The sequence below is a fragment of the Megascapheus bottae genome, chromosome 1 (genome assembly GCF_031878675.1).
Source record: "Megascapheus bottae isolate mThoBot1 chromosome 1, mThoBot2.hap1, whole genome shotgun sequence".
NCBI lineage: Eukaryota > Metazoa > Chordata > Mammalia > Rodentia > Geomyidae > Megascapheus > Megascapheus bottae.
Genome location: NC_143509.1, coordinates 29,401,427 through 29,470,074, shown reverse-complemented (window position 1 = coordinate 29,470,074; position 68,648 = coordinate 29,401,427). Strand labels below are relative to the sequence as shown.

At 57.5% G+C, this 68,648-nt stretch overlaps 3 protein-coding genes and 1 long non-coding RNA gene across 15 annotated transcripts in view; 1 reads left to right on the top strand and 3 right to left on the bottom strand.

Moving 5' to 3' along the window:
- Positions 1-17,502: 17,502 nt before the first annotated feature.
- Positions 17,503-46,812, bottom strand: Celf5 (CUGBP Elav-like family member 5). 11 transcript variants are annotated; one of them, XM_090341322.1, is made up of 12 exons: positions 46,548-46,812; positions 38,780-38,862; positions 33,194-33,245; positions 31,974-32,102; positions 30,366-30,445; positions 28,815-28,961; positions 28,012-28,153; positions 27,739-27,882; positions 25,109-25,171; positions 24,148-24,231; positions 19,431-19,574; positions 17,503-18,659 (listed from the first exon to the last, which is right to left on the bottom strand). In XM_090341322.1, exons 1-12 carry the CDS (start codon positions 46,804-46,806, stop codon positions 18,532-18,534), a joined length of 1,455 nt encoding a protein of 484 aa, XP_090197448.1. In that variant the 5' UTR covers positions 46,807-46,812; the 3' UTR covers positions 17,503-18,531. The 11 variants fall into 11 exon arrangements, with proteins under 11 accessions (XP_090197448.1, XP_090197380.1, XP_090197372.1 ...); XM_090341254.1 differs by having other exon boundaries at positions 28,758-28,961; positions 33,197-33,245; positions 46,548-46,771; XM_090341246.1 differs by having other exon boundaries at positions 28,758-28,961; positions 46,548-46,770.
- Positions 34,746-36,591, top strand: LOC150068743 (uncharacterized). Its single transcript, XR_016536891.1, has 3 exons — positions 34,746-35,214; positions 35,424-35,515; positions 35,934-36,591. It is a non-coding gene; the product is annotated as an uncharacterized LOC150068743 (long non-coding RNA).
- Positions 46,813-51,925: 5,113 nt separating the features above from the next.
- Positions 51,926-63,803, bottom strand: Ncln (nicalin). Of its 2 annotated transcripts, none has more exons than XM_090341224.1 (15): positions 63,510-63,803; positions 60,467-60,657; positions 60,228-60,372; positions 58,846-58,940; positions 57,578-57,658; positions 56,789-56,892; positions 55,675-55,763; positions 55,443-55,582; positions 55,157-55,335; positions 54,423-54,510; positions 54,194-54,232; positions 53,938-54,101; positions 53,423-53,476; positions 53,249-53,327; positions 51,926-53,134 (listed from the first exon to the last, which is right to left on the bottom strand). In XM_090341224.1, the coding sequence occupies exons 1-15, from the start codon at positions 63,691-63,693 to the stop codon at positions 53,075-53,077; spliced, it is 1,692 nt and encodes a 563-aa protein (XP_090197350.1). In that variant the 5' UTR covers positions 63,694-63,803; the 3' UTR covers positions 51,926-53,074. The 2 variants fall into 2 exon arrangements, with proteins under 2 accessions (XP_090197350.1, XP_090197359.1); XM_090341233.1 differs by having other exon boundaries at positions 53,938-54,098.
- Positions 63,804-67,614: 3,811 nt separating this feature from the next.
- Positions 67,615-68,648, bottom strand: part of S1pr4 (sphingosine-1-phosphate receptor 4) — a 1,221-nt gene continuing 187 nt past the window's right edge. Inside the window, exon 1 of the mRNA XM_090329343.1 lies at positions 67,615-68,648. This exon is cut by the window's right edge and continues 187 nt beyond it. Within this exon, the coding sequence (XP_090185469.1) occupies positions 67,632-68,648 (1,017 nt within the window). The 3' untranslated portion in view covers positions 67,615-67,631.

Below are 68,648 nucleotides of genomic sequence, written 5' to 3'. Positions count from 1 at the left end.
AGTTCTTGGGCTGGCTTTGAACTGTGATGCTCAGATCTCAGTCCCCTGAGTAGCTAGCATGACGTGTGCCACTGTACCCGGCTTTGCTTTTCCTCTCTCTCATTCTCTCTCTCTCTCTCTCTCTCTCTCTCTCTCTCTCTCTCTCTCTCTCTCTCTCTCTCTCACACTCTCTCTCTCTCTCTCTCTCTCTCTCTCTCTCTCTCTCTCTCTCTCTCTCATCTCTCTCTCTCTCCCTCCCTCTCCCTCTCCCTCTCCCTCTCCCTCTTCCTCTCTCTCTCTCTCCTCTTTTCTTATTGCCAGTCGTGGGCTTAAGCTCAGGGCCTGAGCACTGTCCTTGGGTTTTCTCAAGGCTAGAGCTCTACCACTTGAGCCTCAGCACCACTTCTGGCTTTTTTCTATGTGTGTGGTACCAAGGAATCGAACCCGGGTCTTTGTGTGCATGCTAGGCAAGCACTCTACCACTAGGCCAAACTCCCAGCCCCCTGGCTTTTCCTTTTTAAATGAGTGCATGGTGCTGCATATGAGCTGTGCAGGCTCGTGACACAGCTGCCTTCAGAGAATACAATTTTCTGCTCTATGAAAATACAATCATTAAACATTTGCTTTTAGCTGGGCTCCGGTGGCCCACGCCTGTCACCCCAGCTACTCAGGAGACAGAGATATGAGGATTGCAGTTCAAGGCCAGAGTTCATGAGACTCTTATCTCCAGTTAACTAGCAAAAAACTAAGAATGGAGCTGTCCGTCCAGTGCCAGAGAGCCAGACTTGGGGGGAGAAGGCTGAATGAGATCGCAGGGCCCTGAGTTCAAGCCCCAGGACCAGCACAACCACACAAGAATCCATTGGCAGGGCTGGGGTTGGAGCAAGGCCAGAGGATGGGGGCGTGGCCACGACGAGAGGTGTGGCTTGTTGCAGGGGCGTGGCTTGCATGCTAAGGGCTGGGATCCACAGGCAACATAGCTGAATCTGAATTCAAATCCTAATCCCAATAAAATGCTTTTTCCTTTGTATTGCCACATAGACAGATCCATTCCAGGCTGAATGCACTTATTAGCTTCTATATTTACTTACTCTGATTTATTTATTTTATTGCCTGTCCTGGGGCTTGAACCCAGGGCCTGGGCTGTCCCTGAGCTTCTGCTTCAGGCTAGCGCTCGACCACTTAGGCCACAGCACCACTGCTGGCTTTTTTCCAGTGGTTCATTGGAGAGAAGAAGTCTGAAGTATTTTCCTGCCCCAGCAGGCTTTGCGATCCTCAGATCTCAGCCTGCTGAGTGGCTGTGATGGCAGGTGTGGGTCACCAGTGCCTGGTGCTGGCTTTATTTTATTCTTTTATTGTTTTGTTTTGTTTTGCCAGCCCTGGGCTTGAACTCAGGGCCTGAGCACTGTCCTTGGGCTTTCTACCATTTGAGCCACAGAACCACTTCCACTTTCTTTTTTTTCTATGTATGTGGTACCAAGGAATTGAACCCACGTCTTCATGCATGCTAGGCACGCACTCTACCACTAGGCTACACTCCCAGCCCCTATTTTGTTCATTTATTTCTGTTTCAAGGCACTGGAGAATGGAACCCGGGGACTTGGCCTTGCTCGGCTAGTACCCAAAGCGGAATGATAGCCTCCCCTCCCCCCCCACGCCCCCCCACCACATAGCTTTGCTAAATAGCCCAGGCTGCCCCAGACTGCTGGGATTACAGACGTGCACCACCATTCCCTCTTCCCCTTGTGGTCTCCAAAGAAAATCATACTGAAGTACTTGAACCTGGCTGGCTCTGTCCATGGAAGCCCTCAGGATCTGGAGTACTGAGGCTGAAATCTCTCACTCAGCTTGCTTCCTAGGCTGGTACGCTCCTACTTGAGCCATGCTGCCGGCTTGACATTTTGCTGGCGAATGGGAGATGGAGTCTATGGACCTCTCTGCCGAGGCTGGCCTCAGAGAGCCAGGTGAGTTAAACCCGATTCCTCCTCTTGGCTTTGTTTACCCCATCTCTCTCCCCTGCTGTGCAGGCTACAACTGGACTTGAACACATAACCTTCCTGTACCGCCTTCTACTTCTTTTTTGTCCAGTCCTGGGCCTTGAACTCAGGGCCTGAGCACTGTCCTTGTTTTTTTTTTGTTTTTGTTTTTGTTTTTGTTTTTTCCTCAAGGCTAGAGCTCTACCACTTGAACCTCAGCACCACTTTCAGCTTTTTTTCTATGTATGTGGTAACCAAGGAATTGAACCCAGGGCTTTGTGCATGTTAGGCAAGCACTCTACCACTAGGCCAAACTCCTGGCCCCTGCCTTCTACTTCTAAATATCCTTTGTCACCTGGCCCCTGCCCCAGTTGCCAGGCACTCCTGGCTCCTTCCTCCTCTCTGCCCCTCTTCCTCCCTCTGCTCCAGCCCTATTCTCCTGGCTCTGTCTTGCCCCAAGACCTTTGCACAGGCCATGCCCCCCCACTCTAGAGGCTGCTCCCTTCTCTTCTGAAGTGACTTCTGTCCTCAGCCAGGTCTCAGCTCAGGTACGGTCCCCTTGGGGAACCATCGCGGGACATCCAGGACCTCTCAGCCCTCCATGTTCACCCCGATTCACAATCACCAATATTTCGAATTATCCATCTCTGTCCCTTAAAAGCCACCCAAGACCACTGGGGACTCTTGGTTCCCTGGGACGCCTCTGTAGAGACTGTGGGAGCCCCGGCAGAGTAGTTGCTCAATAAACACAGACAGCGCGCTCGACCACCCCCAGAGAGGCAGGGATTGCTGGAGTCAAAGGCGGCTCTGAGGGGACCCTGTATGACATGAGGTGCCCCCACCCCCAAACCCAGAGGCACAAGTGTCGCCCTCTCCCCATCCCCCAGCTCAGGAGCGCTGCACCAGAGAGGGCGAAGCGCTGTGCACAGCCACACAGCGAGCCCAGGGCCCAGGCAGGGGGGCAAGGTGGCTGCGGGCCTCCATAGCTGGGGGGCCGCTGGACAATGCTGCCTGGCCCCGGCGCCTGGGGGTGCTGGGCTTGCAGCGGGGATCCCCGCCACCCCCTCTCCTAGCCTGGATGCCCCGGAATCGCTTCACACTCCATCCGGCCAGGTCTCTGCTCAGGGGACGTGGCCTTACTCCCCGGAAGCTTCTAGAAGGGTGCTTGGGGGGTCACCGTCCCCCCACAGTTGCAGCCCCCTCTGGCCCCGAGGGGGGGTGAGGAAGCTGTCCCCCGGACCTCCAGGGCGCAGAGAGGGGACGCGCCTGGCGGGGTCACCCAGCCACGTGGGGACCCCGGTGCCCCGTGGGGCCCCCGCCCCCCCCACTCACCATCCACCACAGCTTGGCCGTCACGTCGTAGCACAGCTGCCACTTCACCGACGCCTCCCCGGGCTGGCCGGCCCCGGGGGGCCCGGGCACCTCCATCTGGGCTCCGCAGGCCGGGGTGACCCCGAGTCTCAGCGCACCCCGGGAGGCTGCGACCCGATCTGTGAGCGGGGCCCCTCCGCCCCCCGGAAGGCTGCGGCTTCTCCCGCCCCGGCCCGGCCCCCCAGCACCACCCGGGACGCGGAGGGGGGCGCGGGGTGCGTCCTGCGCCCCTCCCGCCCGCCCCTCCCGCCCCGCCCCGCCAGGGCCGCCGCTCGCCCAGTGGGGTGCAAAGACCCGGAGCTTGGGGTGTGGCCCTGCGGCCCGGGGCGAGTGGCGGGGGCTCGCGGGGACTCCATCTCCCCGTGGCGGGCCTGTGATCCCCGCCAGGGAGAGGCAGGGGACCGGGACAGGGACAGGGAGCCACCAGCCCAGCGGCTCGAGTTCAGGGAGGGGCCCTTGGACTTCCTTAGCCAGGCCTGGCCTCGCGTTGATGAAGCCCCCACTGTGCAGCCAAGCGAAGGTTGAGAAAGGCCCCCCCACCTTCCCGCTCCCGGTTTTCTGGGACTGGATGTTCTGTCCTTGCACACGCAGCAGGCAGAACTCAAGGTAGACCTCAGGAGGAACTTCCCAGGGGACTGGCTGCCCACTGGCTGTGCAGTGGTCCTGATGGGGTCCCGCTGGCTGGAGCTCCTGGCCTCTGCTGTCCATTTGGGGTGGAACTGGATGTGATGTGAGTGCAGGCCCAGGATGGGGAGATTTCTACAAAGTATAGCCTCAGCTCTGTCCCGCCCCTCCTCTCCTCTGCCCCTGGCATGACCTCCAGAATGAGGCTTGTCCCAGACTCCTACACATCCCTCAAAACCCAACCATCACACCCCCACTCTGAGAGAGTCATTCAGAGACAAAGGGAACCTGAAATTCAGAGGCAAACAAATGTAGGGGCAGAAGAAGGGCCAGGCACTGAGCCTCACCCTGCCACATGAGCCTCCTTCCCCCAGATGCCAGCCAGAGCCCTTGATAACAGCCATTTACTGAGCACCTACTACGTGTATTGCCCCCCTCCCCTTCACATACTCCCAAAGAGCAGTAGGAGACCATAGAATCATACAGGGAAACTGAGGCTCCAAAAGGGGAATGCGCTGCCCTGGGTCAGACAGCTGGTCTACCCAGCTTCTTCCCTTCTGTTCCGGGTCTCCCCTCAGAGGGGACCTGCGGCCTTTGGTTTTTTGGAGGGGATTTAATCTCCAGGGCTCAGGTTGGCTCAGCTGATGTTCTGCCACTTAAGCTATGCCTCCAGTCTGGCTTTTGCTGGTTTGTTGGAGATAAGAGTCTCGTGAGCCTGTCTACCTGGGCTGGCTTCAACCCTCAGATCTCAGCCTCTTGAGGTGCCCGCTTTATTCACTATCTGCCTCCCCCACAGCATGATGCGTGGACCAGGCTGGGCCAAGCGTGGGCGCTCCCCCAGAAGCGCTTTCACCCCTGCTCGGGACCACGTGGGGGGCATTGACTGCCCACCAGGCCGCCGAGCGATGACTGCCCATCCTACTGTGTGGTCAGAGCACAATTAACCCCCCCCACACACACACACACGTGTGTGGCTGCAGCCAGGCATCCTGAGGGCGGGGGAGGGGCAGATGTGGGAAGGAGCCTCAAAACCAGGGCTGAGGGAGACAGACAAACTGCCACAGAGAGGAGACAGACAGAGAGAAGAGATAGAGAGACAGCGGGGAGACAGACAGACAGCCACAGAGAGGAGATAGAGAGGAGATGACGGACAGACAGACAGACAGAGAGGAGACAGACATAGAGAGGAGACAGACAGACAGAGAGGAGACAGACATAGAGAGGAGACAGACAGACAGCCACAGAGAGGAGCTAGAGAGGAGACGACGGACAGACAGACAGAGAGGAGACAGACATAGAGAGGAGACAGACAGACAGACAGACAGACAGACAGAGAGGAGACAGACATAGAGAGGAGACAGACAGACAGACAGACAGACAGAGAGGAGACAGACAGACAGACAGAGAGGAGACAGACATAGAGAGGAGACAGACAGACAGACAGACAGAGGGGAGACAAGCAGCCACAGAGAAGAGACAGAGAGGAAGAGAGACAGAGGCGAGACAGACAGACTGACTGTGGGGAGCCAGGGAGCCAGAGAGAGGAGACAGAGGGGAGACAGCCAAAGAGGGGAGACAGAGACAGAGGGGAGACAGACAGACAGCAGCAGAGAGGACAGACATAGAGAGGAGACAGACAGACAGACAGGCAGGCAGGCAGACAGGCAAACAGATATAAAGGAGACGGAGAGGCAGAGGGGAGACAGACAGACAGACATAGAGAGGAGATGGAGAGACAGAGGGGAGACAGACAGACAGACAGAGAGATGGAGAGACACAGGGGAGACAGACAGCCACAGAGAGGAGGCAGACAGGAGATTGAGAGACAGAGGTGAGACAGACAGACTGACTGAGGGGAGACAGACAGAGGGGAGGCAGCCACAGAGAGAAGACAGACAGAGGACAGAGAGGCTGAGAGAGGAGACAGACAGACAGACATAGAGAGGAGATGGAGAGACAGAGGTGAGACAGACAGACAGACAGACAGACAGAGAGATGGAGAGACAGAGGGGAGACAGACAGACAGACAGACAGAGAGATGGAGAGACAGAGGGGAGACAGACAGCCACAGAGAAGAGGCAGACAGGAGATTGAGAGACAGAGGTGAGACAGACAGACTGACTGAGGGGAGACAGACAGAGGACAGAGAGGCAGAGAGAGGAGACAGAGAAAGACAGACGGTTGAGGCGGGGCAGACAGACATAGAGAGGAGACAGACAGACAAACACGAAGGAGGGGGGAAGAGAAGGGAGGAGGGAGGGAAGGAGCAGCAGCGGGCGGTGAAGAGCTATCAGAGACCGCAGGGTCTGGGCCTGGGTCTGTGTGCGCCCCCAGCCCCCTCAACCCACTTCCTGTCCCCCGATACTGCGTGGGTCCAGGCGACCAGCGCCCCGACCCCCCCGGCCTCCACTTCCCCGGCTGCGGACGGTGGCCGGGCCTCGCCCCCTCCCCGTCGCGCGGTGTAAACAAGCCCTTCCTCTTGATCAAAGCCTTGGCGTCCAAAGACTTGCAGTGCACTTAGGGGGCGACTGTGGCCCAGTGCGGGGGCGCATGCCTGAGATCCTGGCACTCTGGCGACCCCTCCCCGCCTCCCTCCCTCCTGGAGACGGGGAGAAGGCCGCCGCCTGGCAGCTGTGGACGGACGCGCGGGGACGGACGCGCCGGGAGCCGCCGCCGGCCCCGCCCAGACCCGCGGGCCGCCGAGCCGGGACCGCCTTCTTTTCTTGTGTTTACTCTTGGTCCTGGACAAGGACTTGAACTCGGCACCTGCAGCCGCTCGGGCTCATTGGCCTAGCGCGCTCTGCCACCCGAGCCGCGCCTCCAGCCAGGTGAAGACATTTGTCAGCCCAGCACTGGGGAGGCTGAGGCCGGGGCCTCGGGAGCTCCAGGTCAGTCCGGGTAAAGGTAGCAAGATGTCTCCCAATCAAACACCGCTCATGGAAACAAAAGTGGCCTATAGACACGTGAAGAAATGCTCAACATCTCTGGTCATAAAAGAAATGCAAATCAAAACAACTCTAAGATTCCACCTCACTCCAGTTAGAATGGCCAGGATCAGGAAAACGAATAACAACAGATGCTGGAGGGGATGTGGCCAGGAGGGATCACTACTACACTGTTGGTGGGAGTGCAAACTCGTTCAACCACTATGGAAAGCAGTGTGGCAGTGCCTCAAAAGGCTAAACATAGAACTCCCCTATGACCCAGCAATTCCACTACTTGGCATTTACCCAGCCATCCAGAAACAAGGACATACTAAATCCACTAGCACAACAATGTTCATTGCAGCATTATTCACCATAGCAAAGATATGGAACCAACCTAGATGTCCCTCAGTTGATGAGTGGATCAACAAGATGTGGTATTTGTACACAATGGAATTCTATGCTGCTGTCAGAAAGAACGACATCGCCCCATTTGTTAGGAAATGGAAAGACTTAGAAAAAATCATATTAAGTGAAGTAAGCCAGACTCAAAGGAGCTTAGGCTCAATGGTTTCCCTCATTCGTCATAATCAGTAGAAACCTTGGGCTCTCCTAGCAGAGATTTACAATAGAGCAAAATCTTGATACATAAGGCCATATAATGTGAAGCTAATTGAAAGGACCTCCAGGATCTCGAAACAAAAGCCATATAACGAGTGATTGTTGTCCTTAATGTACTGTTATCCCTCATCTCCTTTGCTGTCCCTTGGTTATCTCATATTGTTACAGTATCTCACTTTGTTATCTGATATATTGAATTTATTTGTATTCGGTTATCTGAAACTTGATAGGGAAGGGGGGAAAACCAATACGGGGAGTGGGTGGTGGGTGGGGGGAGGGAAATGGGTACCAAGACATGTGAAAGGGTATCAATGTATGCGAATTAATGCACCTTCTATCTGGCAAATATCATGTAACCCTTTTATTAATTACAATAAAAATACGTTAAAAAAAAAAAACACCGCTCAAGGAGGTGCAGGTGTGGCTCTCAGGGCGGGGGCGTGGCTAGAACAGGGGCGTGGCTTCAGGTGTGGGTGTGGCTAAAGCGGAGGCGTGGCTTCGCGGTAGGAGCATGGCTCCCATTGTAGCTGCGGCTAAAGAAGGGGTGTGGCTCCAAGGTAGGGGTGTGGCTCCGCTGGTGGGTGTGGCTAGAGGGGGCGTGGCTTCACTGGGTGTGGTTCTGGACATGGGCTTGAATTAGCGGTATGGGCGTGGCTGAATCAGTGGGGAGGGACTTATTGATAGGGCGTGGCTCAAGCAATGGGCGTGGTTGAACCAGGGTGATGAAAGTGGGCTTGGTCTGGGTATGTCATAGATGTGGGGCGTGGCTCAGTGTTGGGTGAGGTTAATGATGGGGGTGTGGCTTATCTATAGGGGCGTGGCTGTACGATGGAGGCGTGGCCCATGCAATTAAGGCGATTTTGGCATCTCAATACAGGGCCTGGGGCTCCCTGGCACGGGAGGCCCTGAATTCCTCCTCTCCTGCTACAAAACAGCAAGAGCCAAGACACCCAACCCACAAACAAAATAAAGCAAATGAAGGTAACCCTCTCTCTCTCTCTCTTTCATTGTACTTGGGTTTGAACTCAAGGACTGGCAGAGAGAAACTTCTTGAAGGCAGAAGAGGGCGTGGTTCCCCAGTATGCGTGGAGGGGGATAGGGTGGTGAGATTGATGTCAGACGTCTGTGGATTTAGATGCAGCCACATCTTAAGATGTTGATAGAAAAGGCCGCCAGCTCAGAATTCTCTAACCGGTGAAACATCGCTGGATAAAGAAGGAGCAGAAACTGAACACAAATGGAGGAAATTCAGAATTGGCAAAGGGTGTAGTCTGCACAAGCCCAAGTTGTAGGAGGCTTAGCTTCAGGGGTGGGGCCCATGGGAGAGGGTGGAGCCCTTAAGCAGGGCCTAGGAAGAGGAAGTGAGGTCACAGGGGGTATGGCCTTTAAGAGGATCCTAAGATCTCTCTTTTCTGGCATGTGATGCTTCTCCTTTCAGGCTTTGGGATGAAGTCACCAAAACTGGGGACCAAACCATATTTTTTTTTTTTGAACTCAGGGCCTGAGCACTGTCCTTGGGCTTTCTCATGGCTAGGGTTCTACCACCTGAGCCACAGCACCATTTCCAGCTTTGTCTATACATGTGGTACTGGTGAGTTGCACCCAGGGTTTCATGGTTTCATACATGTCAAGCAGTACGAACCACTGGGCCACACTCCTGGCCTGACCTTTCTTCTTTTTTATTATCTCAAGCCTTTTGCCACAGTCATGAAAAGTTTGGACACAAAGTTCACAGATTAGAAGAGTCCTGTTGTTAACCTGTCTGGTGTCACTAACTTACTTAAACATATTCAGTCCATTTCCAATCAAAACCTCAGGCCCATATAGCAGGCCGTAGGTTCCATTCCATCACACACCCCCAGAAAAGAAAATCTGTGAAGGTAAGAGTGATCTTAGGGGGCTGAGAGTTTGGCCTAGTGGTAGAGTGCCTGCCTAGCATGCACGAAGACCGGGTTCCATTCCTTGGTACCACATACGTAGAAAAAAGCCAGAAGTGGTGCTGTGGCTCAAGCAGTAGAGCTCTAGCTTTGAGAAAGCCCAAGGACAGTGCCCAGGCCCTGAGTTCAAGGCCCAGGGCTGGTTAAAAAAATGAGTGATCTTAGTGCCTCACGCCTGTCACCCTAGCTACTCAGGGGGCTGAGATCTGAGGATCCCAGTTCAAAGCCAGTCCAGGCAGGACAGTCTGTGAGATTCTTACCTTCAATGGAGCACACACAAAAAAAGCCAGAAGTGGAGAGTGGCTCAAGGGGTAGGACACTGGCCTTGAGCACAAACACTCAGAGACAGTGCCCAGACGCTAAGTTAAAGCCCCAGGACTGGTGCACATGTGTGGGTGCACGTGCGCGCATGCGCATCCCCCCCCCCACGTCTTGGTCATACCTGTAATCTCAGCTAGCCAGGTGTCTGAGATGAGCATTTCAGTTTGAGGCTCTATCTCAACTAAATAAGTCATGCTAACGTACACCTGTCATGCCAGCTACACAAGAGACTATAGATAGGATTGTGGTCTAAAGCAGGTACTGGGCAAAAAAATAACATTTTTGGGTTAGTTCCCAAGCTGTTTTCCTCAGGACTAGCACTCTACTACTCTGAGTCACAGCGCCACTTCCAGTTTTCTGGTGGTTCATTGGAGACAGGATTCTCATGGACTTTCCTGCCCAGGCTGGCTTTGAACTGAGATTCTCAGATCTCAGCCTCACTTCTGGCTTGTTCTGTGTATGTGGTACTAAGGAACTGAACCCAGGGCTTCATGCATGCTAGGCAAGCCTCTACCACTACGCCATATTTCCAGCCCCTACTTCCTGATGTTTACTCTTTTATTTCCTTGTAAGACCCATATAAGCCTGACCCCAAATCCAGACTTTGGCACAACCTCCATACTTATGGGCAGGTCTGTGCACCTCACTGTTGGCAATCCAATCTGGTCTATTTCTCTTCTGTTCTCCTCCATTTTCCTAACAACTGTTACCGGAAAAAGTTCATAATTGATGGTAATTTTAAAAGTATGGGGGGAGGATATTATGTTGGATGAAAGCAATCAAAACAACCCCAAAAAACCTCAGCTGGATTTTTTGTGTGTGTATTAAGCGCACGTTGACCTTGGTATGGAAAGACAAAGGATGGTGGAAGGAAGGATGGGAGGAAGAAGGAAGGATGGTGGGCGACTCTGCCGGGATTCCAGCACTCGTTACACAAAGAGGCAGAGACCTAGAAAACTGCAAACTTCTGTGAACCCCCAGCAGGCCAACAGTGTACAGAATGGGACCTGCTGCTGCTTTCGTCTTATTTTGTTTTTTGAACTGGTCCTGAGGCTTGAACTTGGGGCCTGTGTGGTGTCTCTGAGTTTTTGTGCCAAGAGTAGCACTCTACCACTTGAGTCAGCACCACTTCTGGTTTTCTGGTAGTTCATCAGAGTGAAGTCTCATGGATTTTTCCTGCCCATTCTGGCTTTGAACTACAGTCCTCAGCTCTCAGCCTCCTGGGTAGCTAGGGTTACAGGTATAGGGCATCAGCACCCAGCTCCCTCTGCCTTTTTTTCTTTTTTTGGTTGATTGTGGGGCTTGAACTCTGGGGCTTTGTCCCTGAGCTCTTCAGTTCAAGGCTAGTGCCTCACCACTTGAGCCACAGGGCCACTTTCAGTTTTCTGGTGGTTCATTGGAGATAAGAGTTTCTAGGGGGAGGGCTGTAATCCTACTCAGGAAGCTGAGATCTGAGGATCAAGGTTCAAAGCCAGCCTGGGCACAAAAAGACTTGAGACTCTTATCTTCAGTTAACCCCTAGAAAACAGGAACTCAGGCTTGGCTCAAGGGTAGGGTGGTAGCCTGGAGCTGAAGAGCTTGGGGACAATGCCAGGCCCAGAAGTAGGGCAGTAGCCTTGAGCCCAGGCCAAGTTCAAGCCCCATGACCTACAAAAAAACAAATAAATAAACAAAAAATAAAGAAGTCTCACAGGGCAGGGGTTTGGTCTAGTGGCAGAGTGATTGCCTAGCATGCATGAAGACCTGGGTTTGATTTCTTAGTACCGCATACATAGAAAAAGCTGAAAAATCTGTTATGACTTAAGTGATAGAGCACTAGCCTTGAGAAAGTCCAAGGACATCGCTCAGGCCCTGAGTTCAAGCCGCAGGACTGGCAACAACAACAACAACAAAAAGAGTCTTACAGACTTTGGTGCCCAGGCTGGCTTTGAACCTCGATCCTCAGATCTCAGCCTTTTGAGTAAGTAGGATTACAGGTGTAAGTCAGCAGCGCCCAACTAGGTTTTTTTTTTTCTTTCTTAACAAACAGTGCTGGAATAACTGCATATCCTCACAAAAAATAACCCCAGGAGCCTGGAGCATACACTAATGGTAGAGTGCTTGCCTAGCATGCACAAAACCCTGGGTTCAATTTTTCAGTACCACATACACAGAAAACCAGAAGTTGTGCTGTGGCGCAAGTGGTAGAGCTCTAGCCTTGAGCTGAAGACCTTGGGGACAGCTTCCAGGCCCCAAGTTCAAGCCCCACGATCTACAAAAAAGAAAAAAGGAAATAACTTGATCTGGAAGACTGACCCCTGTACCCCTTTGAACTCCATTTACAGATTGCTTGCTGGGCCCATCAGAGATGGAGAGGTAGAGCGAGAAAGATCGGGGCGAGCGGACGGTGCGAGCCAGGGTCTCAGTTCCTCCACTGCTGCGCCGCCCGCACCCCATCCCCTCGGCCAAGCCCCATCCTCCAGCCCCGGAGCTGTCCACGACCCCTGGTGCTGAAGTCCTGGTTCCAAAGCTGCGCTGGTGTTCAGTGCCCGGCACGCCCTGCTGACGGAACAGGAAACCCTGGGTCTCAGCCAGGCTGGCCTAGCTCTCCGTTGGCTTCTACGTCTCGCACCCCCAAACCCGCCTCTTAGAAGGTGTGCGAACTGCGGCCAAGCTTCTTTCTCCAGTGTGGGTTCCTGCGCCTTTAAGGATCCCTTCACGCGTCACGCCTGACGTCACATTCGCTCTGTTCAGCTTATGATTGGTTGGCGGCCTCGTGAATATGCAGATTTCGCCCCTGTCACCTCACTGCCATAGGCTGGGGGCGAGAGAGGCGGGCTCAAGGCTGTGCCTGCGCGGGCGGGGAGGAGCAGGTGGCGGGGAGCTTGAGGCGCTAGGGGCGTGGTCGGGAGATTTGTGGGTTTGTTTCCCCGCCGTGACCCCAGGACACCGCACACGGGGTCCCGCGGGGGCCAGGCCAGCAGCGTTGCTAGCTTCCGCCTGGGCCTGTCACACACTCAAGGCAAGCACTGCCAGCCAGGCGGTCTCCGCGGTCTCCCGGGGGCGGGTGTTGGGGGGCCTCTCAGCGGTTCCATCCTACACGTGGGCACACTCGGACCTGAAAGGGAACCCACGCAAGGTCCAAGGCCATGAGGAGCCCGCGGCTCCGGCCCGGAACGCTAGCTGTCCGGAGGATCCCTGCGGGGGGGGTGGTTTGCCGGCAAGCCAGGACCTACCGAATCCCTCCCGGGTCCCCCGTTCCCAGGTGGGTCCCCGAGCTCCGCGGGCATGCGCGTCTCCATGACAACCCGGCACCGCCCCTCGCCAGGGCCGGAAGCGACCCGGGAAGGCCTGGTGGGCGGGCACAGGCCTCAGCGCTGCGGGCCTCAGGGGACAGAGCCAGATGTTGGCACGGGGACCTCGTGCGTCCCTGGAGAGACACCGCCGCCCCACGCATCAGCACATATTCTATTCGGGGCTTGCTAAATGCTCTTTGCTCCCTGTCACAAGAAAGACCGTAGCGACTCAGGGTGCAGAGATCTGGGCTTGAACTCAGGGCCTGGGCCTGAGCCACAGCACCATTGCTAGCTTTTTCTGCGTATGTGGCATTGAGGAACGGAACCCAGGGCTTCGTGCATGGTAGACAAGTACTCTACCACTACGCCACGGCTAGCGGTCAATCTCTGATTCTTATCTCCAGTGAACCACCGAAAAGCCAGAAGCCCAAGCCCCAGGAGTAGCACCCAAAAAAAAATTGTTTTTAATTAAAATAAATAAAGCAAGCAAGCGCTGGGCCCGGGAGTTTGGCTTAGTGGTAGAGTGCTGTGCCTAGCATGCATGAAGACTCCGGTTGGAGAAAAAAAAGCCAGGAGTGAGGCTGTGGCTCAAGTGGTAGAGCGCTAGCCTTGAGGGAAGCCCAAGGACAGTGCTCAGGGCCGAAGTTCAAGCCCCAGGACTGGAAAAATAAACAAATAATGCAAGCGCTGACTCTGAGCCCAGGCATGTGCTTCTGCCGCTCTCTGCTGGCCACTCGCGGCTCTGCAGAGCTGAGTCTCTGCTCCCTCCTGGCTGGGCCTGGCGTGCCCTCTGGGCCCTGAGACTGATGCAGGTGTCTTCCATTCTCCAGCGGGCAAGCCAGGCCTTCCCACCGTTTACGGTGACAGTGGGGACACAGCATGAGTTCACCCCACCCAGGGCTGGCACCTTCTGCCCGTACCTGCTCCATAAACCCCAGCTGCAGCCCAGCTCCCCTCCCACGGCCGCCATTCAGAGAATGGACATTTAAACTTCTGAGTGGAGACCAGGTGTGGCAGGGTGCACATGTAATACCAGCAGCTCAAGAAGCTGAGGCAGGAGCTATGATTCTGAGTTTTAGGCCAGCCTGGGGTACATATCGAGACACTGTCTCAATAAAAGAACTAAAGGTTTAGCTGGTGGCTCACACCTGTAATCCTAGCTACTCAGGAGGTTGAGATGTAAGTTCAAAGCTAGCCTGGGCAGAAAATCCATGAGCCTCCTAGTTCCAATTAACTTACAGAAAGTCAAAAGTGGAGCTGTGTGGCTCAAGTGGCAAAGCACCAGCCTTGAGCAAAACAACTAAAGGACAGGGGCCTGTGAATTCAACACAACAGCAACAACAAGAACAGGGAAAACTCTAAGCACTAAGGGCTGGGGGACGTGTCTGAGCTTTGTTGTCCAAAGCTGGTGCTCTACCACTTGAGCCACAGCACCGAGCCACAGCACCTCTTCCGGCTTTTTCTGTGTATGTGGTATCAAGGAATCGAACCCAGAGCTTCATGCATGCTAGCCAAGCATTCTACCACTAGGCTACACTCCCAGCCCCCAAAAGTAATTTTAAAAAAGTCCTCAGTGCCTGACTCCATTGATGAGAACCATCCAGAAGGTCTTAGGGGCACCGCAGAGAATAAACCCCACAAGCATTCCTGACCTCTCCCCACTCTCCAGCCACACCCCCTTCTCCTCAGCCTACGGGGGGCCAGGTCAAGGGCATCAATCTGCATATTCATGAGGCCTGAACTAGAGTGTAGCAAAGGCTACAATACTAATTGAATATTACAAGAAAGAACCTTTCCTGGGCCGGGAATTTGGCCTAGTGGTTAAAGTGCTTGCCTAGCATGCATGAAGACCCGGGTTCAATTCCTCGGTACCACATACATAGATAAAAGCCAGAAGTGGTGCTGAGGCTCAAGTCCAAGGACAGTGCTCAGGCCCTAAGCTCAAGCCCAGGACTGGCAAAAAAAAAAAAAAAAAAAAAGAACCTTTCCTGCTGGGCCCTTGGGTGGCTCAGGTCAGTCCTCCTAACTCCTAAAGCCAGCCTGGGCCAGAAAAGCCTGTGAGACTCTTATCTCCACTTCACCACCAAAAAGCCAAAAGTGGAGCTATGGCTCAAGAAGTGAAAAAGCTCAGGCGCGGCCCCCAAGCCACAAGTTCTAGAAACCGCAGAGACAGAAGGCGCGGGCTCCTTCCCTGCCAAGGCCCTCACCCCAAGATCTGGATTTCGAGCTGGGGAGCCTTCTGGAGGCACCTTTGGTCTTAAGCCAGCAGGGAAAATCAGGTGAGAGTCTGCCTTTTAGCAAGTAAAACTTTTATTAAATAAATTTTTTTTTTTAGTTTTTTTTTCTTTTTTTTCCCAGACCAGAGAGAGGCATAGCCCATGCCACCCAGAGAACACAAGGACATGGCCCCTCTTGGCACAAAATCCCAACCAAGTCAACCCAAACTTCCCCGCCATGTCTTCTCCTGTGTGTGTGTGTGTATGTGTGTCCAAAAATTGGTCCAAGTTGAAACGTCATGAAATTACTTGTAGCAGAAATAAAGTACATTGTAGAAATCACACAGGTCTGGGGTGTGAAGTATAAAAATGGTATTTACAGCCGGTAAACGGGAACTAGTTACACACTGCAACACACACCCCCAAGCAGCCAGGGAGGGGCTTGGCGGGCAAGGGTTGGGGTGCAGGGGGGCCATGCCGCCCCACCCCCGCATACGCTTTCGTACAGACACAGACTGGACACAGGCACGCAATAGGAATCTTAGGACAATTATCAAACTCTGGAATTATCCAAACAAGTTGGTCAGAAGGGTTTTTTTTTTTGTTTGTTTTTGTTTTTCCTTTTTCTCTTTTTTTGCTTTTTTTTTTTTGGCAGTCAATAGATTTTGGTAGAAACAAAAAGGAAATTTTTTTTCCCTTGTTTTTTGTTTTGCTTTTTTTTGAGCATCTTTAGGGAACCAGAGGCCTCCATTTGGCGAGAGAGACCACTGGCTGGACATGAGAACAAAGTTGACAATGTGCTTGCTCTACAGGGACCCCCAGCCCTCCCCTCCCCCCCCCCCGCCCCAAGCTAGGAAACAAAAATCCATTATGCTTTGATAGTTTCCCCTTTTTTTTGTCGTTGTTAATTTCCCCTCTTCTTCTTTGTACCTGCTCAGAAAGACCCAAAGAAAAAAGAAAACAAAAATCTCTGTAGAGGTATGAAGGTCGCGATCAAGTTCACGGTCTCCGATAAAGGGGTGCTTGGTCAGGTGAGGTTGGCAAAGCCAACACACTTGGCAATCTTGGTAACAAGACCTTTGAATTCCAGGCTGGTGATTGAGGCAGGGTAGACGGCGGCCTGTCTGCCCCTGGGAGAGAGCAGCGAGGGGCGGAGGCCACCCCAGTCCTGACCATCCCCCGACAGAAAGCTAAGGACAATTGGTCACACGGGTAAGGCTATGACTTGGAGGTGGGGGGGGGTGGAGAAGGGACAGAAGGGGAGCCAAGAGGGTCTCTTTGTGCCAATCCGCGAAAGCAGAGCCCTGGGACATGGGGGTGGGGAGGGGTTTGACACCCGTCACTGAGGGCAGGGACTGAGGCTGGCAGAGGCCCACGGGTGTGGTCAGAAATTGGGACGGGGGGAGCCCAGAGTCCTGGAGGTATATCAGTGTGGGCAGACTCCTGGACGGATGCTCCGTCGGGGAGGTGGCACCCCCAGCCGTCGGCCAGCAGGAGCTAGCCCTTCCTCCCCGCAGAGCCACTGGTTCAAGGTCAACCCGAGCTCTGGCGCGAGGAAGATGTAAATATTTGGCCCCATGAACTATAACTCCAAAAATATATAAACTGTCTCTCTAGCTCTATATCTATACGCATAGAGATATATATATAGGAAAAAAAGAAGAAGTTCTGGTTTCTTTTGGGAAAGCGACCGAGTTGGGGCAGAGGGGTTAAAGAAAAATCCCAAAGTTGGGGGGCAGTGTGTGAACCCCACGGCTTCCCAACTCAGGAGCCCTCCCCAGGCTCAGGACCCGGCCCGGGCCATCCCTTTCTCTCCCTATGCCACGGGGCTTCTGGCAATTTCACATTTTGGGGGGTGTTGGGGAGTAGGAGGCAGGGGCGAAGGGATGGAGGGGCTGGTACCTAAACTCGGCTGTACTTGTACAGGGGGAATAAAGTCCAGGGTTGGTTGGAAATGGGGAGAAGGGAAGGGCGGCATGAACGATAGGGACACCAGTTGGGGTCTAGGAAGCAGAGGGGTTCCCCATCTTTTCCAAAAGAGCAGAGACACCCCTCCTCTCTCTCACACACCCTGGCTTGGAAAGGACTTGGCATAGTTTCTTCCCAATCTCTGCCCCCCCCCTCGTTCCTGCTCCTGCTTCTCCTCCATGGCCGTGTCCCCATGTGGCAGCCTCCAGGCGTAGCACACAGTAGATGCTCAGCACATAGTAGGGATGCAGCAAGGCCTGGCTGGCTGAGTTTTGAGTGAAAGGGTGTTGCTGAGCGGCCTGGAGCTGGCTTCGGGCTGGCATGCTGTGTGCACTCGACATCCCGCAGGGCGGCCGGCTCACCGTGGGGCTAAAATTTGGCCTCGTGGTCTGGAAAGCGCTTAGCAGACTCACAGGGCGCCAGGGCCCCGGCCCGGCCCAGCCGGCACCAGGATCCCCAAGCAGAAGAATAAAGACTTTATCCAAAGGTCTTTCAGCAAAGGGGGGGCGTTGTCCCAGGCTCAGGCTGGCACATTTGACAAATGAGCTCCCCCCAGAACCCCCAAGACATCGCTGAAAAACAGATCTGCCTCAATGGGCAAATGAACTGGGGGGGGGGAGCTGGTTCATTTTTTTTGTTTTTTGCGTGATGGTTAGTGGGTGTTTAGTCCACTCAGTGGGCATGAATGTGACAAGCAGCAGCTGTGGCAGGAGGGACTGCAGTGGGAACAGGAAGGCTGTCACACACACACACACACACACACACACACACACACACACACACACACACACCTCAGCCCTGTTCCAAGCTGAGCTAGGTATTTTGGGGTTCAGTCTCAGGGGTTAGACTCTGAGGGAGGGGTGTGTGTGTGTTTAAAACACTATTTTGCTGCTTTAGGGGTTTTCAGTGATAAGCAAATAGACAACACAGAAGCTTCCCCGATTCCCTCCACCCCAGTCTCACACTGGTCTCCTCAACAAACTTCTATTCATCCTTCAAAACCCTCTCCAAGAAGGTTTCCATCAATCACTCTCCATGAACCCTGGGCTTGTTCCCACCTCCCCCAACCCTACCCAGCCCTCTTCTCCAGCCCGGGGCACAGCGTTTCTGGGGTGTTATTTTTTTTCCAGCTGTGTCCCCACCAACCCAGCTTGGGGGACTTCTCACAGCCTCCTGGCAGCATGGGGCCCTCCCCTCCCCCGCCCCTTCCCCAGGGTTTGGAGAGAAAGCGCAGGGCACAGGTTGGGGTGGGACAAGACCAGGGCTGGGGTGGGGTGGGGGTGGGGCCGCCTGGCGGCTCACCTGGGCCAGACCCACGGTCAGTAGGGGTGTCCCGGGTCTTTGGGCCGCTTCAGCTGCACCTTGAGCCTCTTCATGCCGATCTGGAAGCCGTTCATGGCCTGGATGGCAGTCTGGGCGCTGGCAGGGTTGTCAAAGCTCACGAATCCTGCGGAGACGGGAGTGCAGCACGGTGTGGGTGGGAGCATGGGGGCGGGGGTGTCTGTGGCTTGGGGAGTGGTCCTGGGGGGGGGCAGGCTGGCTGGCTGGAGGGCACATGACAGCAGCCCAAGCTTTTGGACTTGTATGCCTTCAGGGACGGGAGACTCCCTCCTCACCCAGGCCAGGGAGTGTCTGCTGTGACTTCCCATCTGATGGGGTGGGAGGAGGATGGGGGGCGGGGACACGGGGATCTTCCTTCTAAGCCTGGGATGCCAACTTTCTTCCTCATCTGAGAATTCTCCCCTTCAATAATGGCCTCCTGTTCGAGAATCTTCTACTGAACCCACGAATATCTTTAGAGCCTGGGAGGAATATTTTCCCCACTGCACAAAATAGATACACAGCTATTTCTGTGTTGGCCGGGTGCAGTGGTTACACCTGTGATCTCAGCACTTGAGAGGCTCAGGTGGGAGAATCCCAAGGTCCTGGAATGCACAAGGAGACCTCAGCTCAAGACCTCAAGGGTTCAGGGTGTGGCTCGGGGGCCAGTGCTTGTCCAGTATACTTCCAGTTTTCTGGTGGTTCACTGGGGAGAAGAATCTCCTTGACTTGCCTGTCAGGGCTGGCTTTGAACCAGGATGCTCAGATCTCAGCCTCTTGAGCAGCTAGGATGACAGGCATAAGCCACCAGTGCCCAGCAAGAAGGAACGTTCTAAGTGCACATAGTAGGTGTTTCCTGGGTGCACACAGTGAGTGCTTCGCAGGGGTGGGCACTCACCGAAACACTTGCTCTGGTTGGTAGCCCGATCCATAAACACCTTGGAGGAGATGATATTGCCGAAGGGCAGAAACATCTGGGTCAGCTCCGTGTCTCCAAACTCCTGGGGGAGGTGGTAGATAAACAGGTTACAGCCTTCGGGACCTGCAGGTGGGGGAGAGAAAGACATAAAGCCCCCAAGGAGAGGAGGCGGACCCCGGGGAGGGGCGTGGAGGGGGCATGGGCAGACAAGGGGGAGCTTCCCTGTCTTCTTACCCCATCCCCGGGTGCCTACAACATCTTCCTAAGACGCCCCAGCCCAGGCCCCGGAGAATGTGATCCTCCATCCAGCACCCAGCCTCAATTCTCAGGACCGTATACAAGAGTCAGGTGGATTTGGTAACAAACACAGAATGGGGGATTTTGCAAGTACAAGTGAGCCCGGCGCTGGTAAGGTGGAGGCCTGTAATCCAAGCTTCTCAGGAGGCTGAGGTCTGAGGATTGCAGCTCGAAGTCAGCCCAGGACAGGAAATTCACCGAGACGCTTATTTCCAATAAGCTACTAAGAATAAGCCAGAAGTAGTCGGGCATGGTGGCTCACGCCTGTCATCCTAGCTACTCAGGGGGCTGAGATCTGAGGATCAAGGCTCAAAGCCAGCCCGGGCACAAAAGGACCTAAGACTCTTACCTCCAATTAACCTCTAGAAAATGGGAAGTGGGGCTTGGCTCAAGGGTAGGGCAGTAGCCTTGAGCTGAAGAGCTCAGGGACAGCGCCCAGGCCAAGTTCAAGATCCATGACTCACCAAAAAAAAGAAAGAAAGAAAGAAAGAAAGAAAGAAAGAAAGAAAGAAAGAAAGAAAGAAAGAGCCAGAAATGACACTGTGGCTCAAGTGGTAGAGTGCTAACCCTGAGCTCAAAGAGGCTTAGGGCCAGGGCCCAGGCCCTAGTCCAAGCCCAGCATTGACAAAATAATAATAATAGTAGTAGTAATAATAATGGTATTAAAAATGAGGAGCCAGACACCAGTGGCTCGCGCCTGTAATCCTAGCTACTCAGGAGGTTCAGATCTGAGGATCATGGCTCAAAGCCAGCCTGCGCTTGACTGTCCATGAGAATCTTATCTCCAATGAACCACCAGAAAACTGGAAGTGGTGCTGTGGCTCAAGTGGTAGAGCACTAGCCTTGAGCTGAAGAGCTCAGGGACAACAAGCCAAGCTAGCATGAAGCCCTAAGTTCAAACTCCAGCATCAAAAAACAAAACTAAACAAAACCAAACCCTGGGCAGGGAGTGTGGTCTAGTGGTAGAGTGCTCATCTAGCATGCACAAAGCCCAGAGTTTGATTCCTCGGTACCACATACATAGAAAAGCCAAAAGTGGTACTGTGGTTCAAGTGGTAGAGCTCTACGTTTGAGGAGAAAGCCCAAGGACAATGCTCAGGCCCTGAATTCATGCCCCAGGACTGGCCCAAAAAAAAAAATAGGGAGTTTAAACCTCCAGAGCCACACAGTCCCCAAAACCTGTTACCAATTTCAACCTTAAAAGTGACCTGTGTCCAGCCCTGCTGCCCACAAACCAGGAGAACTCTGCTTCTGTACACTGACACTCAACCCTTCCCTACGCCACGCCCACATGACGGTAGCCACGCCCCGCCGCCCCTGGAACCACACCTCCAGGCGTTTTGTCTTTAGTTACCTTCATAAGTCAGTCTCCAGCTTGTGCTCTAGCTGATGTCCACGCCCCCATTCCCCGCACACACACAACTGAGACCACCCGTGCACGCCACCAGACCCACCTGTGATTTTTGATAGAACCTTGGTAACTTTTTGCCCAGGTAACCCTCGAATTGCATTCGCCCATCTCTCATAGCTGAGGATACAGACGTGCACTCACTGGCACACCTGGTGCCTCTAATGGTTCTTTTTCCTAGCTGTACTAGGGTTTGAATTCAGAAATTCAGAATCTCGGGTTTGATAAACAAGGCACACCTCACTCCGCCCCCCCAACACTGTTTTGTTTTTGCCAGTCCTGGAGCTTGAACTCAGGGCCTAAGCACTGTCCTTGGGCTTTTTCCTGAAGGCTAGCACTCTGCCACTTGAGCCACAAGACCACTTCTGGCTCAAGACCACTTTTCTATGCATGTGGTACCGAGAAATCAAAGTCAGGTCTTCATGCATGCCAGGCAAGCACCATACCACTAGGCTAAAGTCCCTACCCCTACACTGGTTGTTTTTTAGATTGTCTTACTTCTCACCTGAGCTTGTGTGTAAGCCACAATCCTTCTGCTTTATACTTCTATTTGTCACATTTGCCCATTTCACAGGAAATTCTACATGAAACTTGAATTTCAATGCTGATGTACTATTTTGTTCCTTAAAAAAATCACTCGAGTGAATGAAGAACATTATACCCAGCTAAACAGAACATTGTAGAACCACATACCCCCCCACAGCTATCTTTGGGTACACTGCACCCCACTTGTCCCCATATGGGGCTGTCCCTCCCCCCTCCACCTACCTTCAAAACCCTCCTCCCACCAGTCCACCCACACTGCAGTCCTGCCACACATGAAAATGTCAGATCCTTTTGTTCTTTTTGGTACCCCCACTCAAACTCGGAATCTGGGTGCTGTCTCTTGGCTTTTTTCCCTTGAGGCTCAACATATCTACCACTGGAGCCACAGCTCCACTTCCAGGCGTTTCTGGTGGTTAATTGGAGATAAGAAACCTGTCTGGGCTGGCATTGAACCTGGATCCCCAGATCTCAGCCTGCTGAGCAGCTAGGATGACAGGTGTGAGCCACCAGTGTCCTGTAAACTTGGGCTCTTTCCCAGTCACAGCACCACAGCCATTGTGGGATGCACGCGCAGTTTCACTGCTCAATACAGATAAACTGCGCAAACATTTCCTCTGGCTCCCTGGCTTGCTTTTCTTCCTGAATGTGTTTTGGAATGGAAAACTCACCTGTTTTCCCCTCCCAAGCCCTGCAGTTTGCATTTTCAGATTTTTTTCACAATGTGAGGTGACCTCTTAGAAGATGTTGGTGGCACCGGCAACCTCAGGACGCATGAAGGATGGGGGGGTGTTCCTCCCATCATTTGATGTGGTATTCGCATGGAACCCAGAGCCCCCTCCCGCAGGCTTCACAATGCCTGTGGATGGCTTATCACACCTGTGCCATGTCCAGGTGGTTTTGTGATATTGACCAAAAACAAAAAAAGAAGTCTGTGCAAGTTGAACACAGGTGATTGCTTTGTGTGTGTGTGTGTGTGTGTGTGTGTGTGTGTGTGTGTGTTTGTGTGTGTGTGTGTGTTTTCCTGTATATTTTCCAAGGCAAGTTCCTTGAACCCGCCATGCCCAACCTAAAAGACCCTGGACCACTTTCACCCATTCACACCAGGCGTGGGTACAGAGTACCTGAAGATACAAGAAGGACCCCCTGGCTACAATCACCCTCAAAGAGATCTGATCACCTCTTGCAGGGGGGGCATTATGCTGTGGGGATGCCGAGGGGTGCAGGGGCCCTGAGATCCCCCACATCTGTTCACAGTGGTGGCCACAGGCACTGGGCCTCCTGGTGACAGACTGGCCCAGGCTCAGGTGCAGCCTGGGAATCGCCTCTGACCTCCCACCCCCCCTCCATCAGCATGCCCCATCATAGAAACTGGGCAGGGGAGCCAAGTCTGGAGCGGTGAGTGAGGCTGAGGCGGGATGGGGTCACAGAGGGGGCAGGGCTGAGACAGCTAAGGGGAGGGACCATAGGCAAGGGGTAGAACCAGGAGCAAAAGAATGTGAAGCAGGGAGCTTGGTCTAGTGGCAGAGTGCAGGACTCGATTCCTCTGTACTATAATATACATAGAAAGCCGGAAGTGGTGCTGTGGCTCAAGTGGTAGAACTCTAGCCTTGAGAAAGCCCAAGGACAGTGCTCAGGACCCGAGTTCAAGCCCAGGACTGGCAAAAAAAAGGGGGGGATGGGCGGAGCCCTGAGAGGGGGAGGAGGAACCTCAGGAGGGTAGGGCCATAGCAATCTGTCCCCAGCAGGGGTGGGCGTGGCCAGGGTCTGATGTGAGGGGAGGGGTCAGAACTCCAAACAACTCAGGCCACAGTGCAGGCCAGCCCTTGGGGATTGAGGGGCGCCTACCTTTCCCCAGAACACCCCAACTCCACAGTAGATGGATCGGGGGAGGAAGACACCTGCCACGTGTGGGGCACGGCTGTCTCTTACTGTCCCCTAACACCAGAAGGACGCCTGTGTTGCGGATGAGGAAACCGAGGCACGGGACAGCTAGCCCCTCCTGATGAGGTTGCAAGTCAGAAACGGTGGATTTAAACTTCAGATCTAGGGCTCCTCCCTGCTGCCCCCGCCCAGCCTCCACAGCTGTGGCTGCTTGGCCGAGGACTCAGTTTACCCAAGTTGTCTTAATAAGCGACACCCCCCGCCCCCATTTCCTAGAAACGGTTTTCTCTCCCAAACCACGGGAGAAGCCCTGCATTCCGGAGAGGCCCGGTGGGGCCACGGCTATCTCGGGATGGAAACCGGAGGGGATCAGGGGGCGACTCGGTGACCCCCAAAACAGCCGGAGGCCAGCCGCAGAGCCTAGCACCAAAGTGCGGCTCCGCAGGCTCCGGGGCCCAAGCCCAGCCCCCGGCTCCCGGCTCCCGGCTCCCCGACCGACCGGCCAGGCGGGACCTGCGGGGGGTCGGGCGGGGCAGGCGCCCGGGGAGGTCGCGGTCGCCTCACCTTCTCGCTGCTGCTGCTGCAGGAGGGGCGGCGGCTGGGGGACGCTGTGCGCGATGGGCGTGATGGCCGCGGTGGGGTACATGGCTGCGGAGACCGGAGCAGACACCGGCGGAGGCGGGGCGTGAGGCCGGGCGGGGCGCGAGGCCGGGCGGGGCGGGGCCACGCGGGGGCGGGGCCGGCGGCGAGGGAAAGAGGGGCGGGGCCTTGGCGGGAATCGGTGCCGTCGCTGGTGGGCGGAGCTACTCCTGGGGAGGGGTGGGCCAGGGCAGAGCCCAATGCGTGGGCAACGTGGAGGCGGGGCTACTCCTGGGGAGGGCGGGGCAAGGCAGGGCCCAACGCTGGGAAGTGTGGGCGGGGCTGTGTAGACGGTGGGGACCGAGCGAGGGCGGAGCTGAAGAGTGGGAAAGCGGGTGAGTGGGGCTGTCTTGAGGGGGGCGGTGCGTGGGGGCAGCCACGACAGGGGGCCAGGCCGAAAATGTGGGAAAGAGCTGTGATAAGAGCTGGTGTCAAGTGGGGCGGGGCAGGGCAGAGGGCGGGCCCGAAGGCCGGGCGCGGAGAGGTGGGCGGGCCTCGGCCTCCAGGGGCGGGGCTATGGCAGAAGGCGGGGCCCAGCGGCTAGCGCAAAGAGAGTCTGGGCCAGGACTAAGAGCAATCGATTCAGGGGCGGGATCAGAGCGGAGTTAGGGCTGCAGGGCCGGGCCATGAGTAACGGGCTGAACCTCGAGCCAAGGCGGTGACAGGGCGGGGTGTGGCAAGGGCATTCGCTAAGAGATGAGCTGTTTTCTCTGGAGAACTGGTGGCAGGGACTGGGGGCGAGTTCCAGGCAGGCGGGGCCGGAGTAGGAGGAGGGGCCTGGGCAGCAGGAGGCAGGATGTGGACGTCCCAGGGGCGTGGCCGCCGCGGGCGTGGCCGCCGTGGGCGTGGTCAGGGCGTGGCTCCAGCGGCCGGGCTGCCTCCCTACCTGTGTACTGCTGGACTCCGGAGAAGGCAGGGTGGAGCGTCTCGGCCATGGTGGGACTCTGAGCTGCGGAGGGGACAGAGGGGGCTGAGTGGGGCGGACGACAGAAGTCCTCCGTCCACCTCCATCAGGACACCGAAGATCCACAAACATCAACATGAACTCTTTGCTCAACCCTTCTTGCGTCTGACCTCCAGTTTTAAAGGGGAAAAGCCCCCCTCCACAGGACCAGACAAAAATAATAATAGAAGGTAGATTCCAATGGGGAGCCAGGTTTCTCCAAATCCAAAGTGACTTCGGCTGCTCCGCCCCATCCCCCCTCCGGTGGGACCCTGTGACTCCCACTAGGGTGAGAGGGGAGGGACTGCCCAGCTCACCAAACCGGGCAGGTATGGTGCCAGTCTCCATCTGTGACCAAGAAAAAAAAGTGAAGTCACAGAGAACTGGGCATGCAAAATTAAATGAAACTCAACAAAGGCCTGGAGTTTACTATACCATACCAGTTCCTGTTTTCCTTTAGTTCTGAGGTAAAGTCTCTCAAGGTAGCCCAGGTTTTTTGTCTGGACCTTAAAATTTTCCTACCTCTGCCTCCTGACTGCAGGGGTTACAGATGTGAATGACCATGTCTGGTTCATTTCCTGGCTGGATGAGGCAGTACTACCATCTACCATGTTACCCCTGGTAGGGGTTGAAAAAAGCACATAAAATTGTAAAACATGGGGCCGGGAGTTTGGCCTAGTGGTAGAGTGCTTGCCTAGCATGCACAAAGGCCCGGGTTCAATTCCTCGGTACCACATACATACAAAAAAACCGGAGTGGTGCTGAGGCTCAAGTGTTAGAGCTCTAGCCTTGAGAAAGTCCAAGGACAGTGCTCAGGCCCTGAGCTCAAGCCCAGGACTGGCAAAAAAAAGGCAAAACATACAAGGTATTTCCCTCCCGAGTTTTCAACCATTAAAAAAAAAGACTAAATCCTCCACCGGAGTAGAAATAACTGAAATTCACATGTTTTGGAAGATGCTTTTCCTAAAATTATGGAAAGAAAAAGAGTTGTACCTCCAGTTTATTAGGGCAAAGCTCAATTCAGAGCACAGCCTGAATTCATTCAGTGAATGAATGTAGGAATGAATGGAGAGATAGGAAGCACCAGCAAGAAATGAGGATTTGCCATTCTGTCTTGTGTCCTGTGTACTGTAAAGAGTTAATATGGGTTTTAGGGTCTAGTAGTTAATTTAGCCTGTGATTGATGCCATTTGACCTGTTTCCTGAATGAGAGAACTGGAGCTCAGAGACTTAACAGAACCGGATGAGGTGACTCCCACCTGTAACCCCAGCTACTCGGGAGGCAGAGATCAAAAGGATCGCAGTTTTTTTTTTTGTTTTTTTTTTTTTTTTTGCCAGTCCTGGGCTTGAGCTCAGGGCCTGAGCACTGTCCTTGGACTTTCTCAAGGCTAGAGCTCTACCACTTGAGCCTCAGCACCACTTCCAGCTTTTTTCTATATATGTGGTACCGAGGAATCGAACCTGGGTCTTCATGCATGCTAGGCAAGCACTTTAACCACTAGGCCAAACTCCCGGCCCCAGGATCGCAGTTTTCAGGCCAGCCTGGATGGAAAAAGTTCACAAGATCCCATCTCAACCAACAAGCTAGGCACAGGAAGGTTTCATAGGAAAACTGTAGTCCAGGCCTACTTAAACAGAATGTGAGCCTGTGCTTAAGCAATAAGAAAAGTGAACAGGGCTGGAGGACTCAAGCAGTGATTAGCAAAGTTCAAACCCCAATACGTCCAAAAACTCAATCATGAAACCAGGCACTCGTGGCTCAGGAGTGTAAGCCTATCTACTGAGGAGGCAGAGGTCTGAGGATCGCAGGTGGGAAACCAGCCCAAGCAAGAAAACCTGTCTCCAATTAACCACACAGAAAGATGGAAGTAGAAGAGGCAGCTCAATTGAAAAAGTCCAGCCTTGAGTGACAAAATGAGTGTGAAGCCCTGAGTTCAAGCCCCAATACTAGCCTGCGCATGCGTGCTTGCCCTTGCATGCGCACGTGCACACACACAGACACAGACACACAGACACACAGACACACAGACACAGACATCCACACACAGACACACACACGAGGTCCAGGAAAAAAAACGTAGTGATAGAGTACTTGCCTAAAGTGCATGATGCCCTGAGTTCAGTTCCTAGGTACCACATACACAGAAAAAGCCAGAAGTGGTACTGTAGCTCAAGTAGTAGAGCTCTAGCCTTGAGAAAACCCAAGGACATTGGTCAGGCCCTGAGTTCAAGCTACAGGTCTGGCAAGAAAGAGAGAGAGAGAGAGACAGAGACAGAGACAGAGAGGAGAGAGAAAGAGAGAGAGAGAAAGGGAGACAGACACAGAGAGAGACAGAGACACAAAGACAGAGAGATAAACCCAGGGAGAATCACTGAACTAGAATTCAAATCCATAACCAGCTGGATGTAGGGCTGTTTATCTGCGTAGCTACAGCTGGCGCACAGCTGCACACAGAGCTCAGAACCTTCCTCCTCCTCCGTTTCCTGGGCACCATGGGGTAGGGATTGGAGGTTCCAGTGATGCCCTGCCCACCGCACCCCTCATCTACACTGCTAGGACCACAACACATTACCTGGGTAGGGCACAAGGCCATTGGCATACACGGTCTCCAGGGCAGGGTGCCCACCAGGGAAGGGTACAACTCCCGCAAAACCATTGGCGATGGGAGCCACCAGGCCAGGGACGGCAGTGCCAAGCAGCGGTGGTGAGTGTAGCCCTGCGGATGGAGGAGGGTCAGGAATCTGGCTGCTGCGGGGGGACGGGGGCGGGGGGGGGGGGTTGGCGCCACGGGGCGGGGTTGCCAGCCTATCTACCCTCCCTTGTTGGGCCCCTGGCAGCTGCTCACCAGAGGCAGGAGCAATGGGGGTAGCAGGCAGCCCATTAAGGCTGACGGCGCCAATCTGCTGAATGTGACAGGGCGAGAAGGCCACGCCAGGGCTCAGGTAGCTGCCGGAAGTGGACAGGACCGTGGTCTGCTGCTGCATGAGCTGGGGGGTGAAGAGGCAGTGATCAGCAAGCTCACTCTGCCTGACCCCCCAGATTCTGGTTCACAGGGGGAGGGGAGGGCTGGTCTCTGGTCTCTGGGGTAAGGGAATGGCATGCTGGGAATTTGGGGTTGGGATAGACTCAGGACTAGTCATAAATTGTGGCTCAGCCTGGGATCAAGGCTCAGGTTTGGATCAGGGACCAGTGTGAAATGAAGACTTGGCCTGAGATGGAGGCTCAGTCAGAAACTGAGGGTCACCCTGGGATCAGGGCTCACCCAACTCAGATCTGTTTTGCGATTAGTCTGAATTTGGAGGCTTAGCCAGAATTACACCTAATCTAGATCTGCAGCCAGCCAGCCAGGATCAGGGCTCAGCTCAAGGCTGGATCTTCACATGTGTCAGGACTCAGACAAGTGTCACGAGTCACCCAAAGTTGTGGCCCAGAGCTGAGGTGTCGGCCTAGAAAGGAGACTGGGGCTCAGAATCAAGCCTGGATTTGGGGGCAGCTAAGCCACAATCAGGACAGGATCCTAGGCGACAGAGATCTGGTAAGAGACAGAAACCCTTCCCACTAGAACAGAGGGAGGAAGACTGAGCCAGATACCCAATATCGTCTCAGCAGCCCTGCTGGACCCAGAGCCCAGCCGCTGGGGTCACTCACAGCCTGGGCGTAGGCACTGTACGGGCTGAAGGGTAGGGTGAGGGACGGCGTCAGGATACCCAGCTGACCGACCATCTGTTGCATGCGCCGGAGTGTCCTCTCCTTGTCTGTGTCAGCAAACTTGACCACCAGGCTAGAGGAGGCACCCTGTAGCAGGAGCAGGGAGAAAAGGAGGTAACAAGGATTCTGGGGTCCCCCAGAACCTTTCCGGCTCAGGCCCCACAGTTGTCACACTCCCCACAGCAGGTCGTCAGCTGACAGAGCTGGGACTCCTGCAGCAGCAGGATGGGAATGAGTATTTCAAGAATGGCTATGTGCTAAAAGCCGAGGAGCCAGGAAGCCAAGTGCAGTGGCTCATGTCTATAATCCCAGCTACTCAGGGAGCAGAGACTGAAAGGATTGTTGACAGGGTAAAAAACTGGCAAGCCCCCACTGCATAAGACAGGTGCAGTGGCTGATGTCTGTAATTCCAGCTGTATACAGAGGCTGTGGCGGTGGGATGGCAGTGGTTTCAGACAGCCCCAAGCAAAAGAAAAATAAAAAAAAATCACAAGACTCTGGGCTGCAGGAGGGGCCCAAATGACAGAACACACGCCTAGCAAATGTGGAGGCTTTGAGTTTAAATCTCAGGATCAGCAAAGGACAACATGAGCAAAAGCTCCTAATGAGATCTCAACACATGCCTGGTCCTCCCGCCCTGGGTTGTGGCTGGCTTCCACATGGGCAGATGGGCTCCAGACCTTCTGCCTGGTTCCTCCTCCCCCCCCTCACTGGGATCTATAAGAGTATTTTTTTTTGCCAGTCCTGGGGCTTGAACCCAAGCCCTGAGCACTGTCCTTGGGCTTTACTCAACGTTAGTGCTTTAATACTGGAGCCACAGCACCACTTCTGGCTTTTCTATGTATGTTGTACTGAGGAATGGAACTCAGGTCTTTGTGCATGCTAGGCAAGCACTCTACCACGAGGCCAAACTCCTGGGCTATAAGAATATTTCCAAGCCAGGTGCTGGTGGCTCATATCTGTCATCCTAGCTACTCAGGAGGCTGAGATCTGAGGATCATGGGTTGAAGCCAACCTGGGCAGAAAAGTCTATGAGACTTGTATTTCCATTTACTCATAGAAAAAGCTGGGAGTGGAGCTGTGGTTCAAATGGTAGAGCATTATTTTTGAGCAAAAGAAGCTCAGGGACTGTGCCCAGGCCCTGAATTCAAGCCTTAAAACTAGCATGTGTGCACACATACACACACACACACACACACACACACACACACACACAAAATTTCAACTGACCTGGCTTACTCCTGAGCCTCCAGCTATGGCTCAACCGGACCTTTGTTCTTGTCCTGCCCATCTGTCACACTGTGTGTTCACCCTCCTGTGCACAGTGTCAGGTCAAGCACACACTGGCACTGTTCATGACACACCACACCACACAGTCCCCATGTCTGTGTGCACACACCCCAACCAGAATGATACCTCCCAGGCCCTACCTTGTGCCCCTCCATGTCCTGTCTGTGAGAGTCAGGGCCCAGCACCCCAGCTGTCACTCACCGGCATGGTCTGGCTGCCATGTAGGGCGTGGATGGCTGCCTGAGCCTCGGTGTGCGACGAGAACTTGACAAACGCACAGCCTGCCCCAAGAGAAGGGCAGATGTCAGAAGTGACTGCTCAGAGGACCAAGGGAAGTGGGGGTGGGGGACAGAAAGTCCTGATGGCTAGAGGTGGGCCTTGAGGGAACAAGAAGACAGCCTGCTGTGCATTCAGACACAGCTGGATAAATGAGCTGATCCAGGGCAGACAAGAACCTGACAGCCAGCCTGGGAGGAAGTCAGACCCCCGTCGCCCAACTGGGCGCCCACCCACTAGACCAACCAGAGAGCTGTTTAGACAGAATGCTGTGGTGTATGGGGCAGCTGAAGCTCCAGGGACACACATGTCCCCAAATCAGAACAAGGACTGTGACATCAGTCGTCACCCACCAACAGACAGCACAGGGTGGAAGATGGCTGTCATCAGATTTGCAGGATTAAAGCCACGTAACCACACAGATACACAGACACACAGACCTGTTGGGGTCAGGCAGAAATACACAGACCCCAACAGACACCCAGAAAACAGTCAGAAAACCTGAAATCCCCTCCTCTTCAGGACATTGCAGCCTGCATGGCAGTGCCAAACAGGTAGACAAGCAGACAGCCCCAGACACAAGCGAGTTCACAGGATATGGGCTATATGGGCAGAGGCCCAGGCCAATAGAGACCAGACAGACAGACGACAGATCACTCTGCTTAACAGCAGAGAGAAATCTAGAATAAGATGGTTCAGGGATGGTCACACAAATGGGTTGTCAGACCAGAACGCGCTTCACTGAACACTTTGGAAGGCGAAATGCTATGGCAAGTAGATTATATGTCAATTTCAAAAAAAAAAAAAGGTTGGCAAATAGAGATCAACAGACAAGACCAGGCAGAGACACTGTCAGCCCAGCAGACCCATAGAGATGCCACACAAGGCACTTGTTGGGCGATCGGGCAGCTCCATGTTGAAGGCTCTCTGTCCCTGTCAGGTGGACGAGTCACCCAGGGGCGCTGGGAGCCCTGACAGGTATAGAATCAGGTCTCAGCCCCGCCCACCAATGCGCTTTCCCAGGGGACTGGCCACGCCCACTCAGCCACCCCACTAACTCTGCCCGGGACCGGCCCCGCCCTCCCTCCCATCCTCCACACTTCCCTGCCAATGGCTCCCCACCTGCCAGGTCTGAACTCAGCCCCACCCGCTCTCCAGGCCCTCTCCCAACCCCTGGGAGCAATCCCAGAATTCTGCTCCTTCAACAGTGTGGAAACTGCAGCCCAGGCCCTCCCACAGCCTCTGGAGCAGCCCACGCTATCGACAGGCCCCGCCCCTCCCACGACCCCTAAGGTAGCCTCACGATTATTCCCCCCCACCCGTCCTCAGTCTGGCCACACCCACTTTCCAATCACTCCCCCGCCCTCCACAGGCCCCGCCCACTCCCAGACCCACCTCACAGCCCTTACGGCAGCCCCCGGGGTCTGGCCCCGCCCACAGACTCTGGGGCACTTGGTTCTGCCCCGCCCCTAAACGGTCCCAGCGGCCCCGCCCACCCTCCGGCCCCGCCCCTCGCCCCGCCCCTCGGGTCACCTTTGCTGCTGCCGTCGGGGCCGCGGAGCACCGTGCACTCGTCGATGACCCCGAAGGGCTGGAACAGCCGCAGCACGTCCTCCTCCGACTGCTGCTTGTTCAGCATCCCCACGAACAGCTTCCGGTCCCCTGCGGGCGGAGACGCCTCCTCAGCCGCGTCCCGGGCCTCCGGGCCTGCCGCGCCCCTCCGACGCGGCGGCGGCGGCATCCGCAGGCCGGGCGCCCGGGGCGCGGGTCCGAGCCCTCACGCCGGGCCCTGCCGGGGCTGCGCCCGGGCTCTCGGCCGGCCTCCCCGGGGGGCGGCTCCGGAGCGCTGCCCCGCACCGCGCCCGGCCGGTGATCACCGAGGCGGCTGCTCCTTCCCGGGCACCGCGGAACCGGAGCGCTGCCATGGAAACAGGCCTCGGCAGCTGTCACTCACGGAGGGAGGGCGGGCGGGGGGGGGGGCATCGCGAACGTCAGGGGAAAAAATTAAAAAAAAAAAAAAAAAAAGAGATGGAGAAAAACGCGAGCCGGAGCTGCCGGGAGCGACAGTAGAGCAGACAGAGGACCCGAGAGGGGACCGGGGAGAGGACGGAGAGGGGGGAACGGGTCGCGGAGGGGAGGAGGGCAGCGCCCCGGACGCACAGACCTCCTCTCCTCAGGAAGGAGAGAGGGGAGAGAGGGGAGGGAGGGGGGAGGGAGGAAGGGAGAGAGAGAGAGAGAGAGAGAGAGAGAGAGAGAGAGAGAGAGAGAGAGAGAGAGAGAGAGAGAGAGAGAGAGAGAGAGAGAGAGAGAGAGCGCGAGCGCTCCCATCCCCAAAGCCCCGGGCTCCTACACATGCACAGCGGCCCTGGGGCCGCGGCCCACACCGCCTCCCCCTCCTACCCCGTCCCCGCTGCTCTTTGGCTTCCCTTCTAAAACACATGGCACGGCCGGCTCGCACAGCAGGCGCCGGGCACGGAGTCCGGGCAGCCGGGGAGCCCCCGCGCGCGCAGCCGTCCACAGGCCCGGCCTCCGACGGCCCCTGCGCGCGCACGCGCACACACGCGCACACACACACACACACACACACACGTGCGTGAGCACCCAGGCCCACGTGCGGGCGGGCGGGGCGGGCAGCTGCGCGCGCACAGGTGCTCGAGCGCACCGCCGGCAGGGGGGAAACAACATCCCGGCACGGGGTCTGCACACCCCTCCCCCACCCCCACCCCCCGCCCGGGCCACGGAGAGATGGCAACTACCTCCTCGGCTCTCGCTGTCCGCCGGCTTCACCTGGATCGGCCGAGCCATCTGTGGAGGGAGGGCGAGTCAGGATCGGCGGCCAGGAAGGGGGCTCTGCCTGAGCTCTGCGGAGCGTGCGCGCGCGCACACACACAGACACAGACACACACACACATACACGCACACACACGCGCGCACACACAGACACACACATACACACACGCGCGCACACACACAGACACACACACACAGACACACACACACGCGCGCACACACACACACAGACACACATACACACACGCGCGCGCACACACAGACACACACACACGCGCGCGCGCACACACACCCTTCTCCTGACACACACTGGTCACAGACAAAAGGACACAGAGTCCCCCACCGGCAGGGAGAAACTCCTAGCTAACCTCCAAAACCCAGCCACGATAACCCCCCTTGCACAAAACAAAAACAAGTGGCCCAATCGGATCTGCTGATCCAGGGAATCCCGAGCAAACCCGAGGCCACCACGACGGTGGTGTTATTTGGCTGGAGATGGGGGGGGAAGGGTCCCTTCCCTCCCCACCGGGCCAGCAGTCGCCTCTCTGGACATGGGGTTCTGTCCTTCACCCCAAGCACTGGGCAGGACGGAACCCCCCCAACCCCCGCTCCACCACCCACGACCTGCGCAGCCCCGGGGTGAGCCCAGGTGGAGACCGGAGATCAGATCTGAGCAAGGCGTTTGACTCCAGTGTGGAGCCTCCACCGAACTCCTACTCATCTTTCAAACTCAGCTCCAAGGCCCCAGGCAGCGGGCTCTCCCTCTCCCCGGGCTCGCGGCGGCCCTGCCTCTGGGTTGGACACGGTGCCTTCTAGGCCGGAGAGACGCGGGTTGGGAGCTGGGGAGCCGGGCCCGCGCCAGCCCTGCACCGAGGGCACCGCCGGCCTTAGACCCCGGGACGCCCCCACCGGACCCAGTCCCCTGCGCCGGGGCCTGGAACTTTCCACCCTGCCCTCCCTCCTCCCCTCCCCCTCCCAGGACCCCTCTTCCTCGGCCTTCACTGGAACTCGGACCCCGGGAACCTGGCTGCCCAGCCGGGTGGACCCTGGGGGACCCCGACCCCACGGGCCTCCCCACCGCCCCCCGCTCGGCCCCCCCAACCCCACCCCGTCCAGGGCAGGTAAGAGCCGCTGGAGATCAGGCCGTGGAGGGGGGCTGGGCTCCGGCTCGCTCCCCGTTCCCCCCTCCCGCCCGGGCCGCGGAGGATGGGGTCGCCATGGCAACGCTGATTCACCGCACGGAAGCTGGCAATTGTTGTTGCCATGGAAACCGCCTCTGAGGGGCGAGCCGGGCTCCTGCCTCGCACAAAAGAGATATTTAAATATAATCTCTTGGAGATGGGGGAAGGGGGAGGGGGGACCCGAGCGGGGGAGGGGGAGGGAGGGGAGCTGGGGAGGGCGGGGAACTGGGAGGGAGTCGGGAGGGGGGGAGGGCGGGGAGATGGGGTGATGGGGAGGGCGGGAGCGGGGAGGGGCAGCCCCGGCCGGCGGAGGCGGCCCCACCGCCCAGCCCAGCGGCCCCCCTTGCGCCCCTTCCCACCGCGCCCGCCCGCCGTGAGGTCGGGAGAAGCCGGGGTGCCGCTCCCTCCGGCCCAGGCCCCGCTCCCCGCCCCCCTGCGCTCCCATCCCGCCTTACTCAGAGGCCGGAGACGCGCGCCCGGCCGGCACCCACGTGCCAGCGCCCACCCACCGGGGCGCACGGGCGGCGCGCGCCCAGCGAGGAGGGGGGCCCGGGCTCCCCACTCCCACCCCACTCCTCCCGGGCCCTGCCTGCCCATCTGGCTCTGCCCACCTCCTTCCGGCTCCCTCTTTCCATCTGTCCCACCCAGGCCTCTGCGTGCCCTCCCTCCCTCTCTGCCCCCTTCCCTGGGCTCCCCGGGGCTGCAGTCCTTCCTTCCTCTTTGCATTCATTCAGCGCTGCCGGTGAGCAGCATATCCCAGAGGTGAAGAGGGGGACAGAGCCAGACAAGGACCCTCCGGTGAGGTCAGCGTTGGGGTACAGGGGAGGGGTCAGGGGTGGAGTGCAGGACCTTGAAGAATCAAGGTCTATCCTGACCCTCCGCAAGGAAGGCCGACAGCCTTCAGAGGGCTTTGAAGTAGGAGTAGGAGTTTGGTGGGAACCACTATCTACCATGGAACACTGAATCTCCAACATTAAGAGATGGAAGCACTCATTCCTATTTTCTTTTGCAGTTGGGAAGGTTAAAAAGAAGGGACAAGAAAAGATCAGGGGAAGGCCACACATGTCCTGATGTCAGAGGTCCCTCCCATCTCTCCATCCCCAGGTGTGGGATTCTGCAGGGTCTGGGGTGACACCCGCCCAACGGAAAGCTGGGACTCATCCGGCTGTGCTCCCGGCCTGGTGGATGAGCCTTCTCCGTGTGTGGTCTGTGTGTTATAGATGAGGAAACTGAGGCACTGGGCAGGGCTCAGGGGCTGTGGGAAGAGTCTCTGCTAGATGGAGCCCTAAACAGCCTCTGAATCCTGGGTTGACAAAGTCATGCGTTTGCAAACCTCTAAAGGAGGATGACAGGGAGGAAAGCATATAGCATGCACCCCATCTTAGGCAGCCCAGCCCCCCCACCTTCCTCCCCCTCCCAGCCTCACACACGGCCACTGAGCTGATGGACTCCGTCTGTGGTAGAAACTGACCAATGACCCACAGCCATACACCGGCTGCATTAGGCCCGCCTCCTGTCCTAGACTCTAGAATCTTCCATTGATGACTGGCTCCATGCAATCTAGAATATGCTAAATCTCTACTGTTCAAAATGGCACGGGTCTCCAGCCTAGAACACCCTAGATCAACACGGCTCAGCATCCAGGCTAGAAACAGCCGAGAACGGTGCCATACAACACAGCAGGGACTTCATTCTACAACATTCTAGACCCATACTGTCCAAATCCTGCAGCTGCGACCCACACGTGCTGGTTTACGTTTACATTGCTCACAAGTGGGTAACATTGAAAAGTTCATTTTCTGGGGCACCTGGAATGCTGGCTACTCGGGAGGCTGCAATCTGGAGAATCACAGTTTGAGGCCAGTGTAAAAAACAACAACAAAATCTCAAGGGAGATTCCACTTCTCAGTAGCCAGTTTAAAAAAAAAAAAAAGTCAGACTGGAGTCATAGCTCAAGTGATAGAGCATCTGCTGAGCAAGCATTATGAGGCCCTCTGTTCAAATCCTGGTACCATACATACAAAAAAAAAAATCCCTAGTTTCCAAGCGCCACGTGTCCCAGTTCCGAGTCTGGCATGCACGAAGGGTCTGTGGCTGCAGCGTGGACACAGCACACTGTCATCCTGTATAATTGGCCTTGGTCTGGAACCAACCTTGGCAAATATCCCACAGTTCCATTCTCCCCCCCCCCCCCGCCCCTCGTAAATAAAGTTTTATCGGCACACAGCTGTGTCCACTCCTCTATGTGTTCTCCGCGGTTCCTTTCACACTTCGAGTGGCTGCAACCCCGTAAGGTCTGCTAAAAATATTTACCCTCTAGCCACTTATAGAAGCTTCCTGGTATTCTATTAGAACATTCCAGAAGGACACTGTCTAATATGGTAGCCGCCACCCCAGGGTGTCTATTTGGCACCTGTACTGTGGATACATGCTACACAGAAATGGAATCCTAAATTGCATTTTGATACCATTAATATGAAATAGGCAGGCTAGGAATTAGCTCAAGTGGCATGGGTGTGGCTCAAATGACAGGCTCCTGGCGCAGGGCTGGAGTGTGGCTGAAGCACAGGTGACACAGGGGTGTGCCTTAGCAGTCGTCAGCGCTCAGCTCAAGCAGTGTTCTAGAATATTCTCTCCTTTTTCTCATAAGCGAGGGGGGGGCTGGGATGTTCTCTGCAGGGAGCTGAGAAGCATCTATGGTCTCCACCCACTCCTAGAACTTCTCAGCGAAGACCTGAATGGATGGGTGGGTGGGTGGGTGGGTAGATGGATAGAAGGATGGTGGATGGATGGTTGGGTGGGTGGATGGGTGGTTGGGTGGGTAGATGATGGATGGATCGATAGATGGATGGTGGGTGGATGGATGGGTGGGTGGGGGTGGATGGACGGAAAGTAGATGGGTGGGTGGATTAATGAATGGATGGATGATTGGGTAGGTAGCTGATGGATGGATGATAGATGGATGGATGGTGGATGGGTGGATGGATGGAAAGTAGATGGATGTTTGGGTGGGGGTGGATAGATGGATGGGTGGGTGGATGGATGGAAGGATGATGGGTGGATGGAAAGTAGATGGATAGTTAGGTGGGTGAATGGATGGATGGATGGTTGGGTAGGTAGCTGATGGATGGATGGATGGATGGACAAGTGGATGGATGGATGGAAGGGCAGATGTCTGGTGTGAGACCCACAAGGCTCTCTGTTGGAAGCTGAGTCCTCCGTGTGATGCTGGTGGGAGGAAACAACTTGATAAGAGGCGGGACCTACAGGGAGGTGTTTGTGTTATTGGGGCATTAAGGCTCCTCTCCTGCTGCCTTCCCACTTCTACCCATGCTCCTACCATTGGGGAACCCCCCCCCCCGCCGGCCATGAGGAACTCATCTGAGCCAGGCTAATGCCAGCACTGTGCCTAGAATGCCAGCCTTTTGCCTAGAAGATGGGGAGTGAGCTCAGCGCCTCCCTCTGCTGGAGAACATTCCCAGCCAGGGCGAGGTCATCACAGCCACAGAAAACAGATTCCTCTGAAAGATCAGATCCTCTGAGCAGCCAGCCTTCCTTCAAAAACACGTCTCTAGGGCCCCCACCCCCTGACCGGCTCTCCCCTCTGAGGACATCAGAGAGGTCCAGCCACTGGATCGTCATGAGGGGACCCTGGAGCTCCCTAGCAGGGTGCCCAGGTAGCCATAGAGCCTGCAATTTCTACCAAAAAGCACTATCCGGGGGGAGGGGTCCACTGGCACAATGCCACCAACAAGGCTAGGATGTGGGACACTAGTGGCTCACCCCTGCTGTCCTAGCTACTCAGGAAGCTGACATCTGAGGATCAAAGCCAGCCCAGGCATGGAAGTCCATGAGACTCTTATCTCCACCTAACCACAGGAAAACCACAAGTGGTTCTGTGGCTCAAGTGGTAGAGCACCAGCCTTGAAGCTGAAGAGCTCGGGGACAGCGCCCAAGCCCACAGTTCAAGCCCCCACGACCGGCAAAAAAATGTTGGGGTGGAGGCATGGCTCAGGTATAGATCACCAGCAGAGCAAACAAGCATAGTGGGGGAGCATGAGGTCTTCAATTCAAGTTCCAGTCCAGTACAAAAGAGAAGAACATAAATTAAAAATAAAGGATAGACAGAACTGACAGGTGGAGCGAGAGAGACTGCATTGAAGCCAAACATAACCAGCGGGATCACACAAGAGCACGCACATGTGAACAAGTGAGCGGAGTGTGCAGGAGACAAGAAACAACTCAATCCTGACTCTCTGTGTCTCCTCACTCAGAGGCACATGGACCTCACTGGAAATGCTGGGTCCCAGGCTATAAGCCACATTTTTTCTGTCCCTTAGTCCCCAGACAGCACACAGCAGCACTCACCCCGGGCAAGGTCTTCTGTTCGTGCAGGGCAGTCTGAGCTTTGATGGCAGAATCCCTGGCACAATAGGTGAGGAAGGCACAGCCTGGAGAGGGAAAGAAACAAGGAATGAGAGAGGGGGGGAGAGGGAGAGAGAGAAAGAGAGAGAGACAGAGAGAGAGAGAGAGAGAGAGAGAGAGAGAGAGAGAGAGAGAGAGAGAGAGAGAGAGAGAGAGAGGGAAGGAGGGAGGGAGGAAGTGGAAGAAGTCCCAGGTGTACAGTAGCCCAAAAAAGTGGGCACAGTCCCAGGGTCCACAAATGGATGGGCAGACACATAGCATGGTACTAATATTACTCAGCCAGGAACAAGCACAAGGCTGGGTGACTCATGCCACAGCATGAAGGAACCTCCGGCCACCCCAGGCCACCTTGGGAGGACAGCAACAGGGTTGCCAGGGACGCCGGCAAGCAGGCTGGCTGGCCTTTGGTTACCTCAGTGGACAGTGAGAAGGCAGCTGTGATGGGGAGTGGGCCGGGCTGCAGGCCCAGGACAAGCACCAGGATCTCAAGTCAGTGTAAGGATGAGTGGGTTTGGCCAACTGTGGTCTTGGACCAGACATTGCCCCCTCCTAAGCCTCAGTTTCCACCCTTTGGAGAAGATGCTAGAGTAGGATTCCAGGATCAAAGGCTATGGAGGCAGGGGGTGGAGCTAGAGGGGGTGGGTCCATTAGCCAATCAGGAGAAGCAAGGGGAGGGGCCATCCCTGGAATGGTCCAGCGTGAGGCTGTGATTGGACATCATCCTGAGGTAGGCGTCGCAGGCAGGAGAGACCCTTGCAGAGGAGTTGAGAGTGAGACTCAAGGGTGAGCAGGGCCCTGGGTTCATGCCAAGCATTGTACTAAATAAACTAAACTTTAAAGAGACAGGGAAAAGTAAGGCAAGAGAAGCTCCAGGGGAAAGGAGCAGTAAGTACAAAGGTGCGGGGGGGGGGGGGGGGCAACATTTTCTGCCTTTTCTACCATGTTGGTTTGTCTCTCTTCCTCTTGGCGATAATGGGTGTCTGAATTCAGGGCCTCCAGCTTGCTAGGCAGGTACTCTACCACTGAGCCACTCCTCCAGCCTTTGCTTTTGGCACTGGTTATTTCTGAGATAGGATCTTGCTTTCTACCTGGGTTAAAGGCCTGAACTGTGATCCTCCTATTTCCACTTCCTGTCTTAACTCGGAGGGCAGGGTGTATTCGGCCAAGCCCAGCTTCTTCTGTTGAGATGGAGCCTGTCTCATGGACTTTTCTGCCCAGTGTGTCCTGGCGCTGTGATGATCACAAGATTGAGCTAAGACAACAGGCAGACATGAGCCACAGCAGCCCAAATATAGCTGGCTTCTGAATTCCCTCTCTAAGAAATCTCCTTCTTACGGTTTTGTCCCCTTACCTCACCCCACAAACTCCTTGGGGGAAGGAATTATAGGAAGACAGTTTGCTTAAGGCAGGAGAGAAATCAGCCAGAACCGTCAAGAAATCAAGCTGCAGGCAGATGTTAGGCTAGGTGTTTATCTTTCTCGCCTGGTCCTGTGGAAATCTGCCTGTGAGACATGGGGTGGGGTGGGGGTGAACACAGGGGAGTGGAAGTGGTCCCCTACAACCACCCCCCCCAAACCACCCTGAGAGCTGAGAGCCTTCAGCCCCAGAATCAGGGAGCTTTGCTTAAGAGGAAGGAAAAAAAGGCACCCAGTTGGGCAACAGGCCGAGACCGCTGTCCGAGGTGCTGAAGATTGCGGCCAACAACTTGCCCTACAGAGCTCCGCTGGTACTCTCAGCTTTCCTGGACTTCGTTGAGGAAAAAACTCTATCTCCTTCTGGTGTGGTTCTTACTACAAGCTGCTTTGTATTCCTCTGTTGAAGTCCTGACCCCTGGAAGGAAGGGGATTTAGAAAAAGGGTACCTAGCCAGACACTGGCTCACACCTGTCATCCTAGCTACTCAGGAGGCTGAGATCTGACGATCGTGGTTTGAATCCAGCCTGGGCACAAACGTCTCAATGAGACTCTTATCTCCAATGAGGCACCGGAAACGGTGCTGTGACTCAAGTAGTAGAGCTCTAGCCTAAGTTGAAGAGCTCCAGGCCCTGACTGAGTTCAAGCCCCATGACCGACAAAAAATAAATAAATAAGGGGCTGGGAGTTTGGCCTAGTGGTAGAGTGCTTGCCTAGCATGCACAAAGTCCCGGGTTCGATTCCTCAGTACCACATACATAGAAAAAACTAGAAATAGTGCTGTGGCTCAAGTGGTAGACTTCTAGCCTTGAGAAAGTCCAAGGACAGTGCACAGAACCTGAGCTCAAGCCCAGGACTGGCAAAAGAGAGAAGGGGGCAGGATGAGGACAACAATGTGATGTAACAATACCCAATACAGGCCCCTCATATGATCACGGGGACGGTTTAGCTGAGCACAGAGGTTCGTGCCTGTCAGTCCAGCTGCTTAAGAGGCTGAGGCTCAGAGGGTGGTGATTTGAAGCCTGCCAAGGGCAAGGGTGTTCTTTTTTCTTTTCTTTTCTTTTTTTGGTAGGTCTTGGGGCTTGAACTTGGGGCCTGGGTGCTGTCCTGACCATTTTTGCTCAAGGCTAGAACTCTACCACAGTGCTACTTCTGGTTTTCTGGTGGTTCATTGGAGATAAGAGTCTCAAAGACTTTCTGCCTGAGCTGGCTTTGAACTGCAATCCTCAGATCTCAGCCTCCTGATTAGCTAGGATGACAGAGATGAGCCACCAGCCCCTGGCTCAAAAAATATTCTTGAAATGGCCACTTAGCACCTCCTTCAATCTCATCTAGACACCAAATGTCAGCTCTGTGGGGTAAAATGAGTCACTAGATCACTGGACCTAGGGCTCAGAGCCCCTGAGGGTGCCAGGTGGAGCTCAAGCTAATAATCAAAGCACAAGGAGGTGGAAATCAGGAAGATCAAAGTCTGAGATCAAGAAAATAAAAGGGTGTGGCTCAAGTGGTAGAACAGCTGCCTAGCAAGTATAAGACCTTTAGTTCAAACCCTAATACTACCCAAAATCTGAGACCAGCCCTGGGTATGAACAAAGGACTTTTTCTGAAATGTAGCTAAATTACACAGCACTGGGGGCGTGGCTTGAGTGGGGGAGGCGGGGCCCCAATGCTTGGGTGGGGTTAAATTGGTCAAGCACCTAGCCCTACCTAAGCCCTAGGCACTGAATTCAAACTCCATATTAAAAAATAATAATAATTTAACTTATCAAGAAGGAAAAACCTGGGGCCAGGAGCATAGCCTACTGGTAGAGTGCTTGCCTAGCATGCACAAAGCCCTGGGTTCAATTCCTCAGTACCACATAAATAGAAAAAGCCAGAAGGACAGTGCTCAGGTCCTGAGTTCAAGCCCCAGGACTGGCAAAAAAAAAAAAAAAAAGTAAAGAAAAACCTAGGTGGTTACTATTCATAGATCTGACCTGTCCCTCCCCCCGAAGCCCTGACATGTGGCTCTATCAGTCCCTGACCTTGGTCACACCCCAGGCTGTCACTAATCCTGTTGAAAGCCACCACTTTCTTTGTGAGCAGCCCTCCACGGCTCCCAGCCCCACCAAGTCAAAGCCAAGCCCACGCCACAGGGCCCTAACAACCTGCCCTCTCTCCTCCTGCCTCTTACTTCCTCTGCACCAGCCACACGAGCTCCTCAATGCCCCTCCAACGTGCCAGGCACCCTCCTGCCCTAAGGCCTTTGCACAGGCCATGCCTTCTTGCTCAGATGCCTTTCTGTTGGCTTTACAACAGTCTTCCCATCTGTCATTTTCACACTCATCTCAAACGTCGCATCCTCAGAAAATACATCTTTGACTACCAAATCACATTGCCATCTTCCCCAATACATATCTTGAATTACTTTGTTCACAACTATGTATAGCTATTAAATGCTTATATTTATCCGGGCACTGTTGGCTTATGCATGTTAGCTCTAGCTACTCCAGAGGCTGAAACCTGAAGAATAGAGGTTCAAAGCCAGCGCAGGCAGGAAATTCTGTGCAACCCTATCACCAGTTAACCAGCAAAAAGCAGGGCTGTAGGTATAGCACAATAGAGTGTGAGCCAAGAAAGCTAAGCGAGAACACAGGTTCTGAGTTCAGGCCCCAGCAGGAACACACACAAAAAGGTATCTGTGGATCAACTAAGCCACTGAATGGGACTGAGTGTTAGAGCCACTCCCGTGAGCCTGCATTGACACTCCTTGTCTTCCATGATCAAACGGCGGAGGCGCAAAACACACCAACTCACACATGGAAGTTCCCCCAGACCTGAATGCCAGGTCACACACACCTGATGACAGAGGGTGCCCTGGAAAGACACCCCCTCTGCCCACCCAGCCATCGCCAGTCTCCCATATATCCCTTCATTCATCCACCATGCCTCCCACCACTCTCCCAACCAGCCACTCATCCATCTCTCCATCCACCCATCCATCCATCCACCCATCCACTTGTCCATTCATCCATCGACTCACCCACCCAACATCTAGTGATCCATCCACCCATTCATCCATCTATCCATCCATCCACCCATCAACTCACCCACCCATCCATCCATCTGTCCATTGTCCATCCATCCACTTGTCCATTCATCCATCGGCTCACCCACCCAACATCTAGTGATCCATCCATCCACCCATTCATCCATCCATCTATCCATACACCCATCAACTCACCCACCCATGCATCCATCCATCCACTGTCCATCTATCAGTCCACCCACCTACCTACCACTCAACCACCCATTCCATCCATCCTTCTATCCATTAACCCATCTGTCCACCTATCCACCCACCCATCAATCCATCTGTCCATTCATCCACCCACCCATCCATCCATCTGTCCATCTGTCTGTCCACCCATCATCCATCCACCCACCCTCCCTCCATCCCCTGCTCTTTCCTATCTCCTGCACAGCTGGTTGCCCGGGGGCTGGGAGCTGCCCACTCTGGGCTCCAGCCTCTTCCATGGCTTCCTGCTGCCCTAGGAAGAACGTCAGCTCAGGCCAGTATCTCTGCCTCATCCTCACCAAACGCCTCCTCCATTCCACAACCCACCCTCCCACACGCCGCACTCCCAACCAGAGACACGGCCGAGCTCACTGCTGAGTTTCGCAAACATGAACGTCTATGAATGAATCAACAAAATGCTTTCTCCACCTGGGAAACTCCTACCCATCCTTCAAAACCCCACTTCTAGTTCTCCTCTTTTACAGTGAGATTCCTCAGGTGGAATCCTCACTCTGATAGACTTATCTCAACTCTGACCCCAGATGGGACACATCCAGCTGTGGCCTCTGATCTCCTTTGTTCCACAGGTGGAGCAAAACTCCAGAGTGAAGGAACACATGAGTGAGTGAATGAAAGAATGAATGTGGGAATAAATAACTGAATCAGTGCATGCACACATACATGAATGTGTGAATGAGTGAGTAACTGGATGAACGAGTGAGTGAGGGAATGCATGGGGATCCAGTGGCTGCTGCCAGGGGCTGAGGTGGCGGTGGACAGGGAAGCTGCCTCTGTCACACTCTCCTACACAAAGCCTCCTCTGAACGCCAGGCAGCGGGCGGTGGCTCACATGTGTCAGTCCAGCTACTCAGGAGGCTGAGATCTGAGGATCATGGTTCAAAGCCAGCCGGGCACGAAACTCCAAAAGACTCTTACCTCCACTGAATCACAGAAAACGCCAGAAGTGGAGCTGCGATTCTCCATTCCGAGTCTCCTAGGCCTTTGCTGTCATCAGTACCCCCACCCCAGATCTCTCCTCGGTCACCAAAGTCCAGTTTCCAGTGACCAGGCAGAGGCCAACCCCCTCCCGCCCAAGGGCGTTACAGAGATTCCCCCACTCCATCTGTCAGGGACTTCATACGCACAGGTGGCTGGGGAAACTGAGGCACAGAACTGCCACAGCCAAGGGTCGTCCCGGCCCCCAGCGCCCAGCGCTCCCCTCCCCGTGTCCCCCCCACCCGGGGCGGGAGTCTCCCCACATCCCTGGCCTCCCGCCGGGGCGCGCGGCTGCGGTTCCCATGGCAACCACGGGCCAGGCCCCCTCCGCCCGCCCTGCTCCACCTCCCCGGCTCCACCTCTGCTCCAAAATGAATATTGTCATTAGCATGCAAATGCACCCGCGATTAGCATAGCCCCCCCGCGGCCCACGCAAGACCCTCCCCCCGGGGACAGGCGCCCCCCCCGCATGCGCCCCCCCACGGGTCAGCCCCGGCTGGGGGGGTCCGGGCGAAACCGTCCTTAGGGTCCCCCTCCAGCTTAGGGGGGGACCTGTGGCGCCTGCGTCCCCCTGAGACACACCTGTTCCCCTGGCCTGAGAGAGGGGCGGGGGTGCCTGGGTCTGGTGGGACTCGGGATGAGCACGATTTCCCCCCGTGCCTCAGTTTCCCCAAAGTGCACCGCCCCCCCCCCCACCCAGGCCTGAAGGTCCCCGCGTGGAGACGCGAGCGGCGGTAGCCGCTGAGGACGAAGCCCCACGCGCGCGGGCCAGAGGTGGGGGGCCGCGGGGGCGCTGAGCCCCCCCGACGCCCCCGCCCCGGCCTCCCCCTCAGCCCCCGGACACCCCAGCAGCGGTGGGGAGCCCGGGGACCCCCCTTCCCCACGCACCGTGGACGTCGAAGCTCCGGGACACGCTCTTCTCAATCCTCCCCTCCCCAGGGGAAGCCACGGGCGCCCCGGAACCCCCACATTCTCCACGACAGCCTGGCTCCAGGGGCGGGGGTGGGGGACACTGAGGCTGGAGCAGCCGCCCGGCCCGCACCCAGGGTTTTCCAACCGAGAGGGAAGGAGCGGGAGGGAGCGCCACCCCCTCCCCGCACAGTGTTGGGGGCGGTGGAGCCCCCCTCGCAGGAAGAAGGGCCGGCGGACTGGGGCGGAGCAGAGCGCCCAGCCCGCCCTCTACCCCCACCCGGGCTCGGGGTCCCAGACGCCCCCGCCCCGTCGAGGGCTGGTTTAGAAGATGAGTGGGGGTGGGGCGGGGGTCTTCCCTCCCCCTCCGCCCCGGCTGACCCCCTCTGTGGCCTGGGGGAGCCATCCATCCATCACTCATTCATCCATTCATTCATTCGTTCACTCCACAAACCTGTATTCGTGCTCTGCGCGCACCGAGGCAGGCGGGGGTGGGGGAGGGGAGCACGCGGGTCCGGGGTCCCGCGGAGGGGGGGCGCCCCCGACCCGACCCCCAGCACCAGAGCGAGCGAGCGAGCGAGGCGGGCAGCCCCGGAATCTCAGACCCCGGGCCACCACAGAGACGCTGTCACCCGTCCCCCCTCCCGGGGAGGGGGAGAGGGAGGGGGGGAGGAGGGAGGCGGGGCAGGCTGGGGGCAGCGGCCAGGCCTCCCGCCCCACCTGGCCGGCGGCCGCCCGCGCCTCCCGCGCCGCCCCGGCTCCGGGTCATTGTCTCCGCCGCAGACCCCAGCGCAGCGCCGCGGGCCCGGCCGGCTCGAACTTGACCAGAGGTGGGCGGCGGGGAGGGGGGCGGGGACCCGGATGGAGGGCTCCCGGGCCCCCCCGCCCCGCTCCCTTTGTAGTTACCGTGCGCCCGGCCGGGCCGGGTGTCCGGGTCCCCGGGGAGGCCGGCCGCGGGCCCGGCTTTGTGAGACGACGGCCCCGGCAATGGAGTCCGCAGGTTCAAACTTCCCCGGAGCCGCCGCGGGGGAGGGCAGGGTGTCCGGGCGGCGCCGGCTCCGGGGCGGGGCGGGGGAGGAGGGAGCGCGGGAGGAGGGAGCGCGGGCGGGGCGCCCACCTTTGTGCATGCCCGTGTAGGGGTCCTTCAGCACCGTCAGCTCGTAGATGCGGCCGAACTGCTCGAAGAGCGGCTTCAGGTCCTGCTCGTCCAGGTTGCGCGGGATCTGGCCCACGAACAGCTTGATGGCGTCCAGGTCCTTCATGCCGTCGGGCTGCGCCCCGGGGGGCTCGGGCCCGCTGCCGCCCACCGGCGAGGGCCGCGGCTGCACGAGCTGGGGCTGCTGCCGGCGCGCCTCGCTCTCGGTCAGGCGGGCCATGGCGGGCGCGGGCCGAGGTGGACCGCGGGCGACGCCGCCCCGCCCGCCCCGCCCCGCCCCCGCCCCGCCCCGCCCGCGGCCCCGAGGCCCGGCGGCGCCACAGCGGCCCCCGGCGGCCGCCGCGCGCACTGCAGCCCGCGCCCCTGCGGGGGGGCGGGGGGGGACCGGGGCTGGGGGCGGATGGGGGAGGGAACCGGGGCTGGGGGCGGATGGGGGAGGGAACCGGGGCTGGGGGCGGATGGGGGGGGAAACCGGGGCTGGGGCGGATGGGGGGGAAACCGAGGCTGGGGGCGGATGGGGGAGGGAACCGGGGCTGGGGGCGGATGGGGGAGGGAACCGGGGCTGGGGGCGGATGGGGGGGGAAACCGGGGCTGGGGCGGATGGGGGGGGAAACCGAGGCTGGGGGCGGATGGGGGAGGGAACCGGGGCTGGGAGCGGATGGGGGGGGAAACCGAGGCTAGGGGCGGATGGAGGGGGAGGGAATCGAGGATGGGGACGGATTGGGGGGAGGGAACCGGGGCTGGGGGTGGATGGGGGAGGGAGCCGGAGCTGGGGGTGGATGGGGGGAGGGAACAGGAGCTGGGGCGGGGGGAGTGGGAAAGGAGGCTCGGGGCGGATTGGGGGAGAAGGAACCGAGGCTGGGGGCGGGGTGGGGGGAGAGGGAACCGAGGCTGGGGCGCATGGGGAAACTGAGGCTAAAGGAGCACGGAGAAACTGAGGCTAGGGGAATACCGGGAAACTGAGGCAGAGAAGCATGGGGAAACTGAGGCCAGGGAGTTGTGGAGAACCAACCGCGCACCGGCCAGCCTGCAGGAAATTGAGGCAGGACTCATGGGGAAACTGAGGCGAGGGGACATGGAGAAGCCTGCTCCCCGGGGGAAACCGAGGCTGCACGTGAGAATCCGACAAAGGAGGGTGGGAACACGGGAGACACGGGCGTTCCGAAGAGTCAGGAGGGCATTTCCCTGGGGACATCGAGGCACAGGGTGAGAGGGAGACACCGAAGCCGCAGGGAGACCGAGGCCACCCCTGGGGACGCCGAGGTTGCCTCTTGGTGAACATTAACACAATGTGCGTTTGCTCAATGGCAACACACGCCTGGCTCCCAGTCGGGGGAATTCTCGCCAGGGGTTTGTCCACCACGACCATAAGGCCGGGGCCAAGAGCGGGGCCTAGCGGTCAGTGCTCACCTAGCATGCACAGAGCCCTGGGTTCGATTCCTCGGTACCACCTACATAGAAAAGCCAGAAGAGGTGCTGAGGCTCAAGTGGTAGAGCTCTAGCCTTGAGAAAGTCCACGGTCAGGGCTCAGGCCCTGAGCTCAAGCCCAGGACTGGGGAACAAAAAGCCCCTGCCACCCCTCCTCAGCAACCAGAGAGGTCAAATTACGTGTGCAAGATCCCACAGCAGGTCTGCCCAGCCAACACGGCGTTTGTCACCTGGACCTAAGTCCCCTTAGTTGCCAGGATCCCTGGCGTGGACTCACGGTGGCCGGGCATCGTGCCCGGGCCACCCGGCAAATGGCCACCCCCAGATGGGAGCACCCCCGGGGCGGCTGAGAACAAGGCTGGGTGAGGGGCCGAGGGGGGTTCACACACACCCGTCCCTCAGTGCCCCAGCATTCGAGCTGGGCCAAGGCATGGCCCGGACTGGGAAGGCTCTGGGGATGCTGGGGCTGGTCCAGCCCTGGCTCCGTTTCCATGGAGACGTGAGTAGGATGCTTTGAGCCCCGGAGGCCTCCGCGTGCCGGGAGGAGGCAGAGAGGGAAGTGTGGGTGGGAGCAGGGAGGAGGAAGGCGGGGCTGGGCCCCTCAGCTCCGGAGCGGTATCTACGGTAGGCCTCCCATTTCTTTCCAGGCCCAGCTGGCATGCATTGGTATTATACAGTTTAATTCTGGTGGTAGCAGCGTTTAAACTGAGGACCTGCAGTTTGCTGAACCAAGCGCTCTATGGTGGAGCCACGCCCACCGAGTAGCTCCGCCCCTCCCCGCCAGGTCACGCCCTCCACGAATGGACCGGCCTCGCACAAGCCACGCCCCCACCGTAGGCCACGCCCTCCGCCTGGCTCAGCCCTCCCTCGGACCACGCCTCCTGTCCGTCTGGCCACGCCCCCTCCTGGCTCAACCCTCCCTCGGACCACGCCTCTGCCCGTCTGGCCACGCCCCCTGAGAGCCCGGCCAAGGCCTCTGCCCTTTTTTCCTTTACTTTTGTTAGTTTTTGGTGCCAGTCCTGGGGCTTGAACTCAGGGCCTGAGCACTGTCCTTGGGCGTCTCTCAAGGCTAGAGCTCTACCAGTTGAGCCACAGCACCACTTCCAGCTTTTTCTGTGTGTGAGGATGGGAGTGAAAAACTGGGAGCTAGCAAGGGAAGAGGTGACATTGTCTAAAAAGAAACATGTTCACCTGACTTATGTAACTGTAACTTCTCTGTGCATTTTCTTTTTTAAGCAAAGAAAAAGAGATGTGATCTCCCTGATGTTTTGCCTGCATTGCCCTCTAAACCTTGAGGCAAGCATGGGCCGCCGAGCCCAGACTCATGCTTATGTGTCATGCATTTAAATATTGATATGTAACAGACATGTTGGTATTTCTGGGGCCCAGTATGCCCTTCTCACACATGCACAGGAGGGTGAGGCATGAGGGGGTCACTGAAAGCACCTCTCCCCTCAAATGATTACTATTGCTTTGTGATGGGAATTGTCTTTTCTATCCCCAGTGGTGAAACATTCCAATACTCACTAATTCCATCATCACAGATTTCTCTAGAGCATTAGGATGAGGTCTCTGCCTCTTGGTCTTATGCTGACCCATCTTTCTTTTTTTTTTTTCAGGGGGGGCTTGAACTCAGAACCTGGGCACTGTCTCCTGACCTGCTTTATGCTCAGGATTAGTGTTCTGCCACTTAAGCCACAGTTTACTTCCAGTTTTTGAGTGGTCGATCGGAGATAAGAGTCTCCCAGAGAGTTTCCGGGCCCAGGCTGCCTTTGAACCCAGAACTGGATCTTCCTGGTTAACTAGGATTCCAGGCATGAGCCACCTGCACCGCTCCTCTTCCTTGCTCTGGCTTTTTTTTTCCTGCTCTTATGATGGAATCATTGTGAAATCAAGAAAGGGTAAGTCAAGGGGCAGAATAAGCCAGGGACTGGAGGCTCACACCTATAACCCCAGCCACTCAGGAAATAGGGAGGAGCTGAGTCCAGGGTCAGCCTCTGCAGAAACTGCTTCAAGACTCCATTTCCAACTGACCAGCAAAAAGCTGGGCTGCTGGGATGGTTTCAGTGGTAGAGTGCCAATTGTGGTTCAAGTACATCTCTCTCCCTCTCTCTCTCTCTCTCTCTCTCTCTCTCTCTCTCTCTCTCTCTCTCTCTCTCACACACACACACACACACACACACACACACACACACACCTTGGGGTCTTGGTGGTGACTGCAGCGCCTTTGAGAGAAAGTGAATCTGTCTACCTCATTTCTTGTCACCCACAACTGACGAGGGACCCAAAGCACAGCAAGGAGCCCAGGGAGAAGCGACCACGAGTGCCTGACACCGGCAGCTTGAATTTCTCTCCATAACTTTCCTCAGGCTGCCAATGACCTTTCCAGAACCCAGAAAGGCCAGCCTAGTCCCTAACTAGTTCCCTAACATCCTTGCCTCCCTAGTGCCAACCACAAATGTCTTCCCCTCCCTGCTTCTCCTCTCATTAGCTTTTCTTCCCAGCCAGCCAGGCTGATCCCTGCCCCAGGGCCTTTGCACAGGCTCTGCTTGCTGTTCATTGAAGTCCTCTGGTTTCTACATGACTTCCTCCTGTCACTCTGATTTCACTCATGGGTCCTTCCCTGGGCGACTCTTCTCAGTCCACCCAGAGCCTCCCCACCCTCCACCAAAGCCATCCACAGCACATATGTGACCTGCATGTATGCCTACCCATTTGGTGGCCTGTCATCCCTTCTGTAGCAGACAAAGGCCACTTATGGTGGCTGGGACATGGTATGTAACAGCTGTGCTGAGCAGGAGCCCAGCACAAAGTAGCTGTGTAGAGTGCAAGTGAGTCTTAGTCACACCAGTGGCCACCAGGGACCCCCGAGGGACTTCACGCAACCATGTGTGGGGAGCTAGTTCCACACACAGGGGGACTTAGCCCACAGAGGACGGGAAATATGCAGAAGGGCTGGCTAGGGAGCAGGGGGGTCGGCAGGTGGGTGTCCAGGGTCTTTTTCTGGTCAAGGTTTGATATCGGGGACTTTGGCTCCACCACTCAGGCCCATCCTTTTGCTCCTGTGCCAACAGGAAGTGGTAAGGGGCAAGCGCCTGCAGCCTGCAGTGCACCGGGCGCTGTGGGACCCACCCTCCCCGCCCACAGACCCCTGGGCACTCCTGCCTCTGCACACACTGTACACACACACACACCCATGCTGCTGGCAACACCACGGGGTGGTGCCCCAGCCCTGGGAACGCTTTACAGGCTGCCTCTAACCACACTTATGCCCACAACTGGCCACCAAGAAAAACCCCCACACAAGCTGGGATTGGTGGCCTCTGGCTACTCAGGAGGGTGAGATGTGAGGACCGTGGTTCAAAGCCAGCCTGGGCACTGAAGGTGAGACTTATCTCCAATTAACCACTAGAAAACCGGAAGCGGGGCTGTGGCTCAAGGGGTAGGGCTGAAGAGCTCAGGGACAGCGCCCATGCCGAGTTCAAGACCCATGACCCACCAACTGGGCACAGGCAGCTGAATGAGATGCCATACCACCACCCATGTGCCAGTCCCCGAGCATGCACACAGCAAAGCAGGCTGGGGGACACTATTGGGCAGCTAGGCATTTGCATTTCCTAGGTTACAATCAGTGGCACTGAGCCCCAGGGTCTTTGCACATACTCCTGGAAGAGGGCCACCTCCCCATTTCCACAACCCCCCTTCCATTCCTCCCCCTAGCTCCACATCTCCCTCGTGCTCTGGGTAGGGAGAGGAGGGGGAGCCACGTGACTGGCTCAGGAAGGCCTGGGCTTTGGGGAACAGCTCGCAGCCTTGGTGGCTTGACCATCCCCCTCGTTTCCCCAGGACCCTGACCCAGTGAACAGGGGGTGACACCAAGGCTTCGGCTTCTGGCAGGAAGGCAGGGGCAGATCATTCAATATGGCTTTATTTTCTGATGGGCGACTGTGCTCTCACCAGCCAAGCCAGGGTGGGCGTCCATCCCCATCGGCTGGCCAGGAACAAGAGGTGGTGGCTCAGGGGCAGGCGTGGCACCCCGCCCTTCCATGTGGCCCCGGGTTCCAGCCTCACCCGAGCCCTGCTGCAGGGGTGGTGCCTGGAGATGGCCAGGTGGCCTGGACTCTCAGTAAACAGTCTTGAGCAGCGGGAGGCCTGGGGGGGCAGCCCCCCTCGTCCTCAGACTTGGGGCCCCGGTAGGGGGGGCATCAGGGCTGTCGTGCAGACGCAGTGCTGGGCCTGAGGCCCGCGGGGGTCTGAGCCACCCTGGGCTCAGAGCCCCTGTGAACACTGCACTGATTATATTGCTAACGAATCGGTATGCCATGGTCTCCCTGAGGTCAGTTTTGGCGCTGGAGCCCGGAGCCCTCCTCATCCCTCCTCAGAGACGGGTCCCCCGAGCAGGTGCTGCAGGTCACGGGGAGGGGCTGAGCCAGTCCTAGTGTCAGCTGCCGCCCCCCCCCCACACCCCTCCCCATCCCGCACTCGTGGGGCACGGACAGTCTGGCTCAGCCTGGTCACGGGGAAGGGGATCTGAGACCCCTCTTAGCCCTGCACCAGGTGCAGGGGACAGACACCCGGAAGGGTGGGGATTGGTGGGGGAGGGAACACTGAGGTGGTGTGGGGACAGGCAGGCAGACTTACAAGCACAGGACAGCCTGAGGGAAACAGGGCGGGAGCCAGGGGTGGGTGCAGGCAAGGGAGACCAGTGTGGGGGTGGGGACATCTGGCTCAGGGAACCCCAGTCTGCCACTGTCAGACATGGAGTTCAAGAGGAGACAGGCCGGGCACCTGCATGGGGATGGTAACTCCAGCCCCTCCCCCCACTGCCCCACAGGCGTGGGGAAGGACATCAATACCAGCCCGGTCGTGGGGTGGGCTGTGCAGGCCTGGGGCCGGCTACCACAGTGGACTCATAGGGGATGCCTGGCCTGGGCCCCCATAGGCTCTCCTCCAAGGAAATCCAAGGGAAGGGGAAGGGACAGCCACCCCCAAGTCCTCAAGCGCAGCGTGGAAATGCTCTCAGGCGCTCTGGCTGCACAGGTGGGGCTGCAGGGCAGCGCTCACTGGGCCTTGGCCTTGAGCAGGATCCTCTGCACGGTCTTGTAGAGCAGGTGGAAATGCTGTGGAGACAGAGATCAAGGGCGGTGGCGGGGGGGGGGGGGGGGGGGGGGGGCGTGGGGGAGTGAGGCTAGGAGGTCCCAGGCCTCAGCCACGCCCCGGGGAGGCCTGCTCACCTGGACTGCCGTGTAAGCCATGCCCAGGTAGGCGCCGATGCATACGGCCAGCAGCAGGTCAAAGATGGCAGGCTTCACCCTGGAGTGTGGGTCCGGGGCGTGTGGTCAGGGCCAGCCCCGGAGACCAGTGTGCAACAGCGTCCCCCCCCCCCGACCCCGGGGGACAGCACTCACCTGTACGCGTTCATCACCTGCTTCAGCTGGTCATAGAAGACGAACTCGGGGTCCCTGGGAATAAAGGGTCACTCAGCAAAGCCTCAGCCAGCCCTGCCCGATGGTCCTGTCCGGACCACGACCTGGTCACCAGCCACCACTCCATCCCTTGGTGACAGACACTTATGGGGGAGTCACTCCCTTTTGTCAGTGCTTGAGTTTCAAAGAGCAGGAGGGAGTTAGCAGGCCCTAAGTGGTCTAGACGGGGTGACATGGCTGATGAATGAGACCCCGGCCCTGAGCCGGGGGTTCTCACAGCCTCCAGTCCTCTCACCTCAGCAGCAAGCCCCAGAAGGAAGAGAAGGGGTGAGGGGCGGGGCACGCGGCCACTGGGCAGCACCTGCCTGTCCTGAGGCCCAGAACCGGGAGCAGAAGGGGAAGGCGCTAGATAAGCAAAAGCACGGGTTCCCCCGGGCTCCTCTCCCTGCAGGCCGCCCCCCACGGCCCCCCATCGGCATCGCCTGCCGCAGGCCCACCGCTTGTCTGCCTTCACGTGGTACTGCCGCACGTCCTTCAGGTAGCGGCCCAGGAAGTGCTCCAGTGTGCTGAGGAACGGGCCGTCCTTGTCCAGCAGCTGCGCCGCGCGGGGCTGGTTGGTCAGCCAGTCCATTACCGAGTCCAGCTGCTCCTGCTGCACCTGCTGCGGCGGCGGGGCGTGGAGTGGGCGGGGTCACAGCGGCGCCCCGTCCCACCTCCGCCCCCTCAGAGCCGCCTCCCTCCCCTGGCCCTTACCATCTGCTCAGTGAACACGGGCATGTCTGGGGGTGTCCCCTGCGGAGAGAGGGGACAGATGAGAAGGGGTGCGGAGGGTCGGCAAGGCCCGCTAGGGCGGGTGCTGGGGGGCGGGGCCTGCCAGGCATGATGGGCAGGGGCGGGGCCAACAGGGGCACCTATGAGAGCAGGCTGCGGCAGGGGCGGGGCATCCGGGGCGGGGCCTATCCGGTGGGCGTGGCCATCTCACCTTCTCCGTGAGGTTGTAAATGACCCGCGTCAGCGCCTCCGCGATGATCCTCGTGTTGCGGGTCAGTGTCTTGGAGTCCACGCGGGACCTGCGGGAAGAGGGGACGTGGAACCTCTGCCGTCGGGGTCCTCGCCACGGCCAGGGGCGGAGAGCTGTCCACTGAGGACAGGCCCTGTCCCCCCAGGAGCGCACTTCCTGTCAGGTGCGTGCCTGAACCAGGCACGGGCCCTGGCTGACAAGCCAGGACAGAAGGTACGAGCCACCTCCTCCCGGCCTCACTTCCTTGGTTTCAGCCTGGTGAGCGGCTGGGTGTACAGGTGTGAGCGGTGTGAAGTGAGTATCGGAGCCAGCAGTCACTGGAGGAAATCACAGCCAGTTCTTGAACTCTGCCCCCGCCTGGGTTCACTGCGCTGTCAGCCTGGTGTCGTGGGGCTTGGGTGGCTCTAGGCTGTCCCTCACCCCGCATCACCAGCTGTTTGGGGACAGGTCCTCACAGCCATCCTCCCTTGGTGGCTTGGACTGGGCTCCTCCAGCAGCCCAGGTACGCTCTGACACCCTTGGAACCCAGCTTGGGGAGTCTCTGCACCCTTTTTCAGGTCAATTAGCCCTGCTGGGAGCAGCGCCCCTCAGCCCACCTGTGGGGTGTGGGGACCCTCGCCGGGCCTTCAGCAGCTTGGCAGCTGTGCATCCTCTGTACAGGGGCGAGGGGTGGACGGGGCTGAGGCTCTGCTCACCGCACGTCCATGATGCTACTGCGCTGGCCAGCGCGGTGGCTGTCCAGATGGGACAGGGTGAAGGCCGGCAGGCGGCGGATGGCAAAGCGCTCGTGCTCCCAGGCCAGCACGTCGTCAGCCAGGTTGATCTTCTTATGCACCATGGAAAAGCGCACCTCAGGGAACTGGTGGGCGGCCACCTGCGGGCAGGGCAGGGGCAGGGCTTAGGACCAGCTGGCAGGTGGCAGTGCGGGGAGGCCCCTGCAGGACTGGGGTCCCCCTGGCCCCCAACAGCGCCGACACCCACTGTCTCAAGCTCCCGCAGGAAGGCGTGCTGCAGAGTCCCCTCTCGTGGTGGCTTTGACACGTGCAGGTGCAGCCGGCTGCCCCGGCCCACTGAATCCAGGCACAGGACAAAGGCCACGTTGTCCTGAAGCAGGCTGGAGTCTGTGGAGAACCAGGAGCTCAGAGAGGAATGCTGGCAGGGGGGGGAGAGGCAGGGGGGTCAGGGAGCCCCAGCCCCAGACTGCTGCACTCACCTGTGTGGTCCAGATTGTCCTCCAGCCAGCGCTTGGTGCCCTGGTAATTGAACTTGCCCCCTCCGGAGGCAAAGAACAGCAGGTTGTACCTGCGGGGAGCAGAACGTCAACTGGAGGGGTCAAAGCAAACTCAGTAGTGCCCCTCCCCACTACTGCCTGGACTGGGTGGTCTTCAGGGGTGTCTTGACCCTGCAGGTCAGGACCCCACATCCCCACCCACTCCATATGGGTCCTGACAGCCACCCATGTCCCCAAACTCTGCGGAGCGTTGAGCACTGGAGGGGCAGGTGTGTGGAACAGGAGACTCGGCGGAGCCTTAGGGAGGAGAGGGGAGCCTGGGGTGCCCCAACTGAGGCCCCCATGGCTCACTCTCGTGGACCTGGGGAGTTCCCATGGTGGCTAGCCACAGTGTCAGTGGGAGGCGCCCTGCCCATCAGCTCACTGCAGTGACCTCACCATGCCTGGTAACCTGGAAGGCTGCCACGCTGGAGGTAGGGCTTTCTGCTGGGGTTGTCAGCACCGGGGCAGGAGGGTGGGGGAGTGGGGGGATGCAATGGCCAGCATTCCACAGAGGAGGCAGGCATCTCCACTCAGGACATGGGGACAGTGTGGTGAGAGATAGAGACCACGGGCATGTGGCCATGCGCATGTGCGTGCACACACACACAGAGTTGCAGGCATGGCTCTGCAGCACACATCAGGAATGTCAGCCCTGCATGTACCCTGAGAACCATCCAGCCTGTGCCCACCATGCCAGGACCACCCTGGTCTCATCAACCTTTAGCCAGTTCTGTTCCTGATTCCCTTTTTTTTCTTCCCCAGTCCTGGGGCTTGAACTCAGGGCCTGAGCACTGTCCTTGGACTTTCTCAAGGCCAGAGCTCTACCACTCGAGCCTCAGTACCACTTAGGGTTTTTTTCTGTGTATGTGGTACGGAGGAATCGAACCTAGGGCTTCGTCCATGCTAGGGAAGCACTCTACCACCAGGCCAAACTCCCCACCCGTTCCTCATCTTTCTGTGTCTATTCCTTGCACTGCCAGCCACCTGGGTCGGGGGAGCAGCCATGTCCCAGGCCTGGCACCCACAGGCCTGGCCCAGCTCTGGTGGCACTCACGCGGCATGTGTGCGCTTGTAGGTATAGAGGCGAGAGAAGAGGCGAGCCAGCTCCAGGAGCACGGAAATGCCGCTCCCATTCGAGTCTGCACCAAGGGACAGCCACTGTGGGGAGACAGGCAGAGGGGAGGCGGGCAGTCACCCCATCAATCCCGCCGCCTCGGGTCCCCATGCAGGGCAGGGAAAGGCCCCTCCCACCTCCGTGCATGTCCAGCTGACTGTGTCCCACATCTGGAGGCCCAGCCCGGTGCTCCTGCCCAGTCCACTCCACGTCCTAAATAATTCACCAGGAGTGGGAGAAGTGGCTCGAGGGGCAGGGAAGAGGTGGGTGTCAGCGGCTCACACCTGCAATTCCAGCTACTCAGGAGACTGAGATCTGAGGACTCTGAGGACTGAGGTTCAAAGCCAGCCCAGGCAGGAAAATCAATAATACGCTCATCTTCAATTATCCACCAGAAACCCACAAGTGACGCTGTGGCTCATGGTGGTAGAGCGCCAGCCTTGAGGAAAGGAGCTCAGGGCCAGCATGTAGGCCCGGTACAATCCTCATGACTGACCAAAACAAGAAGGACATGTCACAGGCACAGCCGTGGCCAAAGAGTAAAAATGCGTCTTTGGGTGGAATGGGGCTAGGGCGGCTTGGCGGCTGGTGCCTGCTGCTCTGGCTGGCCCAGCGGGTGTCCTCAGTACAGGGCTTGGTCTTCTCGCCATGCACACTGGCCCCAGTGTGGCTGCCCAGCACCTCACGGGGCACCCCGTCCTCCCAGACCCCGCAGGGAGCTGTACTTACAGGGGCCACGCCGAAGGCGTCATAGTGGGCCACGATGACGATGGTGGGCAGGTCCTCGCCCCCCAGCCCTGTTAGCCGCCCCTGCCAGAGACGGGCTGGGTTGTGGGGGTCTGTGTGTCTTCCACACCCCCAGGTCTGCAGGGGAAGGACCCCACCCCGAGGGAGAGGAAGAGCAGGTCCATCCCGACTTCCACTTTTGAGGACCACATGGCTGTGTGCAGAGCACTGGGGAGAGCCACCGTGGACGACAGAGGTGATGGCTGTGGCTGTGTGTCAATAAAACTTTATTGAAACTGGGAAAGTCCTTCAAATACTATTCACATTACTACTCACATTACTGATGTTTAAGAGCAAAAAAAATTTTGTTCTTATCCTAATTACAATTAGTGTTCAATGGTTGCTCAAATTATAACTAAGACTGAACAGAAAACTTAGAAATCACTCCTTCTTGAACCTTTCATTTTTCCAAAATTAAAAAAAGATTAATTTTTTTAAAAGAAAACTTTATTAAAAAACAAAAACAAGCCGGGCACGGTGGCTCACGCTTGTCATCCAAGCTACTCAAGTGGCTGAAATCTCTGGACCAAGGTTCAAAGCCAGACTGGAAACTAAAGACAGTGAGGCTCTTTATCTCCAATTTAAACTCTACAAAATGGGAAGTGAGGCTGTGGCTCGACATAGTAGAGCGCTTCTCGAAAGAGCTCAGGCCAGAGCCCAAGGCAGGAGTTCAAGACCCACAATACACAAAAAAAGAAAGCAGGTGGAGCTCAGAGCTGGAGTGGGAATACGGGACCCAGCACCCCACTGCCAGGGAGCAACTGAGCAGCACAGAAGATTCTAGAAGCCTACAGTGAAGAGGCCTCGCTGATAATAGGCCTTCCAAACCTGCGGTCCCTTAGCTGGGTCTAGACACAGAGGTGGGGCAGAACCTGGCGCTCTGTGCGTCCTGTCCACCCATCATGGCAGCACCCGGCCTCTCTGCTGGGCCAGGGTGTCCTGCCATGACCTAGCCTGTGCCCTGGCTGGCAGAGCCCTGTGGCGGCCTTCCCAGTGGGTGCTGGCCATGGCCTCTGCCTGCAGAGGGCCCAAACAGTGCTTCCCCGAGGACCGCACAGGCCATGGGTGTGGTGCAGGGTGGAGGCGGGTGGGACCGGCACGGGCCCACCACCTCACAAAGTGGCCAGGGGGGGTTCCAGAGGTGGTAGATACACATGGGGTCCACCTGGGTCCCTGGCAGGGGCTCTGAGGGGCAGGGGCCCCACACTCACCTCCACGCTGGTGATCAGCCAGTCACTGACAGCCTTGCTCTGCACCCCGCTGGTCACCATCTGGAAGCCATTGGCGGTGGCCGTGTGCAGCAGCACTGAAGACGGGAGGGACAGGTCATCCGGGCCCCGGGGATGCCCCTCGGCTACCCTTGGGCCAAGACCAAGGCCGGCCTCGGCACCCCACACCCCAAACTCTGGAACCACGTATCTGACCTGGGGCAGGTCAGATGGCAGCCTGCATGAGCCCCAACACCTCTGTGCTGGAGCCCGAGCCACACTTGATCAATTGACCAACCAACCAGGGGGGCTGGGCTGTGGCTCAGCAGGGACGGCGCCCCCTGCTTGGCCTGTGCATGTCCGGGGCTCACTGCCAGCACCTCCAAACCAGAAGCATGCCACCGTGGAGTGAGCTTCCACAGGGCTCCCAGAACTCCGCATAATTCAAAACCCAGGTTTCTGAGTTCTGATCAGGAGGTTCAGGGTTATATCTACCCCTGTCCACAAACCACTGTGAAACAGTATTTCTCCATGCTACCAAAATTCTGCTGCCCCATCATAGTATGTATATGTGTGGTGGGGCCAGAATTCCTGGGCCTTGAACTTAAGGATTTTGTTCAAGGCTGGCACTCTCCCCCTTGAACCATGTCTCCTCTTCTAGCTTTTTGCTGGTTAAAGATTAGAGCCTTGCGGATCTGCTTGCACTAGCTTTGAACTACAATTTTCAGATCTCAGCCACCAGCATCTAGCTCTCATGATCACATCTTGGGGGAGGGGGGTTTGTGCTCAAGGCTAGAGCTCTATTGCTGGAGCCACAGCTCCACTTCCAGCTTTTTACTAGTTAAGTGTAGACAGGGACTCTCCTGCTCCAGCTGGCTTCAGATCTCAGCCTCCTGAGTAGGGATTACATTTTCAGTGGCTGTGTGATAGTCCACAGAGGTCAGCTTTGCTCCTCCTTGTCAAACAACTGGGGGTTTGGAGAGGCTGTTGTGGCCGGCACCCATACAGAGAAGGGGTGGGGACATGGGTCCGGGTGGCACCTCTGGCTGTCTGGGTGATCGGTAGGCCCTGGGCAGCAGGTTGGTGAGAGGTGGCCTGTGAACAGTCGCCCGGAACCAGCAGCTGCCAGATCCAGCCAGTGTGGCGGCAGGCTGGCGTCCCGGCGGTGAGCTGCCTCCCCCCCTTCTTCTCCCTGGTTCTTACTGTGGTGCTGGCAGGGAAGCCAGCCTGGTACTGGCAAGGCACCCCCACCCCAGGAGGCTCCAGCGCCCCGTCCTGGGCTCCGGGGACGAGCCGCCCCTCTCACACACCATCGAGCTGTCGAGTGTGCCTTCAGGCCAGCAGAGGACACTGGGGTGCTGTGCTCTCGGCAGCCCCACACCCACCTTCCGCGGCAGAGGCGGAGCCCTGCGAGGCTGAGGCAGCCTGTGTCTGCTCGTAGATGGACAGCAGGGCCTCATCCTCCACGGCGAAGTACACTGGCACGACGGTCTCCATGGCCAGCATCTCGGGCTCGATCTCCATGAATTGCTGTGGGGGAAATGCCGTCAGGGAAGGGATGGGGACCCCACCGCATCCTCGCAGTGAGGCCCCCCACGGGCTCCAGGCGGGGGTCAAGGCTCACCCGGACGACGTCCTGGGGCACGGCGGCCATCGCGCGGGGCAGAATGATGACCACGGCGCCCGCCGACTGCCGCAGGGCCTTCTGGTACTGCTCGTAGGAGAAGTCCAGCAGCCGCATGAGCACGCAGCGCCGGCTCAGCACGTCCGCGTCCACCGTGCGCGCCTCCGTGTTCAGCACTGCGTTCCGCGTGCCTGCGGGACACGGGCAGGGTGCAGGGGGGGGGGGGTTACCGGGGCCCCCAGGGACAGCCCACCCGGCCCCTTGCTCCCCAGCCCTGCCCACTCTGGCACTCTGCCAGCACTCAGCTGGGTGAGGGGTGCCGAGTGTGCCACCCCCAGCGCTGGAATGGCTGGGAAGGACGCACAGCTGGGTAGGTGGCTGTGTCCCACTTGTGGGGACCTCCAGGGGTGTCACATCCCCCTAAAGCCATTCTCCCCAAGTCCCCTGAGGGGGGATTCTCACTTGGGTGGCTCAGCATACAGGACGGGGCAGGCCATGCCCTGAGTCCAGGGGGCCAGGGAGATGGCTGGGCAACTGCCTGCAGGCCTGGGACCACAGGGTGGCACAGAGTACCCCTGAACTCAGCAGGGGTCACAGCCCTGGTGCCACGCAGGGGACAGGGAAACATTTGCTCTCTAGCTGAGCACCCATAGCTCATGGCTGCTGTAATCCTAGCTACTAAGAAGGCAGAGGTCTGAGAATTAAGGTTCAAAGCCAGTCTGGGCAGGAAAGTCAGTGAACCTCTTCCCTCTAATTAAACACCAAAGAGCCAGAAGTGGAGCTGTGGCTCAAGTGCTAGAGTGCTAGCCTTGAGCACAAAAGCTTGGGGACAGGTCAAGCCCAGACCCAGAACAGACACAGACACAAAACACACACACACAAAAGAAACGTTCACTGTCATGGCAAAGCAACCAAAGGCAAGGGCAGGTCTGCAAAGGTCCCAGCACTGAACAGAGACTGGTGACGGAGGCCGGGCCTGAGGCAGCTCAGGAATGAGGGCGCTGCCCAGACAGCTCAGTGTCCCAGGGGCCAGGGCTGTGGGGTGACAGCGAGGTGACAGCCAGCCGGGAGGCTGCGGCTGAGAGCCTGGGGCTCTGGGACAGAGCCTACTATGTCTGATCTCTGCTCTCCAGGAACAAGTGGATACAGAGAAAAGTGAGGGTCCAGCTTGCAGAGGCAGCAGTGGGGACCCAGGGCCCAGAAAGGACACCTCCCCCCCAATGGGGAGAGACAGTGACCAAGAGCTAGCTGGGAGGCCCGACCCTCTGCTCCCCTCTAAGACCCCCAAGAGCTGCCCCCTCCTGAAGGGGAGGGCAGCAAAGACCTTGAAGACGTCCTTGGAGTTGCTCAACAGCCCTCCCCCACCAACCTGTCCCCAAAGCCCCGAGCGTCCCAAGGATCCTGACAAGGTCCCTCTGGTCACTGTGACTCAGGAGCCCCGAAGGGCAGGGCACCCGCAGAAGGGGGCCACAGGCAGAGCGAGCCCAGAGCCAGTCCCCTCACCAGAACGCCCTGAGGGGCACTGGCCTCTGCTTGGGAGCTAGACACAGCCCCACCTGGTGGGGGCTCGGAGTGGGGCAGACATCACAGCCAGTGGGGACATCGCGCACCTGCCCAAATCTGAACCGGGTCTGGGTAAGCTTTCTCTACCAGCCATCCGTGTAAAGGGGGCCACAGGCACACCCCAGAGCGTGCCAATAAAACTTTATTTACAATCGCAGGTGGGGGCCAGAGCAGACCTGCTGGCTGGTTTGCCTGAATCTGGCTAAGAAGCCCTGTGCAGCTGGGGTATTCATAAGAGCCATTTGCCCACCTCACGGAGGAGACTAAGGCCAAGTGTGGGTGTGGCCCCTGGCTGATAACCTGGACGGGCCATTTTCCCCCCCACACCCGCCATGGCCCAGTTTCTCCACAGAGGAAGTTGGGTAAGGAGCCAGAAAGCACTGTGGGTTGCAGCTGGGGTGCTGCTGGAGGTTGGGGAGCCCCAGGGCTGGATGGGGAATGACTTATGCACAGGGCCCAGGATGGCAGAGGCCACACCCCATCCCACCACAGGACATGGAGTATTAGCAGGGAGGAGGGGACCTTTGCCTTTCTAGGTGGCAGAAAGGGCAGGGCAGGGCAGGGCAGCTTCCTCCAGGGCCCCTTTGCCCAGCTTCTTTCTATCCCCCTCTCCACCTCCTGAGGACCTCTGAACAGGAGCAATAAACACTAAGTGAAGAGGGTGAGGGAGACGGCAGGAGGGGGGAAAGCTGGGTGGAAGCCAGGGCTGGCTGGGCCCTTACCGGGACTCAGGAACTGTCCTCCAGGCAGGGGTGACCACAGGCTGTGTCTCAGCCAGCACGGCTGGGGTGAGACAGGAAAGATACAGGAGACCCAGCACTGGGCCACAGCAGGGCCTCCACCAGCACTCAAGCCCCACGCGACCCCTCAGTGTCACTGTCTGGGACCCTCAGTCACGATAGCTACAACATCCCCAGACATGACAACCACACACTCTAAGTAGAAACCACACAAACTTCCGAGCACGAGAGGAGCCACCTCCCTAGACTGGAGCACCCCGAGGAGGCCTGGCGGAGCCTGGGGACCAAGGGGGCCTGACAGGATGTTCACTGAGCATGGGACCAGCCTGAGCGCAGGGGACCCTTCATCCGGAAGTCAGGCCTTGGCCAATAAGACGGCCGAAGGTTCCAGAAAACTGACACAATCCGGGTCAGGCCCTAGGCTTCGGATGACAGGTGGCCGGGGACCCTAAAGATCCTGGGGTCACACTGGGGGGCGGGGGGAGAAGGTCCGCAGGAGCGGCCTGGAGGCCATGCCTGGGGTGCAGACGCCGGCTGGGAGAGCGAGGGGGGCTCCGACGGGCGGATCTGAGGGGGGCAGGCTGGTGCGGTGGGTCCTGGGACCCAGCGAGGCCCCCGATGAGGGCTGGGCCAGGGCCGAGGCCCACGGTGACCCGGCCTGGGCGGATGCCGGTGCCCACGGCGGGGCCGGGGCGTGGGGGGACGGGAGCCGGGGCCGCTGGGCGCACGCGCGTACGCACCGTAGGGCTGGCCCTGCAGGTCGTACTGCTGCATGCGGTACACCGTGAACTCGTGCGCGGCGTCGGCGGCCGGCAGAGGCGGCGCCACGAGCAGCAGCACCGCGGGCAGGAAGACGATGAAGCCCAGAGGGAGGCACGACGCCTTCAGCATGTTCTCCAGCACCTCGCCCGCTTCTTCCAACATCCTGGCCGGCGGCGGGGCCGCACGGGGCGGCGGCGGCGACGACGAGACGAGGACGGAACGGTGGCGGCGACTACCGCGGACTCACCTCGGCATGGGTAGCCGCCTGGGTCTTTCGGGCGCCGCACTGGGCAGCCCCGCACCGGCCCAGGGTCCTGCGGGCATCGCTGCGGACAACTCTAAGGCTCGCGCTGCCTCTTGGGAGTCGTAGTCCGTCGGGCGCGCACGCGGCGCCTCTTGGGAGTTGTAGGCATACTCTTGTACTCCGCAAAGGATGCTCTGGGAGACTGCTTGATAGCACCACAATTTCATATAAATCCCACGTCGAAAAACATAAACACCTGAAAACAGCTATTTTAAAACAGAACTTCCTTACGACTTGTCTTTGGTGGATGCAGTGGAGGGGAGGGGCAAGAAGCGGAGGTGGGACGTGACCTTGCGACCTGGAAGGAAGTAGGAGATGAAGGAAAGAGGAAGTGCTCAGCTTGAGCGCTACTTCTGCTGGGAGATGTAGTCCCATTGTACGAGGCGCAATGGATTGTGGTAACTGTAGTCCTGTAGTCTCAGAAAATTGAAATTCCCAAGGAAGACAGACATTAAACTCCACGAAGTCCTAAGTCTTTAGGTGATATGTATATTAACATGTCCCTCAATCCATGAGCACAAGTCCTGACACTCTGAATAGGTGAATGAAAGAAAAATCTTAAAAAGCAGGATCAAAGGTTGCCTATCCTAACGTTGCAGAGATTATATTTGTGGTCTGCACTCCCGAATTTCCACAGGGTTTGGTAATGTGTTTGTTTATATTTCTCTTTACTCATATTTGCAGCACAGCTACACTAAAAGGTGTCTGTTTCAATGTAATTGATTGGATGGAAGTTCAGATTTAATTTTGAAATAACTCATATTTGTGTGAGAACTAAAAATGTAAACGAAGGCCACATTAGAACTCACACCTGTCATTCAAGGACTTGAGAGGTTGCAAATAGAGGGGACAGAAGTGAAAGACTCAGGTCCTCAGTTGATTGGCATCTACCTCTAGTTTCCAGGATATTTGATTTGGGCTAATTAAGAGCAGGACAGGGCTTCCCAGCTACGTTCACCTGGACAAGTCTCTTTGGGGTCCCAGCTTGGGACCTGCACTGGGGCAGGGGAGAGGCAGTGATGCATACCTGTAGTCTCAGTAGTCTCAGCTAGTTGAGGATGATACAGTAGCATGGCTTGAACCCCCAAGTTCAAGATCAGATAATCGGTGCAAACTGCTATCCCAGTCGTCATCTCCACAGCCATACTTCCAGAGCCATAGCCTCAGGACTGTCACAGAAAAGAAAAAGAGCTTTCTGTTCCCAATCACCCGAGCTCTAATAACTAGGTGCCTACCGTTTACCAGGCCCTGTGTGATACCATGTGATACCATCATCACAACGAAGCGTGACGTCTTGAGGAAGGGTACATGAAAACAGGGGTGACTAGAGCTAGCATGGAGGCCTCAAAGGGAGCCCCCAAGGTCACAAAGAGAAGAGAAGAAATCACATCAGGCTCCCTGGAGGTGGTGAGGCCTCTATGGAGCTCAAAGCATGAGCCACTGAGAGAGGAATGAGGGAGATGCATGACAAGCAGTCTGTTGTGGTGGAGGTGACAAAACAAAAAGAGAAAGGGTCTTGAGAGAAAGGGCCAATGGAAGAAGCCCATGCAGAAGTGCTGGGATCAGGCTAACTCACATTGATCCAGGCACACCAGACCAAGTCCAAGGCCTTGGAGTAGCCCAGACTACTTACTCCAAACTCTTACCGTGCTCCAGCTACACATAGGACATGAATCAGGAAAGTAGTGAGGGCAGAGCATTAAGTCATGGTGTAGGTTTGAAACTTTCTCCTCTCCGGGTGCTGGCTGCTCATCCTAGCTACTCCAGAAGCTGAGCTCTGAGGATTGAGGTTCAAAGCCAGCCCCAGGGAAGGAGCATCCAGAAGACTTTTTTTTTTTTGGTCGTGGGACTTGAACTCTGGGCCTGGGTGCTGTCCCTGAGCTCTTCAGCTCAAGGCTACTACTTTACCCCTTGAGCCACAACGCCACTTCTAGTTTTCTGGTGGTTCATGAAGATAAGAGTCTCACGGACTTTAGTGCCTGGGCTGGCTTTGAACCGCAATCCTCAGATCTCAGCCTCCTGAGTAATTAGGATTACAGGCATAAGTCACTGTGCCCAGTTGCCTCCAGGAGACTCATGTCCAATGAGCCACCAGAAAAACCAGAATGGCACTGTGGCTCAAAGTGGTAGAGCACTAGTCTTGAGCTGAATTGCTCAGGGACAGCACCTACACCAGAGTTCAAGCCCAGGACCGACAATCAAAAATAAAACCTTTCTTGTGTGATTGACAAGGAGAAAGTAGCCCCCAGGTACTTGAAAAATGGCCTGTGTGCTATAGGTTAAATTGTGAACCCCCCAAAAACTCTATTAAAGTTGTGACTCCCAGGACCTCAGGATGGGGGTGTCATTTGGAAACTAGGGTCCCTGCAGATGGGTTTGTTAGAATGGTGTACCGGAGAGGGGTGAGTCTTCATTTGAGGACAGGTGTCATTATTTAGAGGGGTTTGGACCTGCACTAAGTGACTCATGCATGTCACCCTACCTACTCAAGAGGCTGAGATCTGAGGACCTAGGTTTGAAGCCAGCTGGGACATTAAAGTCTATGAGATTTTCATCGCCAATGAACCACCAGAAAAACGGGAAGTGGCACTGTGGCTCAAAGTTGGTAGAGTGCTAGCCTGGAGAGAAAAAGCTCAGGGACAGCAACAGGGCCTGACCAAAAAACAGAAAACAAGAAAAAAGCAGAGGGGGGGGATGCATAGATGGATGACACTTGCATAGGCCAAGAGCTGGGCGAATGAGGTCACCACTGGGAATGGGGTTGCCTCAGAGACTTCATCCCTGTGCACCCTGGCCTGAGTAGGACTGAGCCAGACCCAAAGGTGTCCCTAGGAGAGCACGACACTGAGAAGCTGCATTCTTCACATTTCACTGTTTAATGACGTGACAAAGCCACATATGGCCAGTGCGAAGTGGACCCTGGAGCCTGAGCTGCGATCCTGAGTCCCAGCCCCCAGGACCTGCCCGGACAGGGGGAGCACCCCGGGGCTGGGTGGGGATGGGGAGTGGGTGACCCCTGGCCGCCTGGGCGACACCTCATGTAAACGAAAGCAAATTAAATACCCGCACAGGGGCAAACCCTGTTCCCCAGGTGCGGGGGGGGGGGGGGCTCTCCCTGGCTCCTGGACCTGAACCCCCTCCCCAAGACTCAAAGCCAGATCCGCGAGGAAGGGGCCTGCCTTGGGGACGGGGTGCAGGTGGGGGCTCCGGGCTTCTCTGAAGAGGAAGTGGGCGAGGAAGAGGTGCCGAGCCGTCCGTGGCCCGCCCGATTCCCTTCCCGCGTCCGTCGTTGCAACACCGACGCGCGCTCGCGCCTGAGCGGTGGGCGGGGAACAGCGGTGCGCGCGCACCCCGTCTCCAGACCGCGCCTCGGACGCGCACGTGCAGGGCTGCGTCCGGCCGCGGCGGCGCGCCTCCCCTCGCGCCCGCGCACGCAACCGGCCTGGCACAGCCCGCGCGCGCGCGCACACACGCGAGCTCGCGCGCGCTCCAATCAGACTGCAGGCGGCGACTTCGAATTTGAACTTGAACATGCCCCGGCTTGGCCAGGCGGGGCGGGGCGGTGGCGGCAGGCCCGAGGGGCCACGCGGAGAACCCCGACTCTGCACGCCGTGCGCCCCCAGCTGTCCATGCCTCTTCCCCTCCAGAGATCCGCGCGGCTGCGCCCCAGCCCCGCGCCTCGGGGGTCCCTGAGCCCATCCGGTGCGCCCCAGCCCCGCGCCTCGAGGGTCCCTGAGCCTGTCCGGTGCGCCCCAGCCCCGCGCCTCGGGGGTCCCTGAGCCCGTCCGGTGCGCCCTCAGATGCTCCGCACGCTGGAGACGCTGGACAGGGGCTCCCGCATCCTGAAGCTGTGCGATCGCGAGCCCCGGAAGCTGTCCCTGGGCCGCAGCGAGCTGTCGGTGGTGGACGCGGCGGAGTGCGCCTCGGTGGCGCGGGCCAGGCAGTCCCCAGGGCCCCGCAAGCCCAGGCGGAGGCACCCGCAGCACAGGAAGGCCAGCACGGCGCGGCACACCTCGCGGCTGCGGAACGAGTAGATGAGGGGGTTGATGGCCGAGTTGAGCACGGCCAGCGCCAGGATCCAGTCCATGCCCCGCAGGTACTCCTGCGCCCAGACGTTGGAACCGAAGATGTCAGCCAGCAGCAGGCCGAAGAGGGGCCCCCAGCACACGACGAACGCCACCAGGATCATGAGCACCGTCTTGAGGAGCCGGCGGGCCTTGCGCCGGGCCGGAGGGCGCGGGGCCTTCTGCCCGTTAGCCCGAACCACCCGGAAGATGGCCCCGTAGAGGCCCAGGATGGCAGCCAGGATGAGGGCGAAGAGCAGCACGCAGAAGAGGATGTAGTCCTTGGAGTAGAGGGGCAGCAGGGTGGAGCAGCGCGGGAAGGCGCACACGCAGTTCCAGCCGAGCAGCGGCAGCAGTCCCAGCAGCCCGGCCAGCAGCCAGCACAGCCCGATGAAGCCGTAGACCCGGCTGGTTTTGGTGGCCACACTCTCGGCCACGCGCACCATGGTGGCGAAGCGCTCGCCCGCCGTGAACAGGAGGCTGAAGGTGGAGGCGGCCAAGGCCATGAACAGCAGGCCCTCGCGCAGGAACCACTGCGCAGGCGCCAGCTGGAAGGTGCGAGGGCCGGACAGCAGCACGTTGGCCAGGTAGGCCAGGCCGGTCAGCAGGTCGCTCAGGGTGATGTTGACCAGGCAGTAGTACACCCAGCGCCGGGAGCGCATGTGCGTGCCGATGGCCGCCAGCACCAGCGCGTTCTCCAGCACCACCAGGCAGCCGGCCGCCACCGACAAGCCCCGCAGGGCGCCCAG

Excerpts from the sequence above, each read along its gene's own strand:
- Celf5 (XM_090341322.1), bottom strand. The coding sequence starts at position 46,806 with ATGGCCCGCCTGACCGAGAGCGAGGCGCGCCGGCAGCAGCCCCAGCTC. Across the intron at positions 28,962-30,365 it reads ATGGCAGCCAGACCATGCCG|GGTGCCTCCTCTAGCCTGGT; the intron begins GTGAGTGACAGC and ends CTCCTGCTACAG. Across the intron at positions 18,660-19,430 it reads CAACCAGAGCAAGTGTTTCG|GATTCGTGAGCTTTGACAAC; the intron begins GTGAGTGCCCAC and ends CCGTCTCCGCAG.
- Ncln (XM_090341224.1), bottom strand. The coding sequence starts at position 63,693 with ATGTTGGAAGAAGCGGGCGAGGTGCTGGAGAACATGCTGAAGGCGTCG. Across the intron at positions 55,764-56,788 it reads TACAAGCGCACACATGCCGC|GTACAACCTGCTGTTCTTTG; the intron begins GTGAGTGCCACC and ends TGCTCCCCGCAG. Across the intron at positions 54,511-55,156 it reads AGTAGCATCATGGACGTGCG|GTCCCGCGTGGACTCCAAGA; the intron begins GTGAGCAGAGCC and ends CTCTTCCCGCAG.